Below are 72,089 nucleotides of genomic sequence, written 5' to 3'. Positions count from 1 at the left end.
AAATAAGTCATACCCTAACTGATGAATAGTCAAAGGGTACAAAACCGGCAGTTTTTCAATGAAGAAATCAAGACTATATATAATCGTGAGAAAATGGTCTAAATCATTATTGATTAGAGAAATGTAAATTAAAATAACTTTGAAATATTATCTTACACCTATCAGATTATCTAAAATGATAGATGCTCTTCAATTGGGGATTGGCTAAACAAGCTGTGGTATATGATTGTGATGGAATACTACTATAATGTAAGAAATGATGAGCTGCTTTTTGTGGTGGTGAAGAATTGGAAATTGAGGGAATTCCCATCAATTGGGGAATGGCTGAACAAGTTGTGGTATATGAATGTAATGGGATACTATTGTGCTAATAAGAAATGATGAGCAGGCAGATTTCAGAAAAACCTGGAAAGACTTATATGAACTGATGCTGAGTGAAGTGAGCAGAACCAGGAGAACATTATACATAGTAAGTCATACTGTGCAATGATCAACTATGATAGACTTAACTCTTCTCAGCAATACAATGAGCTAAGACAATTCCAAAAGACTCAGGATGGAAAACGCTATCCACAACCAGAGAAAGAACTTTGAAGTCTGAATGCAGATCGAAATATACTATTTTCACTTTTTTTACCCTTCTTTCTCGTGGTTTTTCCTTGTGGAAACATGTTTAATATGATTGCACATGTATAACATATCAGATTGCATGCCATCTTGGGGAAGAGGGAGGGGAGGGAGGAGAGAAATTTGGAACTCAAAATCTCAAAAAAATGAATGTTGAAATGTATTATATGTAATTAGAAAAAATAAAATACTATTTACAAAAAAAGAAAAGGTTAAAAAAAAGAAATGATGATCTGGTTGATTTAGAAAAACATGGAAACACTTGGATCTATGAAGGAAGGTGCTATCCACCTCTGGAGAAAGAATTGTCTGAATGGATTCAACCCAAATCTTCTTTCAGCCAGAGAAAAAGTTTATTAGAGATAAACCATATAGGCCAGGCTCTTAAGGAATCTGAACATTAGTAATGCCTGTAGGGATGAGGGGGCATGAGAGAGTCTCAGTCTTTTGGGCATGAGAAAGTCTCAGCATTTGAATGGGGGCCAGGGTGGATCTTATATACACTAAAGTAACTTTGGGTGGCCAGAGGAAGGAGGGGGGCCTGGAAAAATGGTCTAGGTGAGAATTCCGATTGGAAGGTCTGAGAGATTGAATAGACAATGGGAATAGATAATGAAGGGAACTGGAAGGAAGAAGTTTGAAAGGCATCTGCATAAGATCAAAAGGTGGGGCTAGGGCTTTCAAAGGGAGATAAGGGGACCAGGGAAAAGTTTAAGGGCTTTCTGGGGCCCATAGACAAAAGGGAGCCAAATTCCTTTTTGGGGAAAGGGGCAAAGGTCTCAGCTTCTGAAACTGAATGATGGACCTGAAGAGGTTTACCTACAATTCCCAGAAAAACCTTGAAACTTTTAGATTCTTTGTAGACTCGCTTATCTCTCTTTGACATCTTTCCTCCCGGCCCCCAAAAAGAACCTGGCTTCAGTTTTGTTTACCAGTCCCAGCAAATCCTTAAAGTTTTAGAAACTGCCTTATTTCCCTTTGAAAGCAAACTTCCCCTTCCAGCTCCCTTCATTATCTATTCTCATTGTCTGTTCAAATCACTCAGGCATTCCAAATGGAAATTCTCACCTCCCCTCTTCAACTGGGCTTTCCCATTGTTTCACCTTCCTGTGGCCTTTGGCCATTTCTTACCCTTAATCCTACCTAGGCTCCGGGACCCAGGGGTTCCATTTGCCCCAGCTTGCTGGCCACCCCCATCCAGATCTCCCTAGGCCCTGCCTCCCCTCACCCCAAACTGCTTGGCCACTCCTTATACCCCTCCTCCTGTCACTCCAAGCTGCTTGGCCACTCCTAGACCCCTCCCCAATCAGTCTGTACTTAAGATTTGTCCTTTCCCCCATTCTGATGCTGAGCTGTTCTCAAGCCTAGAAGCTGAGATCCCTCCCAACCCCCACTCAGATGCTGAGCTTTCTAGACTGCCTCAAGCTGCTTGTCCTTATGAGCGTCACCTGACCACCTTAAACCCCATTTAGATCACTGATGTTTGGGTTCCTTTGGAGTCTGGCCTATATGCTTATCTTCAATAAACTTTTTCTCTGGCTGCAAGAAGATCTGAGTTGAATTCATTCAGGCAGATCCGTGCCACAATCTGGGCTTTTTCCCGCGATCTTGGGGTGCCTCTGTGCATCTAAGAGTACCCCAAAACCCCAACCCTCTTCAGGCCCATACCCCATCAGAAATATGCACAGTGTAGTCTTACACATGTGTGTATCTTTATAGATATGTATGTATATGTATGAATGTATATATATACACATATATAATATATATTTGCATTTTATTGTAGCCTTCTCTAGAAGGGTGGGGGGAGGTGGAGTGGGGAAGTGAGAAAAAATAAAATAAAATAAAAAGTGCATAGAAGAGAACAAAAGAAAACCTAGAAGGATGAACAAAAAAGCTGGGTTGCTTTGAAAACAACGTGTAGGATTTATTGCATAGATTTTTGTGAAATGGAAATTTATTATCTTATATTGAATCCTGTCTTATGTTCTTCTGTGTACTTGGAAATATTTTTTTTTCTTTTCTCATTTTGTATTTAAGTTTGAAGTGATTAAAAATTTAAATTTTTTTTGAAGAAATAAATGCAAAAAAATGACTGATCTTTGTTTTGAAGGAAATGTATAAAAGAAATATCAAGTTTGACTCAGACTCTACCCGTATGAAATCAGGAATTCAGGTAAATATTTGCCCAGTTGCCCAGGGCTTGTTGTTGTTCAGTCATTCAATGATGTCTGACTTTATGTGATACTATAGACTTTTATCCATGGGGTTTTCTTAGCAAAGATACTGGAGTGGTTTGCTATTTTCTTTTCCAGTGTGTTCCCATTTTACAAAGGAGGAACTGAGGCAAATAAGGGTTATGTGATTTGCCCAGGGACACATAACTAGTAAGTATCCAAGGCTAGACTTGAACTGAGATCTTCCTGGTTCCAAGCCCAGTGTTCTATCCACTGTACTACCTAATTTCCCTGTCCAGGGCTAGTAAAAAAAAAAAAAAAACCAAACCAATAATCCTGGGAGTATACAAAATCAGAGAGTGAGGCTACAGCTGTAGTCATTGCCCTCAGGAATAGGGCTGGGATTCCAATCCGGCTCCTCTCCTTCCAAATCTTGTCTTCTTGCCCCTGAACTATGTTCTCTATCTCTCTCCAACTGTTACATTTCATTCTGAATAAAGCCATCTTTTTCCTTTCAGGCACTACTAATATTCTTAAATGTATGATGCATATCTGTAGCCTTAGGTCTCTCTACCCAGTCATCCTTTAAGGCCTTCAGTGGGTCCCCAGGATCATATGACCCTAGATTTACAGATAGGAAAGACCTCAGAGGCCATCAGATCCAATCACTTCATTTTGCTGATTTGGGAACTGAAGCTCAGAGGCCTTAAGTGACTTACTCAGGGATACAGAGGTCATCAGTGAAAGAGGCAGAATTTGAGCCCAGGCCTCTGACTCCACATCCAAGCTCCCTCCGTTTTACTGCAAGGATATGGAGTTATAAAAAGTCATTATTAAAAAGCAATTTGGTGACTCCAAGATGAGAGGAAAGGGGAAGGAGGACAAAAGAGTAAGAAGGCCATTTAGTTCTGGGAGCCAAGAAACACAACACTTTCCAGAGAGTGCTGTTCCCTTAATCCTCACCCTTCCTCTGCCTCATTCTCTACTTTTCCCTCTCCACAGAGCCTCGCCCGGTGCTGGACAGGTAGTAAGGGCTCAACAAATGGGGTTTTCTAGAGTGAACTGACTTAAAAGCCAATGAACAAGGAACTGATAACTAAGATTTTCTTTGGCTATCATCGACTCAGTGCTTTCTCAAATTTCTTTAGCCTAAGAATCTTTGCTAATTGTTACAACTCATCTGTTACATTGTTACAACACATAGACAACGTTCTTGAAGATTTTTCTTCTTCTGTCCCCTGCCAGGCCTTGGAACGGAAAGGAGAACAAAATACTCTGTTGAAATTCACATCAGCTCTTTTCTAAGCATAGCAGATTCAATGTCAATGGCTCTGTGGTGTTTTGAGACTGGTCAGCTGGCAGCAAAGGGCAACAGGCTCAGGTGTTCCTTTATTCTGTTTCCTTAGCACAGAAGTTGTAGAAATAAGAAAAGGAGCTTTTCTGGGAAGCGATCATCCTGGACCCATGTTTTATACACAGTTTGTCTTTTTGCTCTTTAATGAAACTACTTGATACACTGATGCCTATGGTTACCCTTAGATATGTGGAGCTGGGTGAGAAGGAAATGATGCATTCCTATCAGAATCTGGTAGATTGAATGTTTTCCTGAGACCCACAGGGAGGTTGAGTTACCATGTCACCATCACGCCTCTGATGCATAAGTGAGTATTATTGGATTCAGTTGTTTCCATGATAGGATGCCTACAGGAGATGTCTATCATCTTTGGTGCTGAAATGATGATTTTTCTAACTGTTACCCTCTCATAACCTAAGCCGCTGCATAAATCCTTTCAAACTTCTCAAACCAGCAAGAGGCAAAGCTGGAGGAAATGAAGTGACACCTTCAGTATAGAGTATTGTGTAGACAGGAAGCCAAAGAATTGAGTTCAGGCCAATAAGGACCTACTGAGTGCTCAGTAGAGGAACCTTTCCATTTAGGGGAAGGTATTTTTCCTTTAACATCAAAAAACCCAAACCCTTTTTTAATGCCTTTAGTCTTAGAACTTCTAGAGACATTAGAGCAGCTTAGTGAGATGAGAGAATAGAAAGCAGCAGGATCTAGGGCATACAGCACTGAATTTGAACTCAGCAAAACCCAGGTTCAAATCCTGCCTCAGACGAGAGAAAAAGAAAGAGAGAGAGAGATGGCTTTGCTCAGATGGCGTAGAACAGTGGGAGATGGATGGTGAACATCATTCAGTATTGGGGAGTAGAGGAGCTGGATTGGACTATAAGCCCTACTACTGAGGACAATGACTACAGCTGTAGCCTCACTTACTCTCTGATTTTGTATAGTTCCAGGCTTATTGTTTTGTTGTTTTGTTTTGTTTTGTTTTTACTAGTCCTGCATACCTGGGCAAATATTTATCTGCTGCCTGATTTCACAATGGTCAAGTCTCAGTCAAATTTTTGATATTTCTTTCACAAATTTCCTTCCAAATTAAGATCACCCATATTTCTGTATTTATTTTCTCTGAATATTGCTCTTGTGAGTGAGTAATGTCAATGTCTTACCACATTAACTGGTACATTGAAGGCTCACCAACTCAATGGTATGAATTCTTATCCTATATCAGATGGCCTTTGCTAAAATGAAGAGCTTCATAGGTAATTTTGATATTATGATTTAGCTTGAATTCCTACTTCCTGTCATAAATTCATGACTTCATTTAGCTTCATCCTTTTTCCTTTCCCGGTTAACCAGGAGTGAACTGTCCCACAGGCTAAAATTCTAAAAGTAGATTCTGGAATTCATCACAGTGTAATATTAGGAGTTGGACACAAGATAGCAGCCTAAAAATGGCCATGAAATGATGTTATTATTTGATGTCATTAAATAATGACATTTGAATTATTTTTCCATGTCCTAACCTAAACTGTTAAGTAAGTTGCTGTACCCTAGTTGGACACTAGATGTCACAAAAGATTGTGCTATGTTCCTCAATGGCAATTAATTGGTCAACAAACATTTATTATGCACCTACTTGCAATTCAATAAGCATTGGTTGATCACCTACTATGTGCCAAGCACTTTGTGCCAGTCGTGGGGGACTTTTGGAAATTAAGGGTCACTTCTGCGGGACACCAAGCAGGTAAAATGCAATAAAGCACATGAAGGGTAATAGTATATAATAAGACTAACAAGGTAGGATATAACTAAAATGTGAAGGGCTTTAAATGACAAAGAGAGGAGTCTGTGTTTCATCCTCAATGCACAGGAGAGACAATGAAGTTTATTGAACAGCTTTATTGACTAGTGCTCTAAACATTTCAGTAAACTACAACAAGCTTTTGACCCCAGATGGCACCAAAAGGCTGTGCTATGTTGATCAGTGGCAAATAACTGGTCAACAAGCTTTTATTAAGTGCCTACTTTGTACCAGTCCTGGGGGACAGCCTTTGCAGAGATATGTAGATGAGAAATGAAGTGTCACATGTGAGGAACAGTAAGCAGCCAATCTTGCTGAATAGAGCTCCTGAAGGGGAATGGCCCCTCCTACCTTTCCACTTTCTCACAGCTTAGTCTGAACCAGTGACACTGGCCTCCTGGCTGTTCCACAGACAGGACATTTCACCTCTCATCTCCTGGCATTTTCTCTGGCTGTCCCCCATGCTTGGAATGCTCTTCTTTCTCCTCTCTGCCTACTAGCTTCCCTGGCTTTCATCAAATCCCAACTAAAATACTATCTTCTGTAAGAAGCCTTTCCTAACCCCTCTTAATTCTAGTGACTTTCCTTGGTTAATTATTTCCTATTTATTCTGTACATAGCTTGTTTGTATGGATTGGTTTGCTGTCTCCCCTCTTAGAGTTGGAGCTCCTTGAGGGCAGGAACAGTCTTTTGCTTCTTTTTGTATCCCCAGCACTTAGCACAGGGCCTGACACATTGTAGGCATTAATAAATATTTATTGAATAATAGTATTATTAGTGAATCATACTATGTAGGCAGGGTTGAAAGGGCTTCAAATGACAAACAGAGGTGCCTGTATTTGATCCTAGATGTTTTGGGGAACCACTGGAATTCATAGAACAGATTAATTGACCAGACTTTTGGAATATCCCTTTGGCTGCTGAGTCAATGATGGATCAGAGAGAAGGAAAAACCTGATATGGAAAATCCAGTTAGGAGGCTACAGAAACAGTCCAGGTGAGAAACGATGAGGTTTTGTGAGTGGAGAGGCAATGGATGCAAGACACTCTGAGGAGGTGTTAATAACAAAACTTGGCAATTGACTGGATGTGAGTTTTAAGAAGAGTGAGGATCATGAGATAGAGCTAGTGGCCAGGAAGGGGGGTTGAGGCTGGTGTCATGCAAATTTAGAGTAGACTTTGGGTGATTCTTTGCATTGCATATTGCATTCAGCAACACAAGAGTGGCTCAAAATGTATTGTTGACTCTCACAACCAAATACAGCATAGGAAAATGTGGACAGATGAACATCAACTCAGCCACGGATAGAGTCTCATGAGAACATAGAGCTGTAGCAAAGGAGAGGTCCCTCAATAGTAACCAAGAAGTGGCAGTTAGGTGGCGCAGTGGATAGAGCACCGGCCCTGAAGTCAGGAGGACCTGAGTTCAAATCCAGCCTCAGACCAAACACTCTACACTTACTAGCTGTTTGACTTTGGGCAAGGTGGAATTAGAACTGTGACCCACTGGTAAGCTTGTGGGACAGCTTCATCAATCCACTCTTATTACAACTGGTAATAATTAAGCCTTGTGTAACAGGGGCCATTCTAGGTTTAGAGATGGGGGGGGAGATGTTTGTACAGCCACAAGGACAAGATGTAATTTCTGGTACTAATTTCCCCCAAAGCTGAGGAGGAAGCATGAGTGGAGGAAGGGTCCACATCGGTCTCTGACATTGTTTGACTCTTCACTCAGGAATCATAAGCAGCAAGTTAAATATTCCTGTGGTGGAAGGGTGCGGAATGGGTGTGTGGAGATGAGCACCCTGGGTGGAGTTAAATGGAAAACTTTGCATCTGTCCATCAGGTGTTCCTGGGGCACTAACCCAGCACACCACAAGCTTCCCTGCTGAGGCAACTACCTGGGTCAGAATCACCAGTGTATTCTGCTTTTGTGGTAGAGCCCCCTGGAGCATTCGGACCAGGGATGCCCCAGGAGTAGTCATATCCTCAATACTAACCTCTTGGTAAAGTGAGGGGCACTTGCCAGTGGTGAACTAATGGGACAGGCCACAACTCAGGTAAACTGAGGAAACCATCAAGAGGAAGAGCAGGAGGCAGGCATTATTAATCAATCAATTTAATTGGTCAGTTAATCAAAAGGATAATTCATAATAACCTCCTTCTCCTCTGCCCCAACTCCTTATCAGTCTCTGATGGTCAGGGTCCAGTGGCTTCCTGTCCCACTAATCTGAACATCTCTTTTCTTTCTTTCATTAGCTACCATATATTATCTATCCCCTGAGTCACTATCTTCTCAGGAACCTCTCTCTCACACCCTGCATCTTTCCACCATTTTGGTCCACTCCCCTCTGAGGGTGAATGAACAAGGACAGAGTAATTTCCTAACTAGTTCCCTGCTCCCTGTGTGTTCCCCTGGTTACAGGTCAGGTGCTTGGGGAAAAATGAATGATTTTGGGGAGAGAAAATACTATGAACACATTCCCCATATGAGTGATTGTAATAAAGTGACTGTGAGGGTTTAGGGCATCTTAGTTGTAACTAACTTAGTTAGTAGCTGTATTTGTGGAGCCGGCCATAAAGAAACTGCAACCTCCATTTTCTCATGTTTTGGTGGAAAAAAAGAGAGGGATGTTTGGATATGGATTTATACACCAGAAACATCTGTCTTGTTCAACATAGCCCTAGAAATGCTAGCAATAGCAATGAGACAAGAAAGACCAAATGAGGAAATAAGCATAAACAAAGAAGAAACAAAATTACCGCTCTTTGTAGATGAGGAGATAATTTACTTAAAAAAATCTGAAGTCAACCAAAACATAAATGAAACAATAAACACTGTTGGTGGTACCCATGTATTTGTGGAGCCAGCCATGAAGAAGATATAACCCCCATTTTCCCATGTTTTGGTGGAAAAAAGAGAGGGATATCTGGATATGAATTTATACAACCAGAAGCACCTTTCCTCTGGACTATGAGTTCCAGTATTGGCTTTGTATGTTCTTTGCCTCCTTTTCCATCCTCTGACACAGAGTTTACAAGGAGATAAGAGAAGGGTAACCAACTGTCCATTTCTTGGAATTGCATTGGTGAGGGTGAAGACTGATCTTGGAAGCCTGTTGATCCAGCATTCCAGGCTTTGCTTAGGGTCCGGTGTCTTTAGGGCTTACTTGAGCAGACTGTTCCATCATTCCACAGTCCTTACTACTTGTGAATGAGGTGGGACGTGGAATAGAATGTGATACATCTTATGGTTTTGCTCGTGTCTGAGTGGCTGCTGATGTGAAAGCTGTGCCATTATCTGAACTCAGCACCAGCTCGGGCAAATAGTGTGGCAATGACCCCTCCTCAGACAGAGCCCTTGATAGGTACCCACAGCCAATCAGAATATACCAGAGGCCTCTTTATTGTGGCCCTGGTCCTAAATATATCGTATATATATAGTCCATACATATATCATATATATAGCCCACATATATGATATATATATATATATACATACATATATATATAGTCCATATATATAGTCCATTGGCCAGCAGGATGCTGGCCATATCCCTCATGGTGTCTTATTAGCAGAGGATTTTGTATATGACATTGGAGCTGACAAATTTCACAGTCTTTGTGGTTGGGCACCACAGTCATCATGGGTGATATGGAGGCTTCTCTTATGGGTCCTCTGCTTCATAGTTTTCGAATCACCATGGACCAAAATTCAATAAATTTTCATTCAGTACCTATTATGTGCCAGGTGCTGTGCTTAGACCTACCAATACAAAGAAAGCCATAAGACAGTTCCTGCCCTCAAGGCACTCACAACCTAATGGGGGAAGACAACATATAAAAAGAAATGGAAAAGGAGGTTGGGAGGAGGTTACCTGGTGGAGAGACATACTGAAGTGCTACAGCCGTTTGGAAAATGATCTGAGGAAGGAAGAGTTTCTGAGTAGATTTCTCCATAAGGATTGATGAGTCTTAGGAGATCATGAAGCCCAGGAAAGTGGTGAGTGGGAAATGATGAGGTGAATTCTCTAGGTGCCCTCCTTAAATGGCAGAGGATCTGGGTGGAGTTCCCAGATGTCCACCCCACTACCCTCTCCAACCAGAGGGAGGGAGGGGCCCCAGGGGCAGGGAGTATTGAGGAGGTGTGAGTTTCCCAACTGATTTCATTTTGTGATGGAATGATGAGTTTTCAGAGATCATGAAGTCCAGGAAAGCAACCAAGTGGGAAATGACAGGAAGTATTTGAGCTTCACAATCCTGGTCAACTTGCTTATTCCAGTATGATTCTGGGAATGATCCTTTCTTGGGGGCAGAGACATGAGTCATATAGAGTGTCCATTTGTTGAGCCTGGAAGAGATGCTTCTCTACAGTGAGGTTACCCAAGGAGGTGGTGAATTGATCATCCAGTTGGCAGCCTGTCACTGGCCTGACCACACAGCAAAACTATCAGCACAGGAAGCAGTGAAGAGAATACCTCCTATGTGGAAGACCACTCAAGCAGCAAGAGAACTGTCTGGAGTTCTGCCATCCTGTGGAATGGATGGTGTTGTGGGTGGAGCAGATAGACCTATGGGCTGACTGTACTGCTGTGGTATTCCAATGAGTTTGATCATGTTTAAGGAGGTCTGTACCATCTGAGAACCAGACATCTCCTGCTTCTGAGAGCTCAGCAAACCAAGGGCCCCAGGTTGCAAGAGGGGATTTCACTGGAGGTCCACCAAGACTGGCTTCTGTGGCAGCCTGTTGCTAAGCAAGGGTCTCATGTAGGTGGCTAACTCCCCTTGGGCCCGGCCTGGCTTAACTCTGAATATATCACTTCCATTTGATGATGGATCATTCTTGGAGCCCACCTGCCTTGAGGGATTTGGCATTAGTCAACATCCATTCTGAAGGATTGACATTTCTGACCAGAGTGCCTGGGAGGTCTCTAACCTCTTAGTTCCCATTAGGGTCCAGGAGCAAGGAAGGAGCTGTTTTTCAAATGCAGTATGGCTCAGCATGATTCCATTCAGTTCTGGGGTCTAGCACCCTAAGAGCATGTGCTGGTCTCATCCTGTGGCCATAGAATACACACTGCATTAGTGTCATTAATGGATCCTTGTAGTAGGGTGTTATCATCAGCCAGCAAGAGGCCCAAGGGTAGGGCTACCTTGGATTTTCTCTGGACTAGTTGCCCAACCATTATGGCTTAATTAGTCAATTCACATGTCAAGAGCCAGGGTCCCAGCTTTCCTCTTAGGGCCTCCCAACAAGAGGTCATAAATAATGGATTGCCCTCCCATTTGGAGGAAGCTTATGTTCAGCTGGAGTCCATGCCACCACTGGTGGCAACTTGAAGGAGTGTTAAGATGGCCACGTCATAGGACCATGAAAGATTATTACATGCCTATCCAGGTAAAGGCAAACTGGTCGTAGTCTCCTACCTGACTAGGACCTGAGAAGAATGCAGTGGCCAAGTTGACCACTGCAAACAATCTCTGAGGATGGCCACCAGCATCTCTTTAATGGGCACAAGGTCAGGGACAACCAGAGTCACTAAATCAACTTCTCTTTTCAGGCTGAGGTAATCTATGGTCAGTCTCCAAATGCTGCTGTCCTTCCACAATGTCCCAACAGGATTACTGAACTGAGGGGTTTACCTGAGGACTCTGGCATTCAGCAGTTTCTATATCAACACCTGTCTATTTCACACACATTTACCCTGGAATCTGTACCACCCACTAAGGTAAGGGCAACACTGGGGGAGTAGAGACAGCCCCCTGGCCAGCTGTGTTTGGTCTCAAACAGAGTGAGTTCAGGGGAGAGGGCAGAGACCTTGGCGCTACCCTCTCTGAGGGCAGTGGTGTGACGAGAGTAGTCAGAGATTTTGAGGGCTCATTTTGATTTGGTCTCACAGCATATCCATAAAATGTTGGCATCTTGGTTTTTGGAAACATACTACACAGGGGCACCTTTGATCTTCCCTCCCTTTCACACTGCCCCTCCCTTTGTCCTTCAGGCCTCAATGAAGCATCCTTGTGTCTCCTTCATCTCTAACGGGATCCTAACCTTTTACCAAACCACTGTACTCACCACCATTAATCCCAGCAGACGAGGATTTCACGGGCACTAGATCTTTGTACGTAATTGGACACAGAACATTCTGACAACATGGAACTCTGGGGAGAGATGGGCAAGGGGGTGGATACTAATTGGAAGAGAAATGGCATAAATGATCACTTGCCATTTTGACTCCTATGAGGCATGTCAGATCTTTGCTTCTCCTTTCTTCCTCCTCTAACAGTGCAGGAAGCAGGGGACGGCTAGTAGTGAACATCCTCTCATGTCCTGGAGGGACAGGAGAGCCAGTGTCTAGAAATCAGAGCTGGCTCACCTGTGTACCAGGCAAGGAACAGGACCAGAAGTGACAGCCCAGGAGCAGGCTAGAGGACTACACACTACATACTGATATGCCCTCGAAGACCCCAACTTCCCAGTTCCCCTATTTACTCAGTTCTCATCACTTAACTCACTGCTTTTTGAACATCTCAAAAGGGAGGCCCCATTGACATCTCAAAATCAGCATATTCAAAAGAGAACGCATATTTCCTCCTCCCCAACTCTCCAGATTTCTCTATTACTATTGGGGGTCCCAGTGTCCTCCCAGTTGCCCAGGCTTGCAGCCTCCATGTTCTCCCCAACTCCTCACTCAAAGGCACCCCCGGTCCAATGTGCTGCCAGGTCCTGTTGATTCTACCTTCACATCCCTTGTGTTACTTCCCTTTGTCCCCACGCCCAACTGCCGCTCTGGTGAAGGCCCTTATCACCTCACACCTGGGCTGCTGCAGTAGTCTTTTGGGTGCTTTGTCGGGTAGTTACCCCCTCCAATCCATCCTCCACTCAGCTCCCAAAGGGATTTTCCTAATGCCCAGTTCTGGACATGTCACCCCTCCACTCAGGATACTCCAGTGGCTCCCTAGCACTTCCAGAAAGAAATAGAAAAATCCTCCATTTGGCTTTAAAGCTCTTCACAACCCGAACTCTTCCTACCTTTAAATCTTCCTGTCCTCCATATACCCATCTCCCAACTTCATGCCTTTTCACTGGATGTCCTTCGTAGCTGGAGGGTTCTCCTTCCTCATCTCCACCTCCTGGCTTCCTTCAACTCTGCTCAAATCTCCCTTTCTTCGGGGAAAAAATTATATGTACATATATATAGATATAGATAGATAGAGGGCACAGGGTGAGTTGAAAATGAAGGGGTCATATCTGGAGAATAAAATTAAGGGGTGAGAGAGGAATATACTAGGAGAAGGAGAAAGGGAGAGGTAGAACAGGGTAAATTATCCCACAAAAAAAAACCCAGAAAAGAAAAGGCTCTTACAGTGGAGGGGAAATGGAGGAAGGTGAGAGGGAATGAGTGAATCTTATTCTCATAGGATTTGACTTAAGGAGGGTATAACATACATACTCAATTGGGTGTGGAAATCTGTCTTACCCACAGGAAAATAGGGGGGGAAGGGGACAAGAGAGTAGGGGAATGATAGAGAGGAGGGCAGATTGGGAAAGGGAGTAATCAGAAGCAAATACTTCTGAGGAGGGTCAGGGTCAAAAGAAAGAATAGAATAAATGGGTGGGCGGGATAGTATTAAGGGAAATAGAGTTAGTTTTTTACAGCATGTCTACTATGGAAGTGTTTTGCATAACTGCATATATATATAACCTATATTTAGTTGCTTGCCTTATCAATGAGGGTGGGTTGGGAGGGAGGAAGGGAGAAAATTTGGAACCCAAAGTTTGAAAAACACAGGTTTAAAAAAAAATGTTTTCACATGCAACTGGGAAATAAGAAATACAGGAAATGGGGTACAGAAATCCATCCTGCCCTACAGGAAAATTGAAGGGGAAGGGGATAAGAGAAGGGGGGGAGAGATAGAAGGGAAGCCAGACTAGGGGAAGTGAAGAGGTTTACCTACAATTCCCAGAAAAACCTTAAACCTTTTAGATTCCTTGTAGACTCACTTATCTCTCTTTGACAAAAAGAACCTGCCTTCAGTTTTGTTTACCGGTCCCAGGAAACCCTTAAAGTTTTGGAAGCTGCCTTATTTCCCTTTGAAAGCAAACTTGCCCCCCTTTCAGCTCCCTTCATTATGTATTCTCATTGTCTGTTCCAATCACTCAGACATTCCAAACAGAAATTCTCACCTGGACCCTTTTCCAAACCTCCCCCATCAACTGGCTTTCCCATTGTTTTGCCTTCCTGGCCATTCCCACCCTTAATCCTAGCTAGCCAGTGTTCCTTTCTCCCCAGCTTGCTGGCCACCCTTATCCAGATCTCTCTAGACCCCTCCTCCCCTCACCCCAAACTGCTTTTCCACTCCTTGGACCCCTCCTCCCATCACTCCAAGCTGCTTGGCCCCTCCCCAATCAGTCTGTACAAAAGGCTCACCTGTCCCCCATTCTGATGCTGAGCTGTTCTCAAGCTTAGAAGCTGAGACCCCTCATGCCCGCAGGGCGTCACCTGGCCTATCCACCCCAGCCCTCACTCAGACTCTGAGTTTTCTAGACTTCCTCATGCTGCTTGTCCTTGTGAGCATCATCTGACCACCTTAACCCTCATTTAGATCACTGATGTTTGGGTTCCTTTGGAGTCTGGCCTACATGCTTATCTTTAATAAACTTGTTCTCTGGCTGGAAGAAGATCTGAGTTGAATTCATTCAGGCAGATCTGCGCCGTGATTTGGGCTTTTTCCCACGATCTTGGGGTGCCTCTGTGCATCTAAGAGTACCCCAAACCACCCCCCTTCAGAAGGATAGTGGTGCCCTCAACAGAAAGAGGGAAGGTTGGATTTGGGGGTAAGATCATGAGCCCCAAGGCTTGCCTGGGGGAGGGGCATTGCACAGAGGGGTATCATCCTGCAGGTGATGCATGGCTTCTGGGCTTGGTTGCTTCCCCATTTCCTTGGGCTCACCTGCTGGCCCCTCCTCTGAGATGGCCACCTCTCATCCAGCTAGAAGAGCATGTTCATTGCCCTCACCAGCTCCTCAGGGCAGGGATGGATGACTGGGAGGCAGTCTTGGGGGCTGATCCCTCAACTCTCTGTCCTCACCCTGTCTGTATTAACCTGGACAAGCCACTAAAACTCCCAGTGCTCTAGGTCACTCTCTGAGAGTATAAAGTTTCTGAGAAGCGGTCAATCACATTTGAGAGAGGGATTTTCCTCCTCTGGGAGTTCCCCCCACATCAATCACACATCCACGCCCTATCCCTATTGTTATCCTAACAAGTACCCTGCTCTTAGCTGCCTGGACTCACTCAGATGCTGCAGGTCCCCTGGGTGATGCTCATCATGGAGACTTGCAGCATCCTGGGGCCGTGAGCATCCCCAGGCCTCTCCTGAAACTCTGCTTCCCAACTCTCAGGCTCCCCAGCTGCCCCTGCCCCTAGTTTCCTACAACAGAAGCCCAGTCAGGTGCAAACAGGCAGGCTGCCTTCTAAACACCAGCTGTCACTGTCCCACATGGGCCCTTTCTGAGCATTTGGGCAGAAATTCGGCTCAGACCAACATCTTATGCAGCCATCACTTCCATCATCTCTTCTAGAATTTTGTCAGCAGTCAGAGCTACACTCAATGACTTAGAGTTGGCAGACGCTATTCTCTGCCCTTTTGGGAAAATCAGGTGGGCCTTTGGCCTTCTCCAGTCCTGGGGTACCTCTCCTGATCTCCACAAGCTTTCAAATGTCACTGACACTTAGCTGTTCAGCCATCACACCTGCCAGTTCTTTCAGTACACAAGGGTGAGGTTTGCCCTGGAGAATAACTGGCAGGGGCAGCTAGGTGGCACAGTGGATAGAGCACCGGCCCTAAAGTCAGGAGAACTTAGTTCAAATCCAGCCTCAGACCAAACCCCTGACACTTACTAGCTGTGTGACCCTGGGCAAGTCACTGAATCCTAATTGCCAAATAATAATAACAATAATAACTGGCCACTGTGTATGGGTCCCTGCTGCCTCAACTTCAGGGCTCTTCTTCCTTCCCTGGAATCTCCCTCACCCCAGCCTACCCCTCTCTACTTCCTCTCCCCTATTCTCTTCTACTCCCCTTCCTCTCTCTTCCCCTCCCCTCTCCTCTGGCAGCAGCTCACACCTGCCAGTGCTCACCCTAATGTCACATAAAGTTCACCTGGGCCAGCTGACTTGACGTCTTCAACGGCAGCTGGGCATTCTCTTACCATCCCCTCACTTGGCTTTCTTTGCTGCCCCTTAGAGACCATTTTTGTTCTATGTTTCCCTGACCAGAGGCCACTGGGCAGAGAAAGTGGAATAAAAGTCAAGGAGTAACCTCTCCATCTTCCATTAATTATCACCATCCTATCCATCCTGGGCTGAGTTCTTGGCCTTTCTCATTCTTCCTTTCTCCATAATAGAGGTAAGGACACTTTTTCACAATACCTTAGTTTTCTTACCAGCTTCAGCTCCTTCTGAACTTTAGGGGGCCTGCCACTGTTGTGACAGTATGCTGACAGGCTTTGGTATTCATGAGACAATGGGGAAATCAGAAAGTGCACTGGACCTGAGGTCAGAAGAAAGGTGTGTCTGAATCCCACCTCTGACACTTCCTAGCTGTGTGACCATAGGCAAGTCTCTTGACCTCTCTGGGCTTCAGCTTCCTAACTTGTAAGATGAAGTTAATTTATACAGTAGCAGCTACTTTGGTGGGTTTCTGTGAGGCCCCAGTGAGACAAGGTCTGGAGAGCCCTTTGCAAACTTTAAATGACTATATACATGTGAACTACTTATTTCTCCCATCATACAGGGAACACAACTTGCATCTGAGCTGGAACTTAAACCTCAGTCTCTGCTGACCCCATCTCCCCATCTATAAAATGGGGACAATAATACTTGTACCTTCTACCTCACAAGGTTTTTGTTTACATTTGTAAACCCTCTAGAGCTAGAGAGATGTGAGCTGTTCTCATCTTGATTCCCTGTTCCCTTCCCTTTGCTGCCTTCTTCTGCCTTATACATGAGAGGCAACCTGGTCCAGTGGAAAGAGGCATGGCAGCTAGGGAGGTACAGTAGAGAGAGGCTATTGCCCCCTCCACTCTGTGATTGTCTATATTCTACAGTCCTTATCAGCTCTGACAGCCTGTATACTAGTTTTCTTTCTCTGAATTTTCTGTCTCTGACTTCAGTAGTTAGGATCAGATTTGACTCACAGAAGGTGTTTGGTAGGACCTCGTCTTTCCCTATTCTCGCAAATGACTGAGATAAAATTGGAAATAATTGCTGTTTAACTGTTCCATAGAATTCATTTATAAATCCATCTATTCCTTGGGTTCCCCCCTCCCCCGTATTTGGAAATTCATTTATCACTAGTTGCATTTCTTATACTATGATCAGATTATTTTAATTATCTTTTTTTCCTCTTCATCTGGTGTTTTATATTTTTGCAAATATTTATCCATTTATCAGATCTGTTGGACAAAATTGTGTATAATCATTTCCTTCATTTTATCCTCTTTCATTTGTGATCCTGGCATTGGAGTTTCCTTTTTAAAACAGAATCAAGTCACCCAATGATTCGGCTATTTTAGGAGTTTTTCTTTTTTTAAGCAGCCTCCCAGTTTCACCATTTCAGCTTTGACTCTATGCTGATTATCAGAATTTCTCATTTTTCACACTTGCTTCTTTCCCAGTAACTTTTGTGGCCCCCGGCCACGTTTATTCTTGCTCTTATCTTCCCGTCTTTTACAGCTGAAGGTGTTTAGAAAGACAAGGGGTACCCCCTACCTACCCTGGGGCTAGTTTTGGGGACTCCCAGGCCCCACCCTCCTCCCTCCCTCTTCTCTCATCCTGGACCCGCCTCCTGGGGGAGGGCAGATTGGGGCATAGCCCCGCCCACTCTGGGCCAGAGCTCCGCCTCCGGATCTTAAATCACAGGCGGTGCCCCCCACCCCCCCTTCCCACACTGCACCTGTCGGAGTCACCAGGGTCTGTTTCAGGGGCTTGTTGCGTCACTGGGCCTGTGTTCCGCCCCTTCCTCACCCAGGCCCGCCTGAGAGAAACCGGGGCCTCTGCCCTGCTGACTGAGCCTAGGCCGTGCCTGAGAACTGAGGGAAACAGGGCCTTGGCCCTCTCTGGCCCAGCCAGGGGTCACAAGGGGAACCCCCGTCCCCGAAGAGGCCACAGGGCCCTCCCTCTTCAGCATCCTGGAGTTAGCCCCGCCCTCTCCATGGTTGCTATTTGGGTTCCATTGGTGGAGGTAAGCCCCGCCTCCGGATGTGACATCACATCACGGGGGCCTAGCGGTTCTCTTGGTCCCTCCGATCCTGGGGGTACAGAGCGCATTGGGGAGCGGAGCCCCGCCATCCCTCGTTTCCCGACTGTCCCCTGTTTTTATCTCCGCCTCCCAGGGCGCCCCGCTTCCCGGGACGTCGTCGGGCAGACCCGGTCCCAGCCCCCCTCTTCTCCTCCTCATTTTCCCCTCCCCCACCCCATCTCCCCAACCCCCCGAGAAAAACAAACCCCTGTTAAACAAGGAGGCGTCCTCAGCTCCCCCTCGGCTGAGTCTGCCAACGCCCTGCCTCCTTCCCCTCCCGAGTCCGTCCCCTCGGTGTCCCCTGGGAGGGCATGGCCTTCCTGGGCCCCTGCAGGGACCCGGCCTGAAGTCTGTCAGTGGGGCACAGACCCGCCCTTTTAGGGGTCCCTGCCTCTCCCTGGGGGTCCCCTCTCCCAGGGACCTGGGTGCGGGAAGAATGTGTCTTTGTGGGGGCCTGGTTTGCACCCCCCCATCTCAGACCCCTGAAGAGGGACAAGGGACAGTTCCCACCCAGGACTGTCACCCATGTACCTGGCTCTTGCAGGCCGATGTTTACAAAGTTTTAGGAAATTAAGTTTAAAAGTCTATAACCAGAACAATAACAGAAGCCTCACAGTAAGTACCCAGGGTCCAGAAAGACAGATTCTGCTGTGGATGAAATCCAGATGTGTATTTCTTTCTGGATTTTAATCTATAGATTCTATCACAAGAGCCGTGAGTGGCTGACATGATTCATCTTCAGTCCTCTGAATTTAAGATTTATCATTGCATTAATTAGAATTCCAATAGCTTTCAATATCTTTTTTTTCCTGTTAATGTTGTTGTGTAAATTGTGCTAGTTCTGCTTACTTCACTCTTCATCACAATATAGTTGTCTGCCCATTTTCCTCTGGAACTGTCCATTTTATCATGTCTTATGGCAAAATAATATTCCATGATATTCTTTTGCAACAATTTGTTTACACCTTCCGTATTAGGTGACCACCTCCTTAATTTCTAGTTTGGGGTTACTATGAAAAGAAGTTCTCTAAATAATTTGCATATATGATGACTTCTTTTGCAATAGGCCTGGTATTGGTGTTGTTGGTTCAAAATATACTCAGGGACTAGCTAGGTCTTGAAGGAAACCAGGGGACACAGGAGGTGGAGATGAGGAAGGAGACCATGGTAGGTATGGGGGACAGCTAATGAAAATGCCTGGAGTCTGGAGATGGAGCGTCTTGTTCAAGAAACAGCAAGGAGGATGGTGTGACTCGGTATAAGAAGACAGAAAGGTAAGAAGGGGGTGAGGTTCTGAAGGGCTTTCTATGCCAAACCAGGGCATCCCATAAACATGGAGAGAAGACAATAACAAGGAGAAGAGGGAGATCAACAGGGTCAAAGGCTACAGGTCCAGAAGGATGAGGATTGAGAAAAGGCCAATCAATCTAGTAATTAAGAGATGGTTAGTGCCTTTAGAGGGAGCAGTTTCAGTTGAATGATGAAGTAGGAAACCAGAGGAAAAGAAGTGGAGGCGCCTATTGCAGGTGACTTTCTCCAGGAGTTTAGCTGCAAAAGATAGGAGAGCTAAGGGATAGATGATCAAGGGAGGTTCTTTGAGGATGGGGGACCCATGAGCATGCTTGTAGTCCACAGGGAAGCAGCCAGTAGACAAGGAGAGATTGGAAATTATGAATGTGGGTATAATAAGAAGGGCAGTCTGCTGGATGATAGGATGAGATGAGATCCCTTGTGCATGCAGAGGGGTTTGCCTTGGTGAGGAGAAGGGCGCCTTATTATGCGAGACTGGAGTGAAGGAGGAGATAGTGGCAGAAGGCATGTGGGTGATGTGGGATGAGGAGGAGAGGAGGGAGCTCTCAGCAAATAGCCTCAATGTTTTTAGTAAACACTAAGGCAAGGTTCTCAGCTGACAGGGTACAGTAAGGGCAACTGTGGGAGGTTTGAGGAGAGATGAAAAAGTTTATAATAGCTTTTGTGGTGAATGGGATCAGGAGTTCATTAGGGAGTTATCAAAAGGATTGCCTCACTGCAGGGGGAGCCCAGTTGAGGTTATGTAACATAAAATCACAGAGAACTCAGTCATCATCATTTCCTGATTTTCTCCAGCTTCACTTGGCAGCATGTGTGAAGGAATGAAGGTAGCAGATGGTGGGAATGATCCAAGGCGGAGGCTTGGCTGGGCAAGATCAGGAAGGACACAAGAAACTCGAGAAAGGAGGCTGGTTTAGAGTTGAACTAGTTCACCAAGGAGTCATGATAGAGAAGGGAGGAGAGTGTAGCTAATGCAGGTGAGATGGCCTGGGAAAGAACTGAGGGGTTTAAGGGTTGGGGTTCTGATGCATTTGGGGCTGCAAGACAGGGAGAAGTAGAATGACAGCAGGTTCTAATCAGATAAGGACATTTCATAGTTCTTGAACATGGAAGTGTCTTTATTTGTGGGTGATGGTAAGATCCAGGTATGACCTTTTGTGTGGCTGAGATAGGGTAGCAGGCCATGTGAAATGAGTAAACTGAGGAAATCTGTGAGGTAAGGGTGTTGGAGAGACTATCGACATGTATGTTGAAGTCCCCTAATATGAGGGCAGGAGTTGGGGAGACGAGAAAGACCGTGAGCCAGATACTGTGCACATAAAGGAAAGACGGGCAGTATCCTAGAGGCCTGTAGGTAACAAGTACCATATTTTTGATTGCGTGATCATCAGAGGAGAAGCTATTGAGTGATGATGAAGAAGTAGAGCCTGGAAGTGACAGTGGAAAGCAAGGAGTATTCTGACTTTATATTTGGAGCTCAGTTCCTTCTCTGCCCAGTCATTCCTTTAAGTCCTTCAATGAGTCCATGGGATCACAGGACCCTAGATCTAGAGCTGGAAGAGACGACCTCAGAGGCCATCTCCTTCCATCCCCCTCATTTCACAGAGGGGAAACTGAAAACCACAGGGGTCAAGTGACTTGTCTGACTGAGAGTGTACAGCTTGTACGTGTCTGAGGCAGGATTTGAACCTGGGTTTTGCTGACTTAAAATTCAGTGCTGTATCCCCTAGATCCTGCTGCCTTCCATTCTCTCATCTCACTAAGTTATTCTCAACTCTCTAGAAATTCTAAGACTAAAGGCATAAAAAAGGGTTTGGGTTTTTTGATGTTAAAGGAAAAATACCTTCCCCTAAATGGAAAGGTTCCTCTACTAAGCACTCATTAGGTCCTTATTGGCCTGAACAGAATTCTTTGGCTTCCTATCTGCACAATACTCTATACTGAAGGTGTCACTTCCTTTACTTCAGCTTTGCCTCTTGCTGATCCGAGAGGTTTGAAAGGATTTATACAGCAGCTTGAGTTATGAGTTAGTAACAGATGCAAAAATCACCATTTCAGAACCAAAGATGATATAAATCTCCTGTAGGCATCCTGTCATGGAAACAACTGAATCCAGTAATGCTCACTTATGCATCAGAGGTGGCCTAAGGTGACATAGTAGCTCTACCACTCTGTGGTTCTTAGAAAAACGTTCTGTCTACCAGAGTCTGATGGGAATGCATCATCTTCTTACCTAGCTCCACATATCTGAGGATTACCATAGGCATCAGTGCATCAAGTATTGTCATCAAAGAACAAAAAGACAGACTGTATAAAACCTGGGTCTGGGGTGATCGCTTCCCAGAAAAGCTCCTTATTTCTATAGCTGTTGTGCTAATGAAGCAGAATAATGGAACACCTGAGCACAGTTGCCCTTTGCCGTCAGGTGACCAATCTCAGAACACCATAGAGCCATTGAAAGTGAATCTGCTATGCTTAGAAAAGAGCTGGTGTGAATTTTTTTCCCACTTAATAGTATTTTATTTTTTCCAGTTATAAGTAAAGATGGTTGTCAACTTACACTTTTATAAGATTTTGAGTTCCAATTTTTTTCACACTCTCTCCTTCCCCTCCCCATTCCCCAAGACAGCAAGCAATCTGATATGGATTATTCCCAATCATATTAAACATTTTTCCACATTAGTCATGTTGTGAAAGAAGAATCAGAACAAAAGGGGGAAAACCATGAGAAATAAAAAACAAAAAAAAAGTAAAAATAGTATGCTTTGATCAGCATTCAGACTCCATAGTTCTTTCTCCGGATGTGGATAGCATTTTCCATCATGAGTCTTTTGGCATTGTCTTAGAAGACTGTGTTGCTGAGAAGAGCTAACAAGTAATTCCATTACTATAGAAACTATTTGGAAAAATACGTGAAGAAGTCCTACCGAATTCTTTTTATGACTCAAATATGGTGCTGATACCTAAACCAGAAAGAGCCAAAACAGAGAAAGAAAATTATAGACCAATTTCCCTAATGAATATTGATGCAAAAGTTTTAAATAAAATATTAGCAGAGAGATTACAGCAATTTGTCACCAGGATAATACACTATGACCAGGTGAGATTTATACCAGGAATGCAGAGCTGTTTTGGTATTAGGAAAACTATGAGCATAATTGACCACATCAATAACAAAACTTACAGAAATCATATGATTAGCTCAATAGATGCAGAAAAAGCTTTTGACAAAATGCAGCACCCATTCCTAGGAAAAACACTAGAGAGCATAGGAATAAATGGAATTTTCCTTAAAATGATTAAGTAGCATCTAGATAAAACTATGAGCAAGCATTATATGTAATGGGGATAAGCTAGAAGCTTTCCCAGTGAGATCAGGGGTGAAACAAGGGTGCCCATTATCACCACTATTTTTCAGTATTGTGCTAGAAATGTTAGCTTTACCAATAAGAAAAGAAAAAGAAATTGGAAAAAGCAATAAGGAACCAAAACTATCACTCTTTGCAGATGATATGATGGTATACTTAGAGAGTCCTTGAGAATTAACTAAAAAACTACTTGAAATACTTAACAACTTTAGCAAAGTTGTAGGATATAAACTAAACCCATATAGGTCATCAGCGTATCTCTATATTACCAACAAAGCCCAGCAAGAGATAGAAAGAAAAATTCCATTTAAGATAACCGTAGACAATATAAAATATTTGGGAGTCTACCTGCCAAAACAAACCCAGGAACTACATGAACACCATTACAAAACACTCTTCGCACAAATAAAGTCAGATCTAATCAATTGGAAAAATATCATTTGCTCATGGGTAGGCCAAGCTAATATAGTAAAAATGACAGTTCTGCCTCAATTAATGTACTTCTTCAATGTCATACCAATCAAACTACCAAATAATTATTTTATACAGGTAACAAAATTCGTCTGGAAGAAGAAAAGGTCAAGAATTTCAAGGGAATTAATACAAAAATGCAAACAAAGGTAGACTATTCATACCAGATCTGAAACTATATTATAAAGCAGCAATCATCAAAACTATTTAGTACTGGCTAAGAAATAGAGTGGTGGATCAGTGAAATAGGTTAGGTACACAAGACATAGTAGTAAATGACTAAAGTAATCTTATATTTGATAAACCTAAAGACTCCAGCTTCTGTGATAAGATCTCACTATTTGAATTAGTTCAGCCAATCCATGAGCAACTGATGTTTTTCCAATTATTTAGATCTGACTTTATTTGTGTGAAAAGTGTTTTGTAATTGTGTTCATAGAGTTCCTGGGTTTGTTTCAGGAGGTAGACTCCTAAATATTTTATAATGTCTACAGTAATTTTAAATGGAATTTCTCTTTCTCTCTCTTGCTGTTGGGCTTTGTTGGTAATATGTAGAAATGCTGATGATTTATGTGGGTGTATTTTATAGCTTGCAACTTTGCTAAAGTTGTTTATTATTTCAAGTAGTTTTTTACTTGATTCTCTAAGTATATCATCATGTCATCTGCAAAGAGTGATAGCTTTGTTTCTTCTTTGCCTATTCTAATACATTCAGTTTCTTTTTATTCTCTTATTGCTAAAGCTAACTTTTCCAGTACGATATTGAACAACAGTGGTGATAATGAACATTCTTGTTTCACCCCCGATCTTATTGGAAATGCTTCTAGCTTATTCCCATTACATATGATGCTTGCTGAAGGTTTTAGGTAGATGCTATTTATTATTTTAAGGAAGACTCCATTTATTCCTATGCTCTCTAGTGTTTTTAATAGGAATGGGTGTTTTATTTCATCAGAAGCTTTTTCTGCATCTATTGAGATGATCATGTGGTTTCTGTTAGTTGTAATGTTGATATGATCAATTATGCTGATAGTTTTCCTAATATTGAACCAGCCCTACATTCCTGGTATAAATACTACCTAGTTATAGTGTATTATTCTTGTGATAAGTCGTTGTAATCTATTTGCTAATGTTTTATTTAAAATTTTTGCATCTATATTCATTAGATAAATTGGTCTATAATTTTCTTTCTCTGTCTTGACTCTTCCTGGTTTAGGTATCAGCACCATATTTGTATCATAAAAAGAATTTGATAAGACTTCTTCTTCCCCTATTTTCCCAAATAATCTATATAGTATTGGAATTAATTGTTCTTTAAATGTTTGATAGAATTCACATGTAAATCCATCTGGCCCTAGAGATTTTTTGCTAGGGAGTTCATCAATGGCTTGTTCAATTTCTTTTTCTGAGATGGGGTTATTCAAGTATTTTACTTCCTCTTGTGTTAATCTGGGCAATTTATATTTTTATAAATATATATACATTTCACTAAGATTGTCAAGTTTATTGGCATACAGTTGGGCAAAATAGTTCCTAACTGTTGTTTTAATTTCCTCTTCCTTGGTGGTAGTTTCACCCTTTTCATTCTTGATACTAGTAATTTGGTTTTCTTTCTTCTTTTTTTAAATTAAATTAACCAAAGTTTTATCTATTTTATTGGTTTTTTCATAAAACCAGCCCTTAGTTTTATTTATTAGTTCAATAGTTTTCTTAATTTCAATTTTATTAATTTTTCCTTTGGTTTTCAATATTTCTAATTTTGTATTTTATTGAGGATTTTTAATTTGTTCTTTTTCTAGTTTTATTTTTAGTTCTATGCCCAATTCATTGATCTCCTCTTTTTCTATTTTATTTATGTAAGCATTTAGAGATATAAATCTTCCCCTAAGAACTGCTTTCCCTGCATCCCATAAGTTTTGGTATGTTGTCCCATTATTATCATTCTCTTGAATGAAGTTATTGATTGTTTGTATGATTTGTTGTTTGACCCGATCATTTTTTAGGATGAGATTATTTAGTTTCCAGTTATTTTTTAGTCTATCTTTCCATGGCCCTTTATTCCATATAATTTTTATTGCATCATGATCTGAAAAGGATGCATTTAATATTTCTGCCTTTCTGCATTGGCTTGTGAGGTTTTTATGCCCTAGTACCTGGTTAATTTTTGTGTATGTGCCATGTACTGCCGAGAAAAAAGTATATTCCTTTCTATCCCCATTCAGTTTTCTGCAGAGGTCTATCATACCTAACTTTTCTAATATTCTATTCACCTCCTTAACTTCTTTCTTGTTTATTTTGTGGTTAGATTTATCTAGTTCAGAGAGGGGGAGGTTGAGGTCCCCCACTAGTATAGTTTTGCTCTCTATTTCTTCCTGTAACTCCCTGAACTTCTCCTCTAAAAATCTGGATGCTATACCATTTGGTGCATATATCTTTAGTAATGATATTACTTCATTGTCTATGGTGCCTTTTAGCAGGATGCAGTTTCCTTCCTTATCTCTTTTGATAAGATCTGTTTTTGCTTTTGCTTTGTCTGAGATCAGAATTGCTCCCCCTGCTTTTTTTACTTCAGCTGAAGCATAATATATTTTACTCCAGCCTTTTACCTTTACCCTGTGTGTGTCACTCTTTTTCAAATGTGTTTCCTGTAAACAACATATTGTAGGGTTATGGTTTTTAATCCTTTCTGCTATCCGTTTCCGTTTAAGGGAGAGTTCATCCCATTCATATTCACAGTTATGATTACTATCTGTGTTTTTCCTCTCCATCCTTCCCCCCCCCCCCCCCCCCCCCGTTTATGCTTTTCTTTCTCCTTTCTCCTTTTCCCTCCTCACTAGTGTTTTGCTTTTGACCACCGCCTCCCTCAGTTCCTCCTCCCTTCTATTACTCCTTTCCCTTTTCTTCCCCTTTCCCCTTACTACTTCTTCCCTCCTTTCCCCTTACTACTTCTTCCCTCCTTTCCCCCTCCCTTTTCTTTCCCCTTTTCCCTCCTACTGCCTATAGGGCAAGTTAGATTTCTATACCTAACTGATTATGTTATTCCCGTATTGAGCCAAATCTGATGAGAGTAAGGTTCAAACAATGCTCATCCCTTCTTTCCCTCTGCTGTAATAGGTTTTTGTGTCTTTTCCTGTAATGTAATTTACCCTTGTCTGCCTCCTCCTTTCTCAGTACATTTTCTTAGATCAGATTAATCCACTTACTTGGATCCATTTAATCCACTTGATTAGATTTTTTTTTTAATCATTACATCAAAGTCAACTCATTTCCACTCCCTTTATGTATACTCCTTTAACATGGTGTAATAACAATACAGTTCTCAAGAGTTACAAGTGTCATCTTCCCTTGTAGGAATGTAAACAGTTTGCCCTTATTAACAACATATTGTATCTTTCTGTCCCATTTACCTTTTTATGTCTCTCTTGTTTGTATTTGAAGATCAAATGTTCTGTTGAGCTCTGATCAGGAACGTTTGGAAGTCCCCTATTTCGTTGAATATCCATCTCCTCCCCTGAAAGATCATGCTCATTTTCCCTGGGTAGATGATCCTTGGTTGTAATCCAAGCTCCTTTGCCTTACAGAATATCATATTCCATGCCCTACAGTCTTTTAATGTAGAAGCTGCAAGGTCCTGTGTAATCCTGATTATGGTTCCATGATACTTAAATTGTTTCTTTGTGGCTGCTTGTAGTATTTTCTCTTTGACTTGCTAATTTGGGAATTTTACTACTATATTCCTTCAAGTTTTCAATTTGGGATCTCTTTCAGGAAGTGATCAGTGGATTCTTTCTATGGCTATTTTATCCTCTGGTTCTAGGACCTCAGGGCGGTTTTCCTTTATGATTTCCTGAAACATACTGTCCAGGCTCTTTTTTTCATTGTGATTTTCAGGTACACCAGTAATTTTTAAATTTTCTCTCCTGGATCGATTTTCCAGGTCATTTGTTTTACCCATGAGGTATTTTGCGTTTTCATCTATTTTTCCATTTTTTTTTTTGTTTCCGTTTGACTGATTCTTGCTCTCTCATAGTCATTAGTTTCCATTTGCCTGATTCTAATTTTTAACAAATTGTTTTCTTCTATTAGATTTTGTACCTCCTTCCCTATTTGGCCAATTGTATTTTTTAGGGATTTGTTTTCTTCAGTGTACTTTTTTTCCATTTGGCCAATTGTATTTTTTTTAGGGACTTGTTTTCTTCAGTGTACTTTTCCAGTTGGCCAATTGTATTTTTTTAAGGACTCTTCTACTTCTCTCATTTGACTTTTAAAATCCTTCTTGACCTCTTCTAAGAAGGCTTTTTGGGCTTCGGATCAGTTCATATTCCCTTTTGACGTTCCAGATGTGGGTTTGTTGACAATGTTGTCCTCTTCAGAATTTCTGCCTTGATCTTCACTGTTCTCATAATATGAATCTATAGTACGTTTCTTTTTGCTCATGGTGTTTGACTATTTCCTGGCCTTTAAAGAGATTGAGCTCTCCTGCTGGGGAGCAGAGGGCACTGACCCAAGCTTCTTGTGTTGGGAGCCTAGGGTCTGGTCACTGGCTTTGTGTGCTGGGGCCTCCAATGTTGGCAATTAAAGGCAGTAGGATTCTGGCAGCTTACCTGGTGTTGGGGTGGAATCAGCAAGACTGGAACTCTAGGGCAACTCTAGGTTGCCTGCTTTTCCTTTCCTTTAGTTTTCTTCAGCTTCTTTCAGATGGATGTTGCAGAGTGTTTATCCGCCTGGGGCCCTTTGTAATGCTGCTTCCTTTATTTTTGCTGAGGCACTGGGAGACCTGTTTGCTGTAGAATGCCAAGGAACCTGGTGGTTTTCTGAGCTGGTTTCCACCAGATCCCCCGCCCTCACTGAGGCACTCGGAGGTCCAGGTGTTGGTATTTGCCTTCTCCACCACCTGGGTTTCAGGATCTCCTTTTACTGTGCTAAAGTGGGGCTTTCCGCTAGCTTGCTGGGATGCCTCCCATTCCATACTGCTCCCCTTTCCTCCAGGGCAAGAGGGGCCTTTCCCATGAATCCGTCAAGCTACCTGGTCTACTGGACTACTGCTCCCCATCTTTCTTCTGGTTCAGCTGTTCCAGGGTTTTTCCTGGGGCAATATTTTCTGGGCTTTCAGAGGTTGATAGGGGAGGGTGAGAGCAACTACCTTTTTACTTTGCCGTCTTGGCTCCTGGAAGCGGAAGTCCCTCTGTCTTTTTATTCTATGATGATGATACAGCATACATGGTTGTCTGTGATGATGACAAGTGACCAATGTGGATCTGGGTGCATCTGACCATGGTACACATAATGTTTTTGTAGAACTACAGTATGGCTGTGCTTGGTTGGGTCATTTTTCAGTTGTGTCTGACTCTTTGTGACCCCATTTGGGGTTTTCTTGGCACAGATACTGCAGTGGTTTGCCATGTCCTTCTCTAGCTCATTTGACAGATGAGGAATTGAGGCAATGAGGATTAAATGACTTGCCCAGGGTCACACAGCTAATAAGTGTCTGAGGCCAGATTTGAACTCAGGAAGATGAGACTTCTTGATTCCAGTCCCATTGTTCTATCCATTGTGTCACCTAGCTGCCCAGGGTTGTACTGCCATCCCCATGGGCTCCCTCTGATGCATGTGTGAGTATTACTAGATTAGGTAGTTTACTGAGAGGCTATTTAGCAGAGCTTTCCAATGTCTTTGGTGCTGAAGTGGTGTTTTTTATATTTGTGTTTATCTCATCTAACCTAAGCTGTTGTGTAAATCCTTGAAAACTCAATTTGGCAAAAGGTCAAACTGGGATAAGGACTTTTCACATTAGAGAGAGAGAGAGAGAGAGAGAGAGAGAGAGAGTAGGATGTGGACAGGTATTTCATGAAAGAATTCAGTTCAGGCCACTAAGTGGCTGTTGAATGTTCATGAGGTAAAATTGGATAGTTTTTTGGAAATGACTTTTTTTGACATTTAAAAAAGAAACTTACCCCTCACCCTTCTCGTCTTAGAACATCTAGAGAGATGAAGGTATGCTAGTCAGTTAAGAGGATACGAGGCAGCAGAATCTAAGGCTACACCACTCAATTCTGAGTTGGGAAAATCTGAGTTCATATCCTACCTGACTAGCTTGGACATTTACTAGCTGTGTGACCTCAACAACTCCCATCACCACTCTGGGGTTCAGTTTTTTCCTCTTTAAATTGAGAAGGTTCGATTAGTTCACCTTTGAGGTCCCTTCCAACTGTATCTCTGATCTTAAGTGAGATTTGAGGCAAGTCCTTTGATCTCCTTGGGCTTCATTTTCCTCTGTAGCAGAAGGGGATTAGACTCTGAAGATGCTTTCAGCTGGAGATTTAAGCATGTGATCCCTTGGACCCATTTGGTGGCTTGAGGTAAGGACTGGGTGAAGAGGCAGCAGATAGAGAACACACATAAAAGACTTGAAGGAGAGGCTTTGTTCAGCATGGAGGCCATGGTCCAAGGGGAAGAATAGGGGGATGTGGAGTTAGAGGAGCCAGACTGGAGTCCCAGCTCTGCTACTGCTACAAGGACTACATGTAGAGTCTCCCTCAGTGTCTGATTTTTGTGTATTCCAGGGTTAATTTTTCTTTTACACTATGCTTGGGCTTCCCTGATTTGACACTGGTAAAGTCTTGACCAAAATTGGCTAGTTATTAACAAATATCCTTCCTAGCTAAGACCACCCATTTTCTTGTACATAGTTCCTCCAAGTTTTGTCCTTGTCAGTGGGCTACATTAATATTCTGCCTGGTGCATGGCCTGTGGGCTTGGTAGCTGGCCCATTTCCTTGAACTCACCTCCTTGGTGATTTTCTGACATGGCTGCTTCTCTCTCATCCAAGTAGAAGAGCATGACCATTGGCCTCCCCAGTTTCTCAGGGCAGGGGTGACCTGGGAGACAGTGTTTGGGTTGACCTTTGACCCTCTACCACCTACTATCTGTATTTATTGAGGGGGCTGAGTCACCTAAGGTCTCCATGTTCTAGTCTAGTTTCTGAGAGTACAAATTGCAGGCAGAGGTCTCAATGGAGAGATTTTCCTTCTCTGGGAGTCCCCCATAGCCCTCAGGTGTCCAGTCCCTATCCCTGCAGCTGTCTGATCAAGACACTTTCTTTTCGGCCTCCAGAGGCTCCTGGCTAGATGCCTGGGCCCCCTCAGCTGCTCTGGGTCCCTTGCACTCCTCTTGGGTCAGGCAGCATCCTGGAGCCTGGGAGGATTCCCAACCTTCTGCCTCAACTCTCTTTCTTCCTTGGAGGGGGGAGTAGCCCAAAAGTGATTGCCTCTAGTTTCCTGCAAGCCAGGTGAGGTCAGGGGCAGACATTCATGCATGCCTGGGTGCCCCCGTGTCTCTCCCAGCCCCTGGCCTGATTTTGTCTCCTCCTGCCTGGAGAAAGGAGGCTGAGACCACCTCTGCCTCAGACCACCCCTTTCCTCCTCTGCTCTGGGGGCTGTCAGGAATCCAAGTCCCATTCAGGGGCTGGTGGTCTGCTGCTGCAGCTACTGGGCACTCTTAAGTGGTGCCCAGGACACCCTGCCCCCTCCATCCCTGCCCTCCCCATCCAGGTTATCTGTAAAGAGACTGACCCCTGACAACCCCAAGCTTAGCTCAGCTGCCCCACCCATCCTGCCCAGCCCCAGCAGCTGCCCTCAGGAAAGTGGGACCTGGTTCAGTCCTGGGCCCTCCTCCAAGGACTGGGGCCCCTTCCCCTCCCCTCCCCTCCCCTCCCCTCCCCTCCCCTCCCCAGGCTGAGTGATGGGAGTGAGAGAAAAGACTTGGGGGAGGGGCCTCCCCACTCCTCTATGCCTGACATTACAGAGCTCCGCCCTCTTTTCCTCCTTCCTCCCTCTGCTCTGGGTGGCTACTCCACTGAGGCTACTGTGACGTCACTGTACCCGCCCCTGCTACCCTTGACCAAGGGCAGTGCTTTTTGTCTCTGGAGGAAGAGGAGAGGGAGTCTGAGTCTGGAGGTGGGGCAGTTGGAGATCTGCCGTCCCCCAACCCCCTCCCCTTCTCTACCCCCACCTCCTCCCCCCGGTCACCTGAGAGATCCTTGAAATTCCTGCACTTTCGTGGGTGGCTGTGTAGGAGGTAAGCGTCGCCTCCCCCTTCCTGCCAAGACCCCCCTGCCCCTCTGCATCCTCCCCTTATATTCTCTTCTGCCCTCTCTTCTGTCTTCTCCTGAACTCCCCCCACCACAAATTGGCTTGTCTTAGTGCCCAGGGGCATGTGTGTGTGCATGGGGTGGGGGGAGTCATGGGAGTATTAGTACCTTTGTTTATGCGTGTGGTGTGTGTGTGTGTGTGTGTACCGCATGTACCCGCATGTACGTGTGAAGTCGTGTGTGCCTGCTCCTCCAGGGCTGTTCTTGCCTGGGGCTTCCTGCCTGCCCAGACCTTTGTCCGGAGTTCTGGGGCTTGGGAGGCCGTGGGGTGGAGGCCAGCAGGGAGAAGCCTTTGGGGACACTCCCTCCATCCCCTCCTCAGGCGGACGTTTCCATTCTTTCTTCCTCCCATCCTTGGCTTGGCCCCAGGGCTGGGGAGAGAGGAGACAGTCTAGGAACTCTTCTTCTCCCCTTCTCCATATCATCTCTTTCCTCTGGTGTCCTTAGATTTAATGGTGTATTTGTTTTTGTTCTGGTTTCAACTAGCACCTGGTGAAAGGGGCGTTTCCATGTATGTACCTTATTGTGGAACAGAAAGAGGGGGACTGTCCCTGAACCTGCATCTCTGTGATTTACAGACCAAAAGAAGAGAGTTGTTTTAATGTGCAGCACCTTCCCTCATTATGAGGGATTTGGAGCATTTTGTCCTAGGGCTATTGGGAGCTAGGGTTTCTTCCTTTGAAAATGTCCTTTTCCTTTGCCCTATTGGAGACTGGCTCCTCATCTTGGAAATTAGAATCAGAACAATTGTTTTCATAATCATTGATATGTAGTATAGTTTAACATCTGCTGCTGATAGTCTTTAACCCAAACCCCTTTCTTTCCTCCTTCTGCCCTCTATTATTACCCTGGAGATGCTTAGCCTGCTTAAAATTTTTTTTAGTAATGTTTTCTGTTTTTTACATCACCAGAGTATCCCAAGTATCCCTCCCTTTCCCCATCCTCGAGGGCCGTGCCATGTAACAAATTGTATTTTTGTTTTAGGGAGGAAAAAAAATGGAGCACAACTGATTGATGCCTGTGGAAAAGGTGTGCGATGTGTAACACCTGTGGACCTCTCACGGCCTGGACGGGGTAGGGTGATGGTGTCTTCTCATATTTCCTTTTCAGTCCTGCTTGTTCTTTAACATTTTGTTACAGGTACTTTCAAGGTTTTAGTGTGTGCTTCTTTCCATTTAAATTGTTGTAGTTACTGTGTATTTATTCTGTTTTCTTGGCTTCTCCTACTTCACTTTGCACCAGTTCACAAATAGCTCTGGGTACCTCCCTGTACTCCCCACTCCCATCATTTCTTAAAGCACAGTAGTAGTGTTCTATTATTCATGTTCCATACCTTGTTTAGCTCTCATTCCCCAGTTGATGAGCATCCACTTTGTTTCTAATTTGTAGCTGTTGCAAATATTTTAATATTTATAAAATATAAATATTATATTTCTATAAAATGCTATTGTAAACATTTTGGAGTATATGGAGACTTTTTTTTCTTAATGGCTTCCTTGGGGTGTAAACCCAGTAATGGAGTCTTTGCTTTAAAAACTATGGACATTTTTGTTACTTTCTTTGTATAATTCCAAATTACTTTCCAAAATGATTGTGCCATTTCACAGCTCTACCAACAATGAATTAGTGTTAAAAATTAAAAAGAAAAAAAGTTAAAACTTAAAGTATGCTGCAAGGTGCAGTTAGAGTTCATCAGTTCTCTCTCTGGAGATGAATAGCATTTTTTCACTAGGGGTACTTTGGAATTGTCTTGGATCATCATCTTGATCAGAGTAGCCAAGTCTTTTGCAGTCAATCATCAATACACTATTACTGTTGCTGTATTTTTCTCCTGGCTCTGCCCACTTCATTTTGCATCAGTTCATATATGTCTTCCCAGGATTTTCTGAAGCCATCCTATTTGTCATTTCATATATCACAGTAGTATTCCATCACAATCATATGCCCCGACCTGTTCAGTCACTCCATGTTTGATGGTCATCTCCTTGATATCTAGTTCTTTGCCACCACAAAAAGAACTGCTGTAGATATTTTTTTCTATAAATAGACTCCTTTCCCCTCCCCTTTTTAAAATCTCTTTGGGATACAGACCTAGTTATGATATTGCTGAGTCAAAGGGTGTGCACAGTTTTGTGGCCCATAGGGTATAGTTCCAAACAATTCTCCAGAATGGTCAGACTAGTTCACAACTCTAAAAACAGTGTATTAGTTTCCGAATTTTTCTACATCCCCTCCAACATTTGTCATTTTCCTTTTCTGTCGTATTAGCCAACCTGAGAGGTGTGAGGTGGTACTTCAGAGTTGGTTTTGTTTTCATTTCTCTAATCGTAGTGACTTAGAGCATTTTTTAATGTGATTATTGATAGCTTTGATTTCTTCTTCTGAATACTGCCTGTTCATATTCTTTCACCATTTATCAATTGGGGAATGACTCATTTTTTAAAAAAAATAAATTTGGCTCAGTTCCTTTTATATTTGAAAAATAGCAGCTTTATCAGAGAAACTTGCTGTCAATTTTTTCCCCATCTACCTATCTTCCTTCTAATTTTGGCTGTATTAGGGGTTTTTTGTGCAAAAGATTTTTAAATTTCATGTAATAAAAATTATCTGTTTCACTTCCCATGAGCCTCTCTATCTCTTGTTTGGTCATAAAATCTTCCCTTATCCATAAATCTGACAGGTACATTTTTCCTTGCTCTCCTGATTTACTAATGATATCACCGTTTATGTCAAAATCATGTACCCATTTTGACCTTATCTTGGTATAGATTGTGACATGTTGATTTATGCTTAGTTCTGCCAAACTGTTTTTCCAGTTTTCCCAGTAATTTTTGTCAAATGGTGAGTTCTTACTGAAGTAGAAGACATACAGTGCCCTAAAAGCTAAAAACTTTTTAAAGAAACAAATTTTAATTAAGGGTTGTTTTTCCAGCACCTTGTGAGGCCCCTCCTGAACTTGAGGGCATCCTAGAGTCTCTTTCCCCTTTCTTGAAATGCCATACAACTTGCACCAAAAGAATTTCCCTTGCCTCCCTTATCCTGTGTTCCATATTCTGTCATCCATCTTCCTCATCCTCTGTCATGACAATTTTTCCTTATCTTGATAACCATTTTCCTAAAAATATACCATTATCCTACAGGCTGTATAACTTTCTGTCTATATAAGTCTGGGTCCTTTCTTATATAGGGGCCTTTGTTTAGCTCCTTGCTAATCTCAGGCTAGTGGGCTTTGACAAAATAAAGCTCCCAATGGCTACAGAGAGGGTCTGAGTGAATTCTTTCACACCTGAACCAGCTCTCCCAACTCTAAACCTCAACATAAAATGGTGCCGAAACCCGGGAGTCCAAACATTAATTGGACTCTACTGATCTTCTCCTGGCCACTAGGATAACAGGTAAGTGCCCTTTTCTTTGTTTTCTTCCCCAGACCTTTTCTGCTCCTACTGTCTCCCTGGCTGAGACCCCTGGAGTGCCCAGACCCTGCCAGCGGTGTCTGAAGCTCCACTGACCTCTGGGTGGTCAGTCGGACTGTTGACCCTCGTATAAGGGGACGCCCTTGTGCTGGGTCGGTCGTGTTTTTTCCTGTCAAGTGTCTTGGGATGCCAAGACAAGCGAGAGGCTGCTAGTAGACTGCTAGGATGGGAAATTCAGGGAAGGAGATTTTAAAGAAAAGCACCTAGGTGTTCCATTGTGACACTGCCTGACCTCAATGTAGTCTAGAAAAATAATTTGTGAAGGGAATTTCTAAACAAGACAAGCTTAGTAAGAAATTTGGTACCCAAAACTTAAAGAAAAGGCACCTTGCTCTGCTTGAGCAGACTTTTATTCCCCTGCACCTTAGTTTACCCTGTATTGTTTCTTCCCCTCCCCCAGGGGACTTTGGGGAGGCGGGTAGGTGGGCCTTTGCGCCTGGTTTTCTTTGGGGGTCCCTGCACCCTGGTTTCAAGGTCTCATTTTCTAGTACATGCAGCTCGAAATTCCCAGGAGGATGGGAATGGAGAGTTGGACTGCTTAAGGCTTATCTGATAAGTCTCAAAGGTAGAAGAGACGAGGAACAGCTCTTCTCCAGAAGAGACTGGAAGGTATGTAAGCCTCCTCTCTCTCCCTATCCCTTTTCCCACCCTGTAGTTGGGGTGGCTCTCCAAGCACCTAGGAAGGCCTGACCTCTCAGGTCCGACCAAATGGGTCAGACAGCTACAAGGCTGTCTCATACTCAGCCTGACCTCTCGGGCTCTCTCGGTCCAGCGGTTCCAGGTCATGGACCTGGGCACACCTTCTGCAGCATAGAGGACAGACTCTATCCGGAAGCTCATGTTCAATTCTTACAAATCTCTGGGCGCTAGGGAATTGGGAAAATTGCAATTACTACCTTCTCTCTGCACCCCGAGACTCTTGGGAACTCCAGTTCAAGGAAGTAAAAAGTTTTTTGGAGCTGGAAATTGTCACCATGTGTCTTCAAAAAAAAAAGTGCGTTTATGGCCAATAATCTTTTCTTTTAAAGTGCTAAGAGTATTGGGTCTTAGAAATTAAAATGTTACTATTAATGATTATGAATCCAGATCTTGTTTGCTCATCCAATTAAATTTAAGGTCACCTGATTGGTAATTAATTGGTTCTGTGTCAAGCTTTAAATACAAGATAATTGCTTGTGGTATGGTTATATTTCTAAATTTTCTTGTATTGTGTAATGTGGTTAACGATTATATCACCTGCATTGTTAGAAAAGCAATTTCTCTTATAATCTAGATGTTGTTAGATCAAGAATTGTACTGTCAGATTATGAGGTTGTTAAATAAGACAAGGGTTTTTGGAACTATCTAGTCATAATTTCTTATTAACTCTGTGCAAAGTCTTCTATAGAAGACTGAGTAAATTTTCAAATGCCTGGTAAACTTTGTTATTGTGATAAGGCTAATTTAATTTGGTGTGTTTAAAACCCAATTAGGGAAAAAAAACCCTGAAACTTCCCAAGGTAGACACCTTTTGGTGCTTAGGAATTTGTGATTATTGAGAATTTTGGTTTTGTGGCACTTTGGGAATTTGTGATACTTAAAAGACATTTTGCACCAACTTGGTTTTGATAAATTCCAATCTTTAAGGTTTCTAGCTAATTTACTTCATGAAAGTTTAGTGATTATTCCTTTTAAGGAATCAGGATAAACTGTAACCTTTTTTTAAGAAAGGGAAATACTTTTTTACAAAATAATGTTTTGCAGAATCTTTTTGTGTGATTTTTAGAAGGCCTACTAAATTTCCTTTTGCAAGCTAATTTGTTGCAGTAATTTGATATTGATAATAATTACATCCAAATCTACTGTGAATTTTCTAAGTTTCATTCCTAGGTTTGTTGTGTCCTTAGATCGGGTGCTTTCAGAGAAACAGAGTCAATGGTTCGTGCTTCAGGCACTATAAGGGCGGGCACTGGTCTCGCGTAGGTCTGAAAGCTCAATGCCCCACTCTAAATTTTTACGGGGTGGACGTAGAAGTGAAAAAGTTAGGACAGCTAAAACATCTTAGCAGATTCTGGAAGTTTTGAGATTGATCATTAAGGAGTTTTTAAACACCTCCTTCTGATCTTGTCACTCCCTTTCTCCACTCCCTCCCCTTGAGTCAAGAGGGTTTCTCTGTGTGGGGATTCCAAACAGCCTCAGGTTTTTCTGTTAATTAGGAAGAGAGTGTTTCACCCCCCCTCACTCCCGCCTGCAAGTTCACCTTCCCCCACCTGGCTATAGGAAGGAGGGGGAGAGGCAGCAGCTACAGCCTGGAAGTATCTTCCAACACACCTCTGTGGGGAGAGAGTGAAAGGGGATGGGTCAAGGTAAAGAAGTCGGTATGTGTCTGTACTTAGTAAGCCTGCCCATCCTTCTATCAATAATGTTTATATGATCTGGAAACGCAATTGTTGCCATCTGAAGTTTATTGTTTTGTGTTACAGCTGAAACAGTTTAGTTATCACTTAAGAAAATTGTAAGATTGTTGGTTGTTTTAATGTTAAAGCCTAAAGCTGGTAATTAATTACTGTGTGTATTTGTGGAAAGGAGCAGTCCTCGGGGCTAGTGGAAAAGCACAGCCCATAGAAATTCTGAAGATAGATGGGGTGGATAAGGCAGCCCCTTCTCTGGGATCCATGTTGATCCTCCTTAGATTTGTAAACTTGCCAAAGAACTTGTTTGGATCCTGGAGTTCTTAAACAAGCAATTTGACTTGCTGAGAATTTGCTAGTATATAGAAATGATCTCTAGTGATTGGCTTTTGTACAAGGACAAGTTTACATTTGAGATGTGAGTCCTGGTAAATTTTTGATTAGGGAAACTTGCCATCTGAGGTGAAAGCTCATAGGACTATAAGATTTGTGTTTTGAGTTGTCTGATGGTTCATAAAAATCCACCCATAATCAATAGTCAATAATCCACCATCTGAGAGAACTGCCACAAGCTACTCAGAGAGAATGTGACTGTTACAGGTGGAGGTCTGCATCTGGAAAAGCTGAGAGGACAGTCTTAGCCTCAGCCTAGGATAGGATCCTCCTGGCTCAGTTTCCCCGTCCTTTGAAAAGGAATATTTCCCACCTGACTATCCCTGAGTCTGGCTATGAGGTGGAATTGATACTGCATGGTTGGAAAACTGTGATGTCTTTGCTTTTCCTTTTTATGGCAAATTTCTGTAATCAAAGCAAATAGATAGTAAAAGATAGGAGCACAATGCAAGTATGTGAAATCTTGCTATTTTCAATCTGAATGTGTAGTCATCCCGTATCTCAAACAGTTGGGTAAATTAGTATTCCTGCATAGTTATGTGAAAGATTAAATCCCTGGAATACAACATTCTTTCTGAATGATAGAGGAATAATTAGACAAAGGAAAAAAGTTTGTGAAACAAAGGTACAAACACAATGTTGAATCATCCCACAGAATGAGGCTGGGATACAACTGAGCTACTATATCAAAGTGTATGTTTAAGATCTGAGCTATTCAGCCTAAGATTATATTCTTTTCTATTTCTTAAGCAATTTAGGAAATGAGTATTTGGCCTAGACATCTGCTTATTACTAGATATGTTTGTATGGAATAAGGTCTTTAAATGTTTCAAAATGATGTAAGAATAATTGGGTATTGGTACAACTGATTGAGGGACGTAGCTGTTATTCTATTACTACTGAAACTAAATCAGAGACATCTTCAGTTTGGGGAAAAGAATTTCAGTGCAATTTTCTTAGAGGGAGGTAACTTATGGAATACTTTTGCATTAATGGAAAAGTCAATTTCATTTAAAGTTTACTACTATTGTGGAAATAATACCTGTTTATTCAGTGTGTCTTGTGGTACAAACATGTTTTATTGTAAACAGCTTATTGATATGCACTGTTTTGGAATTAATTACTTAGGGATCTTCTCAGGTCTTTTATGGTAACTAGAGTAAAAGTCTCTTATAAGCAAATTTATTTGTATAACTACTGAACTCAAGAATAGAAAGCTTCTACCTGCAAAAGTGTTGTTACTTATAATTACATGTACAGAGTTGGATCCTCAATACTATCTGATTCTCCTGAAAGAATTGGAATCATAGTGGAAACTTTTGAGGAAACAAGATCAGATAATCCTCTATGTCAAAAGTAAATAATAGCATCATGGGGCTCTTGGTTTCTTTCCTCTTTTCTGACATCATTTTTAATGCTCATTCTATTTGGGCTCTGCCTGCTGAACTTGTTTGTCAGATTTATGTTTCCTAGACTATTGGCTGTCCACCTGCAGATGGTCATGCAACAAGGATACCTGTCCCACACTTGCCTCATCCCCTGGATGCTGCTTCAGCCTCATTTTACTCCCCTCCCCACCCCACTGAGGGAGGGACAGCTCCTTTGTCCCTCTCCCAAGAGCATTTGGGTGAATGGTGAGGCAGACAGGAGTGCTGGAGGCAGATGAAGCAAGTGGCATGTGAGATATGGGATAAGATGCAGGGTGAGACCAGCCAGAAAAGTGATCAAAGAAGACTATGCATTGAAGCCTCTCACTGTGGACTTATCTGTATACTTTCTAGCTATGCTTTGTTCAGGGCCCCACTTTGTACCACTTCTGTTCCTAGATCACCTAGGGTTAGGCCTGCTTCGGCAGGACTGGAATTCTAATACCTTAATTCAAGTAGGGAACTCTGTGGCAGAGTATGTGATTGCTGGGTATGCCAACTAGCTTACTCCCCATAGCTCTCCCCTTATTCCTTGAAAACCCAGCGTGGAATTTATCCTTTGAACATTAGAACTCTGTACCCACAGGATACCACAGGCAGCCTCTTGGATACCAGACATCCACTCCAGCCTGATATCTCCCCCTATGTCCTCCTAGGGGTCATGGTTCTTTCATCATTTTACTTGCTCTTATATTTGGTCCGTGTTTGTTTAACATCCTGGTTTGATTTGTGTCTTCTCACCTGCAGAAATTCCACTATCAACTCTTAGGATACCAGCCCCTACCCATGGTGTCCCTGTGTGGTTTGCCTCTCTCCACAATGGACGCAGCTGGCACTGCATCCCACATCTTCATGCTGACCTCCCCTCTTCATCCTACTCTAGGCCCTTGAAATTGACTCTTTGCCCCTGTTCAGCAGGAAGCAGCTACTGAAGATAATGACCTTTGCCCCTCCCCCCCAAAGATTTCTCCTGCCTAGTGTTTGAGAGGGGAATGAAGTAGAAAACATACAGTGCCCTAAAAGCTTTTTAAAGAAACAAATTTTAATTAAGGGTTGGTTGTTTTTCCAGCACCTTGTGAGGCCCCTCCTGGACTTGAGGGCATCCTAGAGTCTCTTTCCCCTATCTTGAAATGCCATACAACTTGCACCAAAAGAATTTCCTTTGCCTCCCTTGTCCTGAGTCCCATATTCTGTCATGACAATTTTTCCTTATCTTGACAACCATTTTCCTAAAAATATACCATTATCCTACAGGCTGTTTAGCTTTCTGTCTATATAAGTCTGGGTCCTTTCCTATATAGGGGCCTTTGTTTAGCTCCTTGCTAATCTCAGGCTAGTGGGCTTTGACGAAATAAAGCTCCCAATGGCTACAGAGAAGGTCTAAGTGAATTCTTTCACACCTGAACCAGCTCTCCTAACTCTAAACCTCAGCATTACTACCAAAGCTTGGATCTTTCTGTTTACCAAACACTAGGTTACTGTGGTGATTTCCTATTATGTATTATGCACCTAATCTATTCCACTGATCCACCCCTCTATGTCTTAGCCAGTACCAGATTGTTTTCATGATCATTGCTTTGTATTATACTTTCAAATCTAGTACTGCTTTGCTACCTTCCTTTACATTTTTTTTCATTGATTCCCTTCAAATTCTTTACCTTATGTGCTTCCCAGATGAATTTGATTATTTTTTTCTAGTTGTACAAAATAAGTCTATGGTGGTTTGATAATTGTGGCACTGAATAAGTAAATTAACTTAGGTAGGATTGTCATTTTTTATTGGCTCTGCTTACCGATGAGCAATTCCTATTTCTCCTGTTGTTTGGATCTGTCTTTATTTGAGTGGAGTGTTTTGTCATTGTATTCATGTAGTCAATGGATTGGTCTTGGCAGGGAGACTCCCGAGGATTTTATATTGTTTGTAGTTATTTTAAATGGAATTTCTCTTTCTACCTTTTCCTGCAGGTGGTTGTTGTAGTTTGTAGCTTGTTGGTAGTATTATAGAAATGCTGATGATAAGTGGGTTTATTTTGTATCCTGCAACTTTGCTAAAGTTGTTAATTATTTCCACTAGTTTTTTTTTTTGTTTGATTCTCTTGAGTGCTCTAAATATACCATATATCATGTGCAAAGAGAGGTAGTTTTGTCTCCTCGTTGCCTATTTTTATTCTTCCAATTTTTTTCTTGCCTTCTGCCTGTAGCTAGGATTTCTAGGACGATATTGAATAATTGTGGTGATGATGGACATCCTTGTTTCACTCCTGATCTTATTCAAAGGGCTTCAAGTTTATTCTCATGATGGATAATGCTTGCTCTTGGTTTTAAAAAGATATTACTTATAATTTTAAAAAAGGTTCTGTTGGTTCCTATGCTTTCTAGTGTTTTTAATAGGTTGTATTTTGTCAAAGCTTTTTTCTACATCTTTTTTTTATAATCACACAATTTTTGTTGATTTTGTTGTTGATGTTATCAATTGTGCTGATAATTTTCCTAATGTTGAAACAGCCCTGCATTCTTAGTATTAATCCCACTGCTCATAGTGCATGACTTTTGTGATATACTGCTGTGATCTCCTTCCTTGGATTTCATTTCAAATGGTTCCTTGCTGTTCTTTAAGGAAATTGGTCTATAATTTTCTTTTTCTGTTTTTGTTCTCCCTTGTTTAGGTATCAAAACCATATTTTGGCTATAAAAACACTTTGGTAGGATGCCTTCTTTACCTAGTTTTTCAAATAATTTATATATTATTGGGATGAATTGTTCCTTAAATATCTGGTAGAATTCACTTATAAATCTATCTGGTCCTTGGGATTTTGTCTTAGGGAATGCATTTATACCTTGAGCAATTTTCTCTTTTTTGGATGAGGTTATTTAAGTATTCTATTTCTTCTTCTGTTAACAAGCACAGTTTATATTTTTGTAAATATTCACCCATTTCACTTAGATTTTCAGTTTACCTGGCATATGATTGTGCAAAATGCCTTGTAATTGCTTCAATTTCATCTTCATTGGTTATGTATTTACCCTATTCATTTCCAAGACTAGTGTTAGAAATAAGGCCTTAGAGAAATAAAGCCTTCTAGTTACAAATGAAACTAAGCTCAGAGTGAGTGAAGAATCATTTATTTTACGGTTCTTGGGAGAACCAGGCAAAACCTCTCGGAAGAGATTGCGCTGATTACAGAATCGAGAAAGAGTTTTATACTGTTAAACCGAGACTCCTCCCTTCCAGGCCCGGATTGGTCCATTCCTTTCCAGGTTACAATCTTATACACCCACCCATCTCAGTCCCCTTGACATGGGCCCCCCTTCCCCCCATCCCTTGTCATACAAAATCCTTTGTCCTACTTAGGGCTAGTTAAAACCTGTTCTGCCCTCTAGAACTTTGGGGTCTATTAAAGATTAGGGCCCTTCTCATTGGCTTGCCCTTTCAAGGTTTTGCAAGCTTGTTAAAACAATGTAACTTCTTTGCTGATGTTGTAAGATGTCAAAGGTTATCTTAACTTGTGGGAGTATGATACTTTGTCCCTTACACTGGTAATTTGGTTTTCTTTTTTTAAATCAAATAACCAATGGTTTATCTATTCTATTGGTTTTTTCATAAAACCAAATCCTAGTTTTATCTATTAGTTTACTTTTTTTTACTTTCAGTATTATTAATCTCACCTTTGAATTTTAAGATTTCCATTTTGATACCTAATTGGAGATTTTTAATTTCTTCTTTTTCTACCTTTTTATAAAATTTGTGCCCAATTCCTTGATCTGCGCTTTCTCTGTTTTACTTATTATTTTTTTTTAGAATGTTTTAGGCATCCTAAATCTGAGATGATTCTTTCTTTATTTTATTTTTTTGGTGAGGCAACTGGGGTTAAGTGACTTGCCCAGGGTCACACAGGTAGTAAGTGTCAAGTGTCTGGTCTGAGGCCAGATTTGAACTCAGGTCCTCCTGAGTCCAGGCCCACTGCTTTATCCATTGTGCCACCTATCTGCCCCTCTGTTTTACTTATGTAAGCATTCAGAGAAAGACAATTTCCCTAAGAACTGCTTTGGTTGCATCCCACTGTTTTTGTTGTGCTGTCTCATTGTTGGCATTCTCTTTAGTGAAATTGTTGATTATTTTCTGTGATTTGTTTTTTAACCCCCTCATTCTTTAGGATTAGATTATTTAGTTTTCAGTTAATTTTGAATCTGTTTCCACACCCTCTATTGAATGTCATTTTCATCACACTGTGGTCTGTAAGGGTACATTTCAGATTTCTGTTTTTCTCCATTTGTTTTTGAAATTTTTATGCCCTAATACATGGTGAGTTTTTGTGAAGTTCCCATAATACAGCTGAGAAAAAGTTATATTCCTTTCAATTTCTATTCAGCCTTCTCCAGAGGTCCATCATATCTAACTTTTCCAAGATTCTTTTCATCTTCTGAACTTTTCTTATTTTTGCATGCATAGGTTTACCTAACTCTGAGAGGGGAAAGTTAGGATCACCCATTGGTAATTTGACTATTTCCTTCATTTAACTTTTCCTTTAAGAAATTGGATGCTCTGCCATTTGGTGCATATTTGTTTAGTATTGCTATTACATTATATTATTATGATACTTTTTTGCAAGATGTAGTTTCCTTGCTTATCTCTTTGAACTAGGTCTGTTTTTGCTTTTGCTTTTTCTGAGGTCCTGATTGCTACCCCTGTTTGTGTTTTGATCTTCCGTGTCCCCGTTGTAGCTTTTTATGGTCTGGGATTTTTTTGCTCATTTTTTCCAGCCAATTGCTTGATCTTAAATTTATGTTAAAGTTGGTCTCTGTTTCCAGAGTGGGAGCAGTGGGGAAATGCAATGTCTGACACTTCAGCCTTTTTCATACTGCTATTTTCAAAGCTAGCTCTGGGGGTTTGGAAGTTTTCAGTGGTTGCAGGGTATTTTGATTTGAGGAGAGGTGAGGTCACTGCTCTCTTGGTCTGTGCTCTGGCTCTTACCCAGGAAAGCAACCTGAACCCTTGGGACTACAATTATATTACAGCAACTCATGGTCTTTGCTTCCTTGTGACAAGAAGCAATACTGTTCCTCAGGGTCCATACTCCCTCTTGCTCGAAAGTACTCCTCTTTGCCCTTGAACTGCGAGCCAGAAGTCTACATAAGGAATGGAGTTGCCACACAGCTTCCAGTCCTGCATCCAGTGCTAGCACAGGGGTCCCCTTTAATCTCTTTCTGACCAATTGCCAGGCCCCCTCACTGTCTCTGGCTTGAGAGCTCCTGAAGTGTCTTTGGTTCTGCTACCACCCTCTAATCCCACCAATGTCCTTTCAATCACTTGGGCTCCAAGCCAGCCTCTCCCCCTGTGTTACAGATGTCTTCTTCCAACCTCTTAAGTTGTCTTGGGTTAGAAGAATATCTCACCTTGACCTCTTGTTGGCTCTGCCACTCAAGAATTCAATTTCAGTCACTATTTTAAAATTGTTTGAAGGGGAATGTTGAGAGGTCTTGGTTTAGTGCTTTCTCTACTCCACCATCTAGCTAATGGCTTCTTAAATTGCATTAGTGATCATTTGATCCTTCACGAAGTAGAGGAATGAACAAAGGGAAAAGGCCATTGTTGCCTGATTCTGAGCATTTTCACTGGCTGTCCCCCATACCTGGAATGCTCTCACTCTTCATCTCTACCTCTTAGCTTCCCTGGCATCCTTCACATCCCGGATCAAACCCCACCTTCTACAGGAGGCCTTTCTTGATCCCCCCTAATTTTAGCCTGTCCCCACTGCTGATCACTTTCACTTTATCCTGTCCATGGCATGGTTCTCCATAGTTGTTTGCATGCTATCTTCCCCATTACATTTAGCTCCTTTAGCACAGAGAAAGCCTTTTGCCTTTCTGTGTATTCCCAGCATTTACTTAGCTCAGTTCCCGGCACATAGTAGATGTTTATTGACCGACTATTCTGGATCTGATTCTCACTAATGGAGAGGAAGTGGTTCCTGGAATGGAAATGATGGAGATGCTGGGAGGAAGTGACCACTCAGTCCTAGAGTTTGGGATAAAGGAGAGGCAATCTGGGCATAGTCTGAGAAGCCAGTGAACCTAGTAGGTTAGTATACCATGAACCAAAAGATCATAACTACTAGGGGGTAAGGACTTACTTTCTGACAAAAGCTTCTCACAGCCCTGAAAAGCAGTATGGTATATACATCAGCATCTCACAACATAAACCAAGATAAGTTCCAAATGAATACACAAATTAGACAAAAAAGAGACATTATAAACAAATTCCAGAATTGGGAAATTACCTTTGTCATCTATAGATAGAGGAAGAATTCAGGCACAAAGAAGAGAGAAGATTCCAGGGGGTAAAATTGATCACTTTTATTTACATCAAATTAAAATGTTTTTGTACGCAGAAAATTAGTGAAATTAAAATTAGAAAGAAAAAGCAGGTAAATGGGGAGAATCTTTGCAGCAAGTTTCTCTGATATGTAAAGTATATAGAGAACCAATTCTTATTTATAATCATAAGAGGAATTTCCCAACTGATAAATGGTCGAAGGATGTATCCAAGCAGTTTTCAGAGGATTAAATCTAAACAGTGCACAAACATATGGAACAATGCTCAAAATTATTAATAATTAGGAAAATATAAATTAAAGCAACTCTGAGGTTCTGCTTTACAGCCATGAGTAATAGGGCATTGTTGCTGAAGATACGAAGATAGATAGTTAAGAGAACAACTACACTGTGGGAAAACAGGCCCAATAATAAAGTGTTGGTTCAGCTATGAGTTTGTCCAGACATTCTGAAAATCACTTTTAAAGTATGTTCCAAAAGTGCTAAACTGAGCATCCCTTTTGACCCAGCTATACCACAACTGGGCTTATCCCCCAATAAGATCAAAAAAAAGAGGGGAAAGAGTCATGTGTACAAAAATATTATAATGGCTTTTTTTGTAGCAGCAGCAGCAGTAGTAGTAAAGTGGACACTTATGGGATGCCCTTAAGTTGGCAGAATGCCTAAACAAATTATGTTATATAAATACAATGGAATATTATCGCAACATAAGAAATGCCTAAGTGAAGAGTTTCAGAGAAATCTGAGAAAACAAGTACCCAAACATCAAAGTCTACCATGTGAATAAAGGATTAGAAGTCAGAATCATGAGCGATAGTTAGAAGTTATAAAGAGGCCAGTTTGGCATGACATGAGAAAAATCTCCCTAAAAATGAGAATTCTCCCAAAGTGCAGTGGGCTGCCTTGGAGAAGTAGTGGGTTCCCCGTACTTGGAAGTATTCAAGGAAAAGCTGGATGACCATTTGTCTGGTATGTTATTCTGAGGATTCCCTTCATTGGATGAGATGGCTGCTGTGGTCCCTCTAACGGTCAAGTTTTGTGCAAATTCTGTGAACCAGGTCTGACAAGGAAATCTGAGGACACCATAGGTTTTTAAAGAGCTGTTTATTGGGTCTGGAGCAGACCATATTGCAGAGCTGAGCTGAGCTGTCCCTGGACCCTGAGGATATGTGTGCAGCACTGGCAGGCTTTAGGCTAATGCAGCAATCCCTTAGTTCCAGTGACAGCAGCAAGAGGAGGCCGACCACCTGCCACCTCTGATCTTTCTCTCCAGGTGCTTCACTGCCTCAGCTAGGCTGGCTTGCCTGCCCCAAAGGGAGCAGGTCCTGGGCATGGTTGACTGGCCCCTTGTTCACAGGAATTGCTTCCCCCAGAGATGACTATCAGTACTGAGACTGAAGCAGGACCAGTGTTCTGGGAGAGGTACATGTATTTGAGAGACCCTTGGGCTGAGCTATTTCTATCATGGTCTCAGTAGTTTGACTTGCCTGGTACTAGCTGCCTCTTGGATCTCCCTCAGTGGGACTTTTGCATCAAGAAAGAATACATGCAGGGGTTGGAGAAGGGAAAGTGTCCCAATTTTCAAAAAGGAGAAGGGGATGGAATCTGCAAATTATAGATCAATGAACTTCAGCCTGGTTTCTGGGAACTATTCTAGAATGTATTTGTAGGTAGATTGGAATTTTCAGTGACCAAAACATAGTACCAAAGCAGCTTTGCTGCTGACCAGTATGCATAATAATGACAGCATTGGGGTGAGGCAGAAGGAGAGCACTGACTTTGTCTCCTCAGACTACTTTTTGTGATGGTTTAAATTCATAGTCAGCAAATCCAGAATCTTGTAAGTATGTCAGACTGTCTGAACTCTAAGTTAGATACTCAATTGTAAAAAAGCGTTACCTGGAATCCAAGCAAAGGGGTAGATATGGAGATACCTAATCCTACCTGGGGACATTCTGCCTATATTTCTTTTGGGAGAAGGGAGATATAGTGATTATGATTCAAGGACTGTCAGCCTTCCTTTAGCATGGAGAAGTTCTAGCCAGCACACCCTAGGCAACTGTAGCTGATATAGTTTAGATGACTATGAAGAAATGAATATAGACAAGACAGGAGCAAAGAGCAACAGAGCCCCTCACAGAAGAAACTGTGTGGTGAGTCCAGTGGAGTAATGTGCCAAGTGTCCAGCCTAATGGGAGCAGTTTGACGCCATCACCAGAAGTATCATTGGAGGTGTGAATTGCCCCTCCATGATTGTCACCCTATGTGGGCTCTTCTTGTGTGATTAGTGGAGATTCTCTTTCCCCACCCTTATCCCCCCCCCCACAGTGGGGATGTATTTTTGGCAAAGTGAGCTCTATGCATATTATGGGGAAATGTTCTATTGCAGATTTTATTCTTCTATTTTATTAAATGCCTTTGCTCTGAACAATTTGCATCCTTTGAGTAGAGAAAAATGGGGGCTCCTGAGCTCTCATTTTGTGTCTGTGGATACACGGAGTATCTTGAAGGTGGGACAGGTATTCTGGGGACCCTAAATGGAAGAAGAGGTGCCGTAGATGCTCCTTGTTATTAAACAGATGTCTAGTGAACATCTAGAAAAGGGAATGGTGAAGAGAAAAAAAATCAGTATGACTTCATCGAAAATAGGCCAAGCTAGACTAACTTCATTTCCATTTTTGACAGGGTTGCTGAAATGGCGAATGTGGTAGTTCTAGTTTACCTAGATTTCTCCAAAATATTTGGTAAATTATTTAGTACTCTTTTTATAGAAATGGTATGGAGATGTGGCCCAGATGATAGTGAAATTAGACCTGGAATTGACTGAATGATTGGAGTAGAAGGGTTCCATGTGAACTGGGAAGGAGGTCTCTAGTGGAATGCCTGAAAGGTTTGTCATTGGTCCTTTGCTGCTTAATGCTTTTATCAGTGACTTGGACAAAGGGCATAGATGGCATCCTTATCATATTTGCAGATGGCCTAGAACTGGATGAGAGAGTTAAGATTCAGAAAGACCTTAAAAGGCTAAAGAATTGTGCAAAATCTAATAGCATGAAATTTAATTGGGACAAATACTAAATCTTGCACTTGGATTTAAGGAGTCAACTTTATAAGTATAATATGGAGGGAAGCAAAGTTCTGTGGTGATTTGTTAACTAAAAGATTCGGGGGGTTTTGTGGACTATGAGCTCAGTTTGAGGCAAAAGTAGGATATCAAAACACCAAACCACAATTGGAATCTTGATCTGCATTCAGGGAAGCTGGCTTCTAAGAAGAAGGAGGTAATAGGCCATCCATGCTTTACACAAGGACTTGCCTGTCCCTGTCCACCTGCTAGTGCCTTTTCCCTGAAATTACTTTGTTTTTAATTTCTATATAATTTATACATATAAAATTTATATATTTTGTACCCACACATGGACACAGAGACACAGAAAAAGAGACCCACACTCTCTCACAAACACGTAACATATATGTGTATGCCGGACACTTAGCACATTGCTCCACTGGACTCACCATACATAGAATATATATGTATATGTATATGTTGTCTTCCATGATGGAATATATACTCTTCAAAGGAAGAGATTGGTTGGTTTTTGAGTATCCCTAGTTCCTAGCACAGTGTCTGATACATAGTAGGTGCTTAATAAATGTTTGTTGTTTCATTCTTTGATATTTAGGGGCATGTGGGCCTTTCAGTATTCATCAGATAATATCACAGACATGACTGTCTCCCTTTGCTAATGTTTGAGCTTGGCAGGGAAAATATAACTGGGTATAGAACTTGACCTATGATATTTGGTGGCATTTGCCATACGTTGGTGGTAGAGGGACACCTAATAATCTTTACGTCACAGATCTAATACCCAACAGAGTCTGTCTTTTTCTCCACTGTCACACTGAAGCCATCCTCTCCTCTTAATTATGGTCCCAAATATATTGGTCTGCTTTCCAAAGTCTCCACTGTGTGACATTCACCTGCCCTTTCTTGCTCTACACTCTCTTGCAAACAGGCACCTGGATTGTATCTTATAGCAATCCCTGACTTTCCTATGCTGCTCTGTGCACAACACTCAGGCCATCCCTCAAGGCAGTCATTGACATCCCGGCCTTGAGGAACTTCCTCAGTCTAGTTCCACAGCCTCTCCCCTGAAGCAACTGCTTCACCTAGCAGTTCCTGCACAGGGCTGGAGATGTGGAGGAAATTTTCCTGTTCCTTTAATTGCTCAACACAGCTCTTATCCTCTCAGTGAATTTGTGCTGGGTCACAAGAGCTCAGCTCCATGGAACTGTCCCTTGCAAAATGCTGATCTGGCTTGGGGGTCTTATCCTCCCAATTCCTCTTATCCAGCTTACTGAAAATATCCCCCTTATATGGAGCCCTCCATGTCCTTCTAGGGAAGGTAGTGAGGGCCTCTCTACAGGTACAGGTGTGTCTGGTGGAACTCCTCTGGTGGGTGGAAGGGAATGCTGTACATTGTACTAGGTTGCTTCTACTGCATCAAATAGTGCCAGCATCCCTGATCCAGTTTGAGAGGTTCAGGGACCCCCGAAGGACCGAAGTACAAGACAGGGTCATCTGGAATGAATTTACAGATTCAGACATTCTTTAAGTCAAGTTGGCAAAGGTTTATTATAACACCAGTATGGTGGGCAGAACTTAAGGGATTCTGCCATGGTGGGCAGGGCTCCTCAGGGAACTTGCAACCTAACAGGAATGGTGCTAAAGCTTATATAGGAAGAGTAGTGGATTATGTGCCAAGTATGCTAATTAAGTGATAACATACAATCTTAGTCACAGGTGTTATTTACTACTGGAAATTGGGGAGGAAGGTTTCTAAGGGCTGTATTTTTAGTCTGCTATGTCTGTGACAAGATACCCTTGGGAGCTGATGTCTATAACTTGACCTCTTGATTGTATAGGGTGACTGTGGGAATCAGTACATGATAGTTTTGTTGATACAAGATAGTACAAGGGAAATTCTACAGAGGTCAGCTTGTTCTTGTAATAGGGAGAGATAGTGAGATAGTTTACTTCACTGGGCCCACTCATGAGTTATTGCCAGAGATAGGGTCTGAGATAGCCCAAAGACTAGGGATAAAATTGTCAGGGACAGTGTTTTGAGGCTAGGCAGAAATATGATCTTGGAAATGGGATCTGAATACAAGCACCCAAGTATCCCTTCATTCCCCCCTTAAACAGATGGTACCCAAAATCTTTTGGAGTAATAAGAGACGAAGGTCTCGACTTCTGAAACTACTTCATGCTGAGAATGGACGTAGAGCTGTCCCTGCCTCATAGGGTCCCTGCCCCGTTGAAGGGGTTGGTTCTTTAGCCAGTATCCGGAACTTGGCCAGGTCCAGAAGGTAGTGGGTGGTGGTCTTGGACAGAGGTTGGTACTCAGCCTAAGCAGTCATCTGCAAGTGGAGTGCACTGAGCCTAAAGGAGACAAACCTGTCAAGGAGATTAAAGAAACAAGGGCCAAAAAGGAGTGAGTAGGAGGAAAATGACCAGAAGTGGGGTAAGTATGGGCTGTCCTTCTGACAGAGCTATCTGAAATTTGATTGAGCTATTGTCTTTCAAACCAAGCTACATAATTTTCCTTTCTTCTTAAAATACTGTCAAACTTCCTCACACCCTCTCAACATACTTAAACCATCTGAAACTGACACAAAGGTACCCAGAGCAACTATCCATGGACAACAGGAGGGGCTTGGATGTCCCCCGTTTGTCCCCAGACCTTCTTATCTGCCTTCCATATTTTCTTTTTCTTTTCTTTTCTTTTTTTTTTTTGATGAGGCAATTGGGGTTAAGTTACTTGCCCAGAGTCACACAGCTAGTAAGTGTTATGTGTCTGAGGCCGGATTTGAACTCAAGGCCTCCTGACTCCAGGGCTGGCGCTCTACTGCTGTGCCACCTAGCTGCCCTTGCTTTCCATATTTTCAATCAAACCTTTATTTATCTTTCCAAATCTTGTGAACACATTATTCAGACCACTCAACTTTCCTTTACATTTCAACCATAACACAAGATAGCTCATAAGTTGTTACTCTGCACTAACATAACTGTATTGCTTTAAGCAAGAGGTTCCTCACTTTACCCTCAGAACTGAATAGATATGCAACCTTGTTTCACAAGTTTGCTTATCCTCCTCTAATTATATTCACTCTGGAAGAGAGAGATACTTCAGAAATTGAATCTTTTACATACAAGTTCAAACACTAATTTAACTCTTGTTTAGGTTGTGGAATGAGTATAAATTCAGATCAAAATAGCTTGATCTCACATACTTACATTGTGCTCATGTCTTTTACTGACCACTTGCTCTGATCAGAGAAATTTGTTGTAAAAGGAAAAAGCAGGGACATGTGACATGCCAGATATGACAGGATAAAACACCCGTAGCTCTGTTTGAATTCAGGTGAGAGTCACAGTTCTGCAATCATGCAGTATCAATTCCACCTCATAGCCAGACTCAGGAATAGTCAGATGGGAAAAATTCCTTCTCAAAGGAACACAATGGGGAAACTGAGCCAGGAGGATCCCATCCTAGATTGAGGTTAAGATTGTCCTCATGGCTTTTTCCCAGATGCAGATCTCCACCCGTTAACAGTACAGGGTCACATTCCCTCTGAGTAGCTTGTGGCATTTCTCTCAGATACTGATTTAATACAGACAACTATACCCAAATTCAAACTCAAAACAAAATTAGTTACAGTCCCAAGAGCCTTTTACCTCAAACAGCAAGTTTCACTAATCACTGCTTAGAACCAGATAGTTATTTTTTACTCTCATGGAGTTGCAATAAAAAATAAAAAATTACCAGGACTCACATACATAAGGGATTCCCTTGAACATCTTTAATGTCTCAAGTTTAAACTTGTCCTGGTGTAAAAGCCAATCGTTAGAAATCTTTTCTACCTATTGTACGTAAACTTGCAACTTCTCAGCAAGCCAAGTTTATTGTTTAGGAACTCCATAACCCAAACAAGTTCTTTTCCCAGGGCTGATGACCTTGCCCACACAGATGGTTTCCCGGGACCTAGTAAGTTTACAAAATAAGGGAATCAGCATTGGACCCCAGGGAGGGGCTGATCCTGGTGCCCCTGCCTGCCGACCCCCATACCCTAAGGAGAACTGTTCTGAATGGGCAGAACCAATCTGGATAAGGCTTTCACCCAATTCCCTCCTTTTCACACACAGTAATCAATCAACAATTTTAGGTTTTAACATTAAAACAGTAACAACAAATAACTTAGTTAACAATCTCACAACTTTCATAAGTGATAGTCAAACTGTTTAGCTGTAACCTCATTAACTACAGGGAAAGGTGGAAATATCTGGTTTTCTAAATGGCAGTTATAAAACATAAGACAGGGTAAGCAGGGCTGATAAAGTAACATAACTGGTTTTACACAATTTTTCTACCATCTTTTAGTTTCTTTCAGTTCATACTTTAATACCATCCAAATTATGAAAAGTTGCCTGACATAACTGATACAAAAGTTTACCAATTTGAAACAACATTATGTGTTTAAAACTTGAAACAAACACATTAGAGTCACAGTCAGGTGACCCTAATTCTGTTGAATGCATTTCCAAATTACCTTACATAGAAAATCAGGCATCTCATCACTATTGGCATTGTATACTGGTCACATCTAATTAAGAAACTAATATTAATAGTTAACATTTATAGTGTGCCCTCTGCCAGGCATTGTGTTAGGTACCTTCCAATCATGTGAGGTAAACTAAGGTAACTTGCTTAATGTCACCTAGTTAACAAATTTCGGATCCATGCATTTTCTCAGTTTGCCTTAGTGCCAGATAGTATAATAAATTCTAACTTATCTTAAGCATCAAATTAGGAGTGACACCTTTTACTTAAAATAGGACCAGAATGAATTCAATTACCTTTTGGTTGTGTTCTGGTACACAAAACTTTTCTCTTTTATGTGAGGCAGGAAAGGTTAAGTGGTAGTCAAGCTTCCTCTCTTTGATCTGAGAGGAAAAAGTACCCCCTTTCTCTCTTGTGTCTCCATCCATATTCAAAACTTGGCCAGAGGAATAGAGAGAGAGAGGAGAATTTTTTTAGCAACAATTTTCTAAAAGTTTCCAAACCTTTTACTCCCAAATCTGTAGAGTTTCCCTGGTACTATCTTGTATCAACAAAACTATCATGTATTGATGCCCACAGTTATCATATGCAATCAGGAGGTCAAGTTATATACATCAACTCCCAAGGCTATCTTGTTACAGACATAGCAGACTAAAAGTACAGCCCTTAGAACAACCCCCCCCCCCCCCGTTTCCAATAGTAAATAATTTCTTAAACTTTCTTGCCTTTCCTTTTACCTACTTATCCCTCTGGGGGACTTTGATTAAAATCCCCTTTAAAACTGCACATATCTTATTTCTTTCTAATTCTGATCTGACACTTCTTTTACCCTCCTTGATTTGCCTTTACCAATCATATAACCTAAATAATAAAGCATTTTCCTCTCTCTTTCTCTCTCCCATTCACCCGCTTCTCTGAGGCTGCTGCAGTCAGGGAGGGAAGGAGAGTGGTAGAGAAAGAGAAAGCAGCATTTCAAGCAAAGTCCAGCTGCAACCCTTGGAGGCTGCTCTTGCTGGCTGGCTGCATTTTAAACCTTACGGGGTGTCAGATTACATACAGACACTCACTTGCACTACACAGAGTCACAAACACAGAACAGATACAGACAGGATGATACGGATAATGACAGGGAAAATCCAAAAGCTCAAAGAGCCTTGGCAGAAATCCCCTGCAGAAATCAGACAAATTTTTCATGGTCCTCCAGATCGTATAGAGATCAGGCAGAATGTTCCTTTTTAAGGTCTTGGAGACCGAGCTTTTTCCAGTTCTATAAAAGATAACCTAGGGGTGAACCTCGGGGTTAGAGGGAGATTGGCCCATCCTTTTTATTGCCTATAAGCCTGTAGATAAAGGGAAACCAATAAGCATCTGTAGGCACTCGCTTCAACCAATATCCTGGAGAGGGAGAAAATAACCTGCAGATTTTCCCAAGCAGGATATCCTTTGTCAAGAGGGAATTCTGCCACAGCTTGTTGCAGGCTTGACCCAAAGCCCCCTGCAAGCCTTCCTAGGTGCTTGAGGGGTGACCCAACTATAGGGCGAGGGGAGGGGAGGCTTACCTTGACTTGGAGAAGGCTTGAGGTCTCAGACAGGTCCCTGTTTGCGTGCCAAAAGAAATGATGAGGTTTGAGAGGTTCCAGGATTCCCCCCCTCCCCCAAGGACTGAAGTACAGGACAGGGTCATCTGGAATGAATTCACAGATTCAAGCATTCTTTAAGTCAGGTTGGCAAAGGTTTATTTTAACACTGGTATGATGGGCAAAGCTCCTTAAGGGATTCTGCAATGGTGGGCAGAGCTCCTTAGGGAACTTGCAGCCTGACAGGAATGATGCCAAAGCTTATATAGAAAAAGTGGTGAATTATGTGCCAAGTTTGCTAATTAAGTCATAACATACAACCTTAGTCACAGGTGTTATTTACTATTGGAAACCTGGGAGGGTGGGGTTTCTAAGGGCTGTATTTTTAGTCTGCTATGTCTGTGACAAGATACCCTTGGGAGCTGATGTCTATAACTTGACCTCTTGATTGTATAGGGTGACTGTGGGAATCAGTACATGATAGTTTTGTTGATACAAGATAGTACAAGGGAAATTCTACAGAGGTCAGCTTGTTCTTGTAATAGGGAGAGATAGTGAGATAGTTTACTTCACTGGGCCCACTCATGAGTTATTGCCAGAGATAGGGTCTGAGATAGCCCAAAAGCTGGGGATAAAATTGTCAGAGATAGTGTTTTGAGGCTAGGCAGAAATATGATCTTGGAAGTGGAGTCTTGAGTATAAGCACCCCATCATCCCCACTTTAAAAATCAGGTTATACCATTTACTCATGTTCCCATCTTGTCCCATTCCACAGTGGGTAGATTATTCTTACTGTTACTGCAGGGATTTGCATTGTGTACCCACTAGCTTGAGATATGAATCATGAATAAAAGTGATAAAACTGTCAATCCTGGGGGATCCTAACTAGGAGGGTGATAGTGTGTCCAGTTGCTGAATGAAATGAAATGAGATACCATATGTAAAGTGGCTTCTACTGCTCTCATTACTGAATTGGGGTGAAAGCTCTTGAATATGTATGATCTAAAACATGGAAGGATCAGGGTGCTTGCAGAGATATGTGTGATTTTGATAGACCCAGTCACAAGGTTCCCACAACAAGTTGTTTGATATTGATTGTCTTCCCATTGCTTCCCCTAGACCTGTGCTGCCTTAATGCTGAGCAGCCCAGATTCCCTTTTCCAGGTGTTATTCCCATTTCAGCAGGGCTGGCATCTGCTGCATCTCTGTGATCTTTGCCAGGTGTATGCATAGAGACACAGTGTGAGGCCTTTGAAAGGGTAAACTCCAGAGGGTGGAAGGTGATATGTCATTCTTGGCAATTTCTGTCACAGGCAAGAAGCCCTAGTCCTGCTACAAGGGTGCAGTATAACAATGGAGATACTCCTGTATATACTTGTATGTTGATTCTGTGTATACTCTGGCCTTTTGGGTATCCACAGTGATAGCAGTGACTTAACCTCTAACTGAAAATGTTTTATTGATGCTTTCAAGCAAACCAACTGAACCCCTTCTTAATGGAGGGGATTTCCCCAGTAGAATGCTTATGGGGCAACAAAATCAGGAGGGAGGTCCTGGCTAAAGACCTTAAGCAAATCCTTGTATTTTGGTGAGAATCCCCTCTCTCTGTTCCTAAAGGAAGTCTGCCTGGGTGAAACAACAGTCTCAGGTGTCTCCTAAGCCTCCCTTGGTGCCCCCCCGTCCCTCGATGGGGAAGCCTACCTTGGCTGGAGCTCCATACAGCACTTGTTTTATTTGGCCTGAACCACAGTAGCCCCAATACTACCTCAGCTACAGCTGTGCCTGGAACTCTCAGACTCATCCACCCATCCCTTAGAACCCTCTGCCTGCCAAATCAGGGGGAGCCTTTCCTGCTTCCCCTTCCCCCTCCCAGAAGATGGCCTTCTTAAAATAGCCACCCTCTTAGATAGGGCCTAGTGTAGAAAGGCCCTCTCCTATTTCTGCAAAAATGGACAAAAACAGATACTTTCCAAGTATCCTAACAAAAATCTACCTAATATTAAAACACAGAGATCAACACTTCTCATTAAAAGCGCATATTAAACAAGTTTAAAACTGATAGAATTACTTATGGAACACAGAGATGTAACACTTCACTTAGCAGTAGTGAAAGTAAGTTAAAAAAATTAAATAGATACTTACCCCTGGATGTGTCCAGTGTATCTGAAAGTGGTCAGTCTCTGGGGGAAGCCTATAAAATAGCAAAGATCCAAGAATGGAGTCCAGATGCACTCCATAAGTGACATTCCACAGGATTTCAACCACCTAGGTGTGTACAGGGAACCACGGAAAACATCCTTGTTAAGTGGGTTTGTTTATAGAAATGGAGGAGATTTCTGATGGCAATCCCACATCAGGTCACTGTCGGCAGAAATTTTAGATTGTATTTAAGGAGCCCAGATTGAGCAATCAGCACAGACCATGGAAGGAAATGGTAGAAATGAGCAACTTCACTGCGGTTTGTAAAACTTTAGTACCTAATGAATACTTAGCAAGACATGAACTGTTGGATAGAATTATCCCTCAGAAGCTCAGTATCTTTCAAAGGTGAACAGATGACAAATGTTCCTATAATAAATGGAGACCTTAGGATATCCTTGGAAATTCAAAAATAAATTGCCCTGGAATTGGAACATCGTCATGGAATAAAACTATCGGCCCCATCTCCTAGTCATGACATTGATCCATAAAAGTTCAAGAACGATGTTTTTAATAGCATAGCAAGTGTTCCTAATCTCTAAGCTGCATGGATGAAAAGCTTGCAACATATAGAAACCAAGGGGAAGAATTGAAAACCATGTGGGTACAGCATGAGGAGCATGTGATCCCCACAGTCCTGTCTCCTCCTGGAATTGTCCTAAAGATGCTTTCATGGAGCCTGCAGCAGATGAGTTAACTTCCCAGTATTTTTATTGAGTTACAAAAAGAGCAATTCTGTGCAATGATCTGAAGAATATTAAACGGAAAAGAATCAATAGTAGGATATATAAACTCTATCAAAAAGACTAACAGAGATGAATAATAATGATGATAATAATAACAAACACTTCTCTAGTGTGTCACGGTTTGAAAAGCACTTTGCCAACAACTCATTTGAACTTTACAACCACCCTGTAATTTACTTAGCATAGGTGTTATTATTACCCCCATTTTACAGATATGAAAACTGAGATTTAGAGAGTTTAAGTGGCTTGCCTATGGCCACACAATGAGTAAGGCAGACCTTTAGTCTAGGTCTTGTGACTCCAATTCGAGGTGTCTCTCCACTGTGCCAATTCACTAGTGGGAGGGCAGCTGGTGTTGGAGAGAATGAAACCCCAAATCTGATAGTTTTAGAAAGAAATGTATGAAGTCCCTTGGTAGAGGAGGCTAAGCAAGAAAGGAGGGTGTGGTTCCTTGTCCAGGCTCTGGAAGGTTTATATTACATAAGATTTAGACCAGGGTACCCACACATAAACAGCAAGGGGGGGGCAGATGAGCTGCCTCCCTTGGTGCCCCCCCTGTTCCTCCCTTCCCAGCCCTGCCTGTTCTTTGTCTCCTCCTGCCTGGAGAAAGGAGGCTGAGCCCTGCCCCTTCCCCAGACCCCTGCCCCCTTTCCTCCTCTACTCTGGGGGTTGTGAGGAATCCAAGTCTCATTCAAAGGTTGGTGGTTTGCATATGCTGCTGCAGTTCCTGTGTTCTTCCCTTTTGTGGAGCCCAGGATGGCCCTCCCTCGACCTCCCCCTTTCCCTCTTTGTCCTCCCCCTCCCAGTTTCTGTAAAGGGGCCCACCCTCAACAACCCCCTGCTGAGCTCAGCTGTTGCCCCCACCCTCAGCCCTAGCAGTCTGCCCTCAGGAACCTGGGAGCCTGGTCAACTCCGGGCCCACATCTAGGTGGAGGATGCTCCTGTGGGCCCCTCCCCTAGCCAGTTTGGGTGATAGGGGCAGAATGAAATGACTGGGGGGCTCCCTACTGCTCTGGGCCTGATGTTGGAGACCCTCTCCCTCCCTCTTCCCATCCCCCTCTGCTCTGGGAGGAGACTCGCTCTGCTCTGCAGTGATACCACCTTGCCTGCCACTTTCCACCCTCTCTTAAGTGTAAGTCTTTTTCTCTGGAGGAGGATGTGAGTGGGGCGAGCTGCTGGGGGTCTGCCTGCCTCTCACCTACTTCCCTTCTCCTTGTCCTCTGTACCACACTGCTTCCCTCCATTACCCCCATCTTCCAGACTGACTGATCCCAAGGGTCCTGCTATTACCTAAGTGGCTGTGAGTGAGGTTAAGTGCCCCCTCCCTTGCTCCTGCCTCAGCCCCTCCCTTTCTTCTTCTTCTCTTCCCCCCAATCTTTTCGTGAAGCCCATCCCCCCCATTGGCTTTGATTAGTGCCCAGGAGGATATGTGTGTAAGGATGGATGGACGGTCCTGAAAGTATCAATATCTTTCTTTATGAGTGTGTTGTACATGTAGGTAGTATCATTTATGTGTGTGTGTGGTGTGTGTGGATGTGTATATGTATGGGTGTGTGTGTGTTCAGGGGTGAACCTGCGTGTGCCTTCTCCTCCAGAGCTGCTCTTGCCTGGGGTTTCCTGCCTGCCCAGGGCTTTGTCTGGAGGGCTGGGGCTTGGCAGGTCGTGGGGTTGGGGGAGGAGGTCAGTAGAGAGAAGCCTTTGGGGACACTCCCTCCCTCCCCTTTTCTGGTGGACATTTCTATCCTTTGTTCCTTCCTTCCTCACATTCTTGATTTGGCCTCAGGGCTGGGGAGAGAGGAGTGTTTGGAAACTCTTCCCCTCGCCTTCTCCAGATCATCTCTTTTGTTTGGTGGCCTTTAATTATATAGGTATATTTGTTTTTTGTTCTGGTTTGAAACAGAACCTGGCGAAGGGGCCGTTTCCATGTACCTTGTTGTGGAACAAAAAGAGGGGACTATGTCTGAACCTGCGGATCTCTATGATTTGCACACTGAAAGAAAAGAGTTGTTTTAATGTGCACTTCTCTCATTATGAGGGATTTGGAGCATTTTGTCATAGGGCTATTGATAACTTGGATTTCTTCCTTTGAAAACTTCCTGTTCATATCCTTTGCCCTACTGGAGAATGGCTCTTAATCTTAGAAACTGGAATCAGTTCCTTCTATATCTTGCATATACAACAGTCCTTAGAGAACTTTGCTGCAAAGATGTTTTTCCTCACTTAACTGTTACCCTTCTCATTTTAACTGCATTGGATCAGTTTTTGCAAAAACATTTCAACTTTATAGAAGCAGAATCATCCATATTATTTTCTGTGATTCTCTCTGTTTATTGTTCTGTCATAACCTCTTTCCCTCTCCATAGCTGTGAAAAGTGATTTCCTCCTTGCTCCTCTAATTTGCTATTGATTCCTCCTTTACACCTAATTCATGTATCCATTTGTAGTTTAATTTCAAAGCTGGTATGAGGTGTTGATGTCCTATCAGATTTCTGGCTTTTCCCTTATCCTATCTGTTTTTTATTAATGAAATAGTGTTTCCTCCCCTGCCTCCCCCCAACTTCTGTCTTTGGATTTATTAAACACTTTTATTTTATTTATTTGCTTCTATACATTGCATACCTAGTCTTTTCCATTGATTAATTTTTCAGTTTTTAACAAGTTCAAATTGTTTTCTGGACAGCCAGGTATTCTGTGGAGCCTGAAATCAGGAAGACTCATCTCCTTGAGGTCAAACCTGGCCTCAGACACTTTTTTAGCTGTGTGACCCTTGTCAAGTCACTTGATCCAGTTTCCCTCAGTTCCTCATCTGTCAGATGAGCTGCAGAAGGAAATGGCAAACCACTCCAATATCTTTGCCAAGAAAACCACAAATGAGGTCAGCAGAAGTCAGACAGGACTAAACAACAACAACAATTGTTTTCATAATCACTGATCTGTTTCAGAGTTTGAGATCTGCTACTGATAATTACTAACCCTAAACCCCTTTCTTTTCTCCTTCCTCCCTATTATTTCCCTTGAGATATTTGACTTCTTTAAAAATTTTTTTTATGTTTTCTGTTTTTTACATCATCAAGGTATCCCATGTATCCCTCCCTCTCCCCATCCTCAAGGGCCATGCCATGTAACAAATTATATTTTTTGTTTTAGGGTAGAAAAGAAAAGCCAGCGCAACTGATCAATGCATTTGGGAAAAGGTATGCAATGTGTAACACCTGTGGACATCTTACCTCCTGGACAGGGTAGGGCGATGGTGTCTTCTCATGTTTCCTTTTCAGTCCCACTTGATCTTTAACATTTTGTTACAGGTACTTTTAATTTTTTGTATGTCATTTCCATTTCAATTATTGTAGTTACTGTGTGTGTATATACATATATTACGTATTTTTTTTTCTGTTTTCTTGGCTCTGCTTAATTCACTTTGAATCAATTCACAAAGATCTTTCCATACTTCTCTGTACTCATCCCATACATCATTTCTTACTGCATGGTAGCAGTATTCCATGACATTCGTGTTCCATGCCTTGTTCAGCCATTCCCCAGTTGATGAATGTCTACTCTGCTTCCAATTCATAGCTGTCACAAAAAATGCTGTTATAAATATATTGGAGTATATGGGGAATTTTTTCTTATTAATGGCTTCTTTGGGGTGTAATAGAGTCCTTGTTTTAAAAACTTTGGACATTTTTTAGACTTTCTTCGCATAAGTCCAAATTACTTTCCAAAACAGATGTGTCATTTCACAGCTCCATCAAGAATGTATTAGTGTGTGTATATTCCTACAGCCTTGTTTAGGTATCAAAACCACATTTGTGCCATAAGAGAAATTTGATAGGACTCCTTCTTTACCTGTGGTTTCAAATAGTTTATATAGTATTGGGACGAAATGTTTTTTAAATGCTTGGTAGAATCATTTTCAAATCCATCTGGTCCTGGGGATTTTTTCCTAAGGAGCTCTTTTATGTCTTGTTCAGTGTCTTCTTTTAAGGTGGGATTATTTAAGTATTCTATTTATTCTTCTGTTAACATGGGCAGTTTATATTTTTGTAAATGTTTATCCATTTCAAGTAGATTATCAGTTTTCCTGGCATGTGACTGGGCAAAATACCTCCTAAACATTACTTTAATTTCATCTTCATTGGTTATACATTTGCCCTTTCATTTATGAGACTGGTAATTTGGTTTTCTTCCTGTTTTTGTTAATCAAGCTAACTAATGATTTGTCTATTTTATTAGTATTTTCATAAAACCAGCACCTACATTTATTTATTAGTTTGATTTCTTAAAAATTTTCTTAATCTCATCTTTGATTTAGGGATTTCAATTTTGTTGTTTAATCGGAGATTTTCTATTTGTTCCTTTTCTACTTTTTAAAATTTCATGCCCGGTTCCTTGATCTGTTCCTTCTCTGTTTTATGGATATAAGCATTCAGAGATAGAAATTTCCCCTAAGGACCACTTTGGCTGCATCCCACAAATTGTGGTGTGTTGCCTCATTGTTTTAATTCTCTTTAAAGAAATTATCGGTTGATTCTGTGATTTTTTCTTCAACCCACTCATTCTTTAGGATTTGATGATTTAGTTTCCAATTAATTTTTAGTCTGTGTTTCCACATCTTGGTAATTTATATTGCATTGTGGTATATAAAAGTTGCATTTAGTATTTCTGTATTTGTCCATTTGTTTGAGGTTTTTATACACTAATATATGTTCATTTTTTTTAAGGTGCCATGTACAGCTGAGAAAAAGTTATATTCCTTTTTATTTCCATTCAGTTTTCTCCAGAGTTCTGTCATGTCCAACTTTTCTAATATGCTTTTCCTCTTCTTAACTTCTTTTTAATCTATTTTATGCATAGATTTCCCTAATTGTGAGAGGGAAAAGTTGGGGCCACCCTTTGTATAGTTTTACTATTTCCTTCCATAAGTCATTTAACTTTTCATTTTAAGAAGTTGGATGCTCTGCCATTTAGTGTGTATTTTTTGAGTAGTGATATTATATTATTGTCTATGGTACCTTTTAGCAAGATGTAGTTTCCCTGCTTATCTCTTTGAATCAGGTCTGTTTTAGCTTTTGCTTTGTCTGAGATCATGATTTCTACCATTGCCTTTTATATTTCAGCTAAAGCCTAAGTGTGTTTAGTGGGAGGCTGTGGCAGGGTGGGGGGCAGGGAGCATTTTGTTTGAAGCTTCAGGCCTTTTCACACTTTTCACATTGATGTTTTCAAGCTCATTTTGGGGGTTTGAAAGTTTTCTGTGGTCCAAAGTGATGTGATTTGGGGAGAGGTTTGGTCATTGCTTTCCTGGTGTGTGCTCTGGTCCTTACCTAGGAAGAACCCCTAATCCCTTAGGGCTGCAATTGATATTGCTACACAGGGTCATTGCTCCCTTTTGACCAGAAGTGACCTTACCCCTCAGTACCCTTTTTCCATTGGGATTGCAAGTGATACTGTTCCTCAGGGTCCCTGCTCCCTCTTGCTAGAACGTGCTCATTGCTGCCCTTGAATTGTGACCCAGAAGTCTATACAGGCAATGGAATGTCCCAACACCTTCCAGTCTTGTGTCTTGAGCTAGCCCAGTAGCTCTGTAATCTCTTTCTAGCCAATTGCTAAGTCCCCTTATTGTCTCTGGCTTGAAAGCTCCCAAAGCTGCTGCTGCTTCTGACTATTAAAATTAATAAAGTAACTATAATATAATAATAAAATATAATATAATAAGAATATAATAAAAATAAAATCATTTTGAGGTACAAATTTTCCAAGTAAATAAATAATGATTTCCTAGTAATGATTGACAGGTTCCCCTTAGGTCAACTAATTCCTCAGTAATTAGTGACAAAGGAATGATTTCAGAGTTTATTTTTATAACAGAAAAGAGGAATAAAAAATTACAGCAATGTTAGGAAACTTGTTTTGAGTATATTTCAGTTGAACAAGGCAGGTCATCTGAGTGGTTTGCTTCTCCCAGGCTTTCTTAAGCCAAATTCCTACTGTTGGCAACATTTAGCTGTCAAAGTGAGATTACCCCAGAAGTCTTTGCCCCACAGCTGAAGCAGTTTGTAACCAGAAAGCTTCCTTTTAAGGGGCCTATAGTTTCCTCTAAGACTGGGAAAGAGGAACTTGTGGTTTGTAGTTAGCAGTCACCCCCCACCCCCCATCCTGCACTTGCCAGAAAGGGAAACCCATTCTCAGAAGATTACACCACTTAATTCATACATAAGCTCTAGCTGAAGAAAAATAAGGGAGCTTATCCTGTAAGTCTAAAGAACTTAATCTTTTATCAACCCCCCTTTCCCAACTGCCAGAAAGGGGAACTTAGCCTTTGAAAAGAGTCTTCTAACACTTTGATTATTTTGTTCCTACAACAATATATGTCTTACTCAAAATTATCTGCTACTAAATGATGAAGTCTTATCAATCTGTCTATTTCCTAAATCTATAGGTAACCTAGACTGAAGAGAATACCTTTGTTAGTTTGTCTTAGCTGTTAGGGCTAGCTTTTCCTAAAGAAGGGAGCTTAATCCTACAATCCAACTAAAATTAAATCAAAGTCATCAATACTAACTGATTTAAATAGCATTGCTTTTCAGTCCACCACCTCATTCCACCACTGGTGTTTCCTGTACATGGGCTCCGGGCCATCCTCCACCCGTGTGTTACAGATCTCGCCTTCCAGCTTCTCAAGTTGTTTTGGGTTTGGAAGAATGTCTCAACCTGACCTTTTGTTGGCTGTGCCAGTTGAGAATTTGATGTGAGGCTTTCTTTTAAAGTTTTTCAATGAGGAATGTTGAGAGAGGTTGGCTTGGTGCTTCCTCTACTCAGCCTTCTAGCTAATAATTTCTTGAATTGCATTGGTGATCATTTGATTCTTTGTGAAGTGCAGAAACCACCAAAGGGAAAAGGTCATTATCACCTGACTGAGCATTTTCACTGGCTGTTCCCCATACCTGATGTGCTCACTCTTCATCTCTACCTCTTGGCTTTCCTGGCATCCTTCACATCCCAGATCAAATCCCACCTTCTACAGGAAGCCTTTCTTGATCCCCTCCACAATTCTAGCCCTTTCCCACTGCTTATTACTTCTACTTTAGTCTGTCCAGGGCTTGTGTCTCTATAGTTGTTTGCATGTTATCTTCCCCATTAGACCGAGTTCCTTCAGTGCAGAGACTGTCTTTTGCCTTTCTTTGTCTCCTCAGCACTTATTTAGCAATATGCCTAGCACATAGAAAGTGTTTAATGTATGTTCATTGACTGAGACTATTCTGGATCAGATTCTCAGTAATAGGAAGGAACTGGTTGCTAGAATGGAAATGATGGGAGTGCTGGGAGGAAGTGACCACTCAGTCCTAGAGTTTGTGATAAAGGAGAGGCAATCTGAGAATAGTCTGAGAAGCCAATGAACCTAGTCATTTAGTGTTCCAGAAATCCAAAGACCTTAACTGCTGGGGGTCGGGACTTATTTTTGCCAAAAGCTTCTGAGAACACTGAAAAGCAGTATGGAAGAAATTAGGTAAAGACCAACATCTCACAGCATAAACCAAGATAAGCTCCAAATGAATACATGACTTAGATATAAAGGGAGATAATATAAACCAATTCCAGAATTGAGAAATTACCTTCCTCATGTGTATATTGAGGAAGAGTTGAGGAGCAAAGAAGAGATAGAGAGGATGACAGTAGGTAAAAATGGTCATCCAAATTACATTCATTTAAATTAATTGAAATGTTTTTGTAAAAAGAACATTAATGCAGCTAAAACTAGAAAAAAGCCGGTAAATGGGAAAAAATCTTTGCAGAAAGTTTTTCTCATATGTAAGGTATATAGAGAAACAATTCTCATTTACAAACACAAGAAGAATTTCCCCACTGATAAATGGGCAAAGAATATAAACAAGTAGTTTTCACAGGAAGAAATCTATATTATTCACAAACATATGGAACAATGTTCAAAATTACTAATAATTAGGAAAATGCAAAGGAAACCACTCTGATCTTCTTCTTCATAATCATGAGGCATTGATATTGAAGAAAAGCAGAAAGATAGTTAAGAGAACAACTAATTACCCTTTATGAACTGAGTGGTAAAATGACAATTGTTGGAGAGACTGTGAGAAAACAGGCTGTATAATAAAGTGTTGGTGCAGCTATGAGTTGGTCCAGCTATTCTGAAAATCAGTTTTAAATTATCTTCCAAAAACGCTATACCTTTTGGCCCAGTTATACCACTTCTAGGCCTATACACCAAAAAGGTCAAAGAAAAATGGGAAAGACTTGTGTGTGCAAGAATATTTATGACACCTTTTTTTTGTAGTAGTCATAAAGTGGAGACTAATGGAGAGCCCTTGAGTTGGCAGATGTCCAAACAAATTGTTATATAATATAATGGAATATTATCACACCATAAAAATGCCGAAATGAAGTGTTTCAGAGAAGCCTGGGACATCAAGCGTAAAAAATCAAAAGTCTGTTGTGTGAATAAAGGATTAGACTTGCTCTTTTTGGCTCTAGAGTCAGAACCATGGGCAATAGTTGGAAGATATAAAGAGGCCAATTTAGGCCCGATATCAGGAAAAACTTCATAAAAATGGGGATTCTTCAAAAGTGTAATGGGCTGCCTTGAAGAGGTGGTGGGTTCCCCCTCTTTGGAGGTATTCAAGGAAAAGCTGAATGACCATTTGTCTCTTATACTGGCAATTCCTTTCATGCATAGATTGGACGAGATGGCTGCTGTGGTCCTTTCTAACTCTCAAGTTTTATGTAACTTATGTGAACCAAGGTTAACAGGGAAATCTGAGGACAACATATCGGTTTTTCATTAATATTTTATTTCCCCCCAGTTACATGTAAAGGTGATTTTTACCATTAAAAAAATTGAGTTCTTAATTTTCTCTCTCCTTCCTTCACCTTCTCGCTCCCTGAGAGAGTAAGCCATCTGGTATGGGTTATATCCATGTTCAATCATACAAGCCCTGTTACCTTATCAGTCATGTTGTGAAAGAATATATAGACCTAAAGGGAAAAAAACATGAAAAAATACAGAAAGTGAAAAATAGTAGGCTTTGATCTGCATTTAGACTTCATCAGTTCTTTCTCTGGTGGTGGATAGCATTTTTCATCATGAATCCTTTGAAATTGTCTTGGATCAGTGTGTTGCTGAGAATAGCTAAGTCATTCACAGTTGATCATTGTATAGTATTGCTGTTACTGTGTTCCATGTTCTCCTAGTTCTGCTCAGTTAATATAAGCCTTTCCAGGTTATTCTGAAATTTGGGTGCTCATCATTTCTTATACCACAGTAACATTCTATTACAATCCTATGTCTCAACTTGTTCAGCCATTCCCCAATCGATGTACATCCCCCAATTTCCAGTTTTTATCACCATAAAAAGAGATGTTACAAATATTTTTGTGCAAATAGGTCCTTTCCTCCTCCTTTTTTAAAATCTCTTTGGGTTATAGACTCAGGAGTAGTAGTTTTATAGCCCTTTGGGCATAGTTCCAAAATGCACTCCAGGATAGTTGTATCAGTTTAAAACTCCATCAGCAGTGCATTAGTGTCCCAATTTTTCCACATCCCCTCCAACATTTATCATTTTCCTTTATTGTCATATTAGCCAACCTTATAGGAGTACGCGGGCACCTCAGGTGTTTTGTATTTCTGTAATCAATAGTGATTTAGAGCATTTTTTCCTGCGACTATAGATAGATTTGGTTTCTTCATCTGAAAACTGCCTGTTCATATCCTTTAACAATTTATCAGTTGGGGAATAACTTGTATGCTTATAAATTGAATGAAGTTCTCTATGTATTTGAGAAATGAGACCTTTATGAAAGATAGTTGCTGTAAAAATTGTTTCCAGCTTTCTTTCCTTTTAATCTTGCTTGAATTGGTTATATTTGTGCACAACCTTTTTAACTTAATACAATTACAATTGTCCACTTGATATCTCATAATGTTCTCTATCTCTGGTTCAGTAACAAAGTCTTCCCTTCTCCGTAGATCTGACAGCTAAAAACTATTCCTTGATCCCCTAATTTGCTCATGGTATCAGCCTTTCTGTCTAAATCATCCACCAGTTTTGATCTTACCTTGTTGTTGTTGTGCTGTTTATCTTTTGTTCTGGAAGAGGACCAGTGACATCAAAAGGGTGAGGTCTTGACTTGTAAGTGAATTGAATTTAAGTGAGGCAGGGCTGTGCAAAGTCATCAGCCTCACTCTCTCCTCCAGAGTCATCTGAGTCCAGTGGCAAGACATAGGTTAGAATGACTGGGGATGGCCCCAGATGCAGTGGGAGCCCTTTGACTTTTTAAGCTAAGATCTTTCCCAGGCCTGCCCAGACTGCCTTGTACTTTGCCTTTATTTGCCTTTATTCTCTATATACTTTTCTGTATTTTCTGTGTCATTAGAACATAAACTTGAGTGGTTTGGGACTATATCCTTAATAGTGTTTGCATCTCCAGAACTTAGCACAGTGCCTGTTATGCAGGAGGTACTTACGAAATGCTTGTTGATTGCTTAATTAGGCCACTTGACTTTCTCTGTGCTCAGCACGTGGCAGGAGTTTGATCTATTAAATGAATAAATTAATTAATTGAAGGTCTAAGCTAGAGTACATATTAGTGATTATAATTATATCTCTTATAGATGTCTGTCATTTCTAATTTTCATCACTTATCACATTATTATTTTATCATATCTAATTCATGTATTACTTTATATTTTAATTTCAACTGTGGTGTGAGGTATTGATCTCCTATGAAATTCCTGCCAAACTGCTTTCTACTTATGTCATTCATTTTTTTGTTTCTTTGTTTGTTTTTTGGTTAGGCCATGGGGTTAAGTGACTTGCCCAAGGTCACATAGCTAGTGTTTTATGTCTGACACGGGATTTGAACTCAGATCCTCCTGACTCTAAGGCCGGAGCTCTATCTACTGCACCACCTAGCTGGCCCCATTTTTTTCAATCAACTACAGACAGTTCTCATTTTGGGTAACTGGACCATTGGGCAAACCTCTAAGTAGAATGATTTTGAAGTAATGTGAATTTGCCCATGGACCTGGCTACAAGGGAAACAGGAAGGCAGGAAGAGAGTCATGCACCTGTGAATGGAAGGGGTCCAGAGACAGTTCAAGGACATACGGCGGCTAAGGACAGAGAAGTGAGAGGAGGATGAGCATCAGGCAGGTGTTGGGGCCAGCCACGTGATGGCCTGGTCAGAATCAAGAGGAGGATCAGGCAGGGGACAGACACTTGGGGGCCAGACATGGCCATAGACAGGAGAAGAGAAGCAACACATGGACTGAAGAAAGACATACAATACCCAAGTATGAATGGACAGAAGGTAGATGGACGGATGCCAGACACACAGATAAATGGACAGAGCAGCCAGAAGTCTCCTCTGGCAGCACTGGAGGTCTCAAGCTAAGCCCTGATGCTGAAGCTACAGTGGTGGAAGGAATCACTCTGCACGTCCAAAAACCCTTTCTTACCTCCTTCTAAGCTCCCAATCAATGCCCCTTAGATTCTTGATGTCATTTAAAATTTTTTCATTGATGTTTCCTGTTTCTTCCCTCATGGTATCCCATGTATCGCCCCCTTTTCCTCTCCTCCTCTCTGAGAGCCATGCCATGTGACAAATTGTATTTTTTGTTTTAGGGGAGAAAAACAGTCAACACAACTGTATAGGACACAGAGGAAAAGATAATTGTGGCAGGAGACACTCTTTCTGGGGACATTCCAGTTACTACAGGCTTAGTCTCTGGGGAAGCACATCTAACCTTAGAAAACTCAGCGGACAAGACATTTGGGGCTGACGACACACTCTCTGAGAACATTCTACTTACTATAGGCTTACTCTTTGTGGAAACACATCTGCTTTCAGAACACTCAGAGGAAAAGATACTTGTGGCAGGATGTGCCGGTTGCGCTGTGCACTCTCCTCCTATGAGGAGCAGGCTGCCAGAGTCATACTTACCAGTCTTCGGTGCCCACCCGGATAAACACAGAGATGAGCCGATCAGGAGGTGCAAACACTCGAGCTTTATTCAGAGGCCATCACAGCAAGGCCAAGCAGGAAAGCCAGAGCAAGAGAGCAGGAGCTTACTGTTCCTTAAGTACCTACTTAGCCCCTCCTCCTCAGCCCGCCTACTAGTCATTGATTGTAGGATCAGATAACCGGAAGGGGATGTCTGGGTTTAGCGCACCAAGGGAGAGGAAGTGACGCAGGAGGCTAGGACCGGATACAGGAAGGAGACGTCTGGGTTTAGTGCATAGACAAAGGGAGAGTATGTGACACAGGAAGTCAGGCCCAGATACCGGGAGGAGGCGTCTGAGGTCAGTGCTACACAAAGGGAAAGTACGTGACCCAGGAAGTCAGGAAGGAGACGTCTGGGTTTGACGTTGCACCTAGGGAGAAGACTAGACAAAGGGAACTCGTTCTCTGCCGTCCCACTCCCACATGGCACAGCCCCCTGCCTCAGGAGCACGTGCTCCGGCTACTTCCTTGTATCCTGTTCCTTTCCCAGCTTATCACAGCTCCACATAGCACTGCCCACTGCCTCGGGATCGTGAGCTCCGGTTACTTCTCTGTATCCAGTTCCCATCCCAGTTCACCACAACTCTGCCTAGCACAGCCCCTGCCTTGGGAGTGTGAGCTCCGGTTACTTCCTAATACCCAGTTCCCGCCCCATGTTGCCACAACCCCCACTTGGCAGTAGCCAACACCAGACAATCGTTCACAGCAGGAGACACTCTTCCTGGAAACATTCCAGTTACTACAGGTTTGCTGTCTGTGGAAGCACATCTAGCCTCAGAACACTCAGTATATGAGATACTTATGGGTGGAGACACAAGCTCTGAGAACACTCAGAGGAAAAGATACTTGTGGCAGGAGACACTTTCTCTGGGAACATTCCATTTACTACAGGCTTGCTCTCGGTGGAAGCACATCTAGCCTCAGAACACTAAGCAGACAAGACATTCAGGACGGAAGATAAACGCTCTGATCACATTCTGCTTACTATAGGCTTGCTCCCGGATGAAAAGACCAGAGCTGAAGAGAAAATATGATGTTCAAATATAAGACTCAAAAGAAGCAGCAAAAGGTAAATATGAAAAAAATCACAAGCGACTCAATAAGGTTCACCTGTGTACTTTTCTATACGGGAAGATGATATGCGTATCTTCTAAGAATTTTGTCATTATTCAAGTAGGTAGAAGGATTCTTCCTAGACAGAGGGTATGGGAGTGAGCCAATTAAGTGGGGATAATGTAAAACAAATGGAGAGGGGAGAAATATGGATGCCCTGGGAGAAGGTAGAAGAGAGAGAAAGGATGGGGGAAATGATCTCACATAAAATAGGCATGCAAGGGAGAGCTTTTACATCAGAGCAAAAATGTCGGGGGATGGGGCCTGGTGGGCAGCCAAAGCTTGGACCTCACTCCCATCTGAACGAGTCTAGAAAAGGAAAATAAATATTTACTCAATTGGTCATAAAAATCGGTTTACCCTACAGGTAAGTAGGAGAAGGGAATAAGAGAAAGAAAAAGTCATGACAAAAAGGTGGACAGATAAAAGAAGGCAGTGTCTATATGCAATACAGACATTAGAGGAAGGACAGAATAGAAAGAGAGAGAGAAGGAGAAACAGAAGAAAATAGGGTGGAGGGAAATGCATAGTTAGTAATCGTAACTGTGTGAATGGGACGAACTCACTCAAATGGAAGCAGGTAGCAAAATGGATTAGAAAGGAGAAGAGAATCTTAGAGAACTTAGATATGAAAGTCCTCTGGAGAAAACTGAATGGGAATAGAAAGGAGTACAGACAGATGTTGCTTTATGTAAATTCACATTATGCAAATTGGACTTTATGTAAGGAATTCTATAAGAAATCTGCATTCCCGAGAAACCACCCATGTCATCTTTACCATAGAGTAATGGGATCTCTTTCTGCTCCTGTCCCTCGGCTTGGCGCTCTGTCACCTCTTACCCCCAACCTCCCAAAAAGCCTTTAAAAAGTCCTCCAAATGAAAGCAGAAGAACACCTGCAGAGAGCCATCCACCACCACTGCTGGATCAGGGCTTGGCTTGAGACCTCCAGTGCTGAGAGAGGACACCTTGGTTTCAGTCTGCTCGCCCGCCCGAGAGTTTGGTTCCTGCTTTTTGGTATTTTGTCCCTCCATGTTGGGGTACCAAGTGTCTGGCCTCTCCTGAATGTTTCCCTGTCTTGCTGCCAAGTGTCTGCCTGCCAGCATGTTCTTCCTTTCAGTTCCAGCCAGGCCCTCAAGTGGCTGGCCCCACCAGCCATGTGTTCCTCCTCCTGCACTTGCTTCTCTGTGCCCATCACCTCCCTGTCCATGTCCTTGAACCACATGCCA

The 72,089-nt window shown here is 42.1% G+C and overlaps 1 long non-coding RNA gene across 2 annotated transcripts; it reads left to right on the top strand.

Annotated features, from left to right (window-relative positions):
- Nucleotides 1–17,914: 17,914 nt before the first annotated feature.
- LOC114042541 lies at nt 17,915–60,907 on the top strand. 2 transcript variants are annotated; one of them, XR_003568998.1, is made up of 3 exons: nt 17,915–18,202; nt 32,543–32,632; nt 60,866–60,907. It is a non-coding gene; the product is annotated as an uncharacterized LOC114042541 (long non-coding RNA). The 2 variants fall into 2 exon arrangements; XR_003568999.1 differs by lacking the exon at nt 17,915–18,202 and adding an exon at nt 31,275–31,485.
- Nucleotides 60,908–72,089: the final 11,182 nt, after the last annotated feature.

This window comes from Vombatus ursinus, unplaced genomic scaffold, assembly GCF_900497805.2.
Source record: "Vombatus ursinus unplaced genomic scaffold, bare-nosed wombat genome assembly UNPS02014594.1, whole genome shotgun sequence".
NCBI lineage: Eukaryota > Metazoa > Chordata > Mammalia > Diprotodontia > Vombatidae > Vombatus > Vombatus ursinus.
Note: the sequence above shows the minus strand (reverse complement) of the source record. Positions and strands in the feature narration are given on the sequence as shown.